The sequence below is a fragment of the Aythya marila genome (genome assembly GCF_965140915.1).
Source record: "Aythya marila genome assembly, chromosome: 10".
NCBI lineage: Eukaryota > Metazoa > Chordata > Aves > Anseriformes > Anatidae > Aythya > Aythya marila.
The window spans coordinates 18,924,793-18,996,881 of record NC_139051.1 but is presented as its reverse complement, the minus strand read 5'-3'; the positions used below and the strand labels follow the sequence as shown (position 1 = coordinate 18,996,881).

At 43.1% G+C, this 72,089-nt stretch overlaps 1 protein-coding gene across 1 annotated transcript; it reads left to right on the top strand.

Annotated features, from left to right (window-relative positions):
- The first annotated feature begins 21,934 nt into the window (after window positions 1-21,934).
- WNT7A (Wnt family member 7A) lies at window positions 21,935-58,879 on the top strand. Its single transcript, XM_082768336.1, has 4 exons — window positions 21,935-22,796; window positions 23,681-23,907; window positions 34,769-35,040; window positions 54,508-58,879. The coding sequence occupies exons 1-4, from the start codon at window positions 22,726-22,728 to the stop codon at window positions 54,985-54,987; spliced, it is 1,050 nt and encodes a 349-aa protein (XP_082624462.1). The 5' UTR covers window positions 21,935-22,725; the 3' UTR covers window positions 54,988-58,879.
- Window positions 58,880-72,089: the final 13,210 nt, after the last annotated feature.

Here is a 72,089-nt window from a genome sequence, read left to right as displayed (position 1 = left end):
GTAATTATGCTGTGGTTTAGCACTCGTATAACGATCAGATTATTTCTTACCTTGACTATCCGCAGGCTCCACCTAGTAAATGGCATCTGTTCAGCAAAGCACATTGTTTGCTTTTTTCCATGTGTATATTCAGAGAGGGGTCCAAGGATGAGGTGGCAGCAGAGAGAATCCTTCCACTAAAGCAACCATGGTTAAAGAATGCACAGCAAACAGTGCAGAAAAGTTTGCAGTAGAGACATGTTTACCACCCATACTGAAGGAGTTGTGTCATGGTGGTCTTGGAAACATTCCAGTAGAGCTCTGAAAATAGAATACTGCTTCAGTGCTGATCCGCATCCCAGGAGAATTATTTCTGTTCTGTGCCCTTCCATGCAGGAAGGTGTGCTTTCAAATCTTCCTGATAGTATGAAACCTGAGACCTGCTGAGATTTCTCTGTAAGAGAAGACAGGACTAGCCAAATGTTCATGTTTCTAAATGGGACTCTGAGCACTTGGTGCCACGCTCACAGCCTATTAGCTTTATGCATTAAAAATGCTCTCCACTGTGCTGCGTTACTCAGATCTAGGATTGTGGCAGACACCTGATTAAAATAATGTCACAAGAATTGCTGTTTGTCGTTTCTATGCTTTACTCTATGCAGAAGATAACAGAGCTCCACCATAGGTACATACAATAGTTTTACCATAGCTCAAGAGGTGTTCTGTGCTGGAGTTCTTCTGGTTGGCAGAGGGTTTTGCGTTCTTAACCATTAGTTCCCCTTTGTGCTTTTGTGTCCAGCGTCCTTCCAACCAGAGGGAACAGATGCAAAGAAAAACCTCTTGCTGTCAAATGCATATAAAGAGATGTTAGGAACACACACTTAGAATTTCCATGTTATTTATATTTACACTGCTGGATTTCCAAATCCGATACAGTGGCGATTTGAAATGCCATACCATCCTTCTGCTCTTTTGCTCTCAAGGCTGCTCTTGCTGTCTTTTTTGGTAACCAGCAGACTGGACTCCTCAACAGGTACAGACAGCTGGTGCAACATCTCCTGGTTTTACAAAGTAGTCTGTATAGAATACGTGATATGTGCAAGAAAAAAAGAAGGAAAAGGAAGAAAGTCTCAAATGTACCAATTAAAACAGACAAGTGTGTCAGGTTCAACTGAACTTCAGTGGGAACATTCCCCTGAGTTTCCTAAACAAAGTTCTTCAACTCCAGAAGCATCAGTGCCTGGCTTGGCTTTCAGACCCCTGCTAAGCTTTGAGTCCAGCAGATGAGACAGCTGGATTTAGTCAAGAAAGCAGATTTCATCTAACATGCTGTTGTATATTTTATGAAATCATTCTGGGAAGATGAGCTGTGATAGGAATTATTGGAAGCATCAGATAGCAATGCATGGTTTGTTGCAACACAAATCAGATTTGTTCTTATTGCATGTATGGAGTTACTGAAATTTGATTTTTTTTTTTTCCTACTAGTTTGTTTCAAACACTTAAAACCACTATGTGAAGAAGGTTTATATGCACTGGAAAACTAAACTATTCTATTTCAGGCTGTTGTATAAAAGCATCCTTAAAACAAAGCTACCGCAAGTCATACTGCTGCTAAGGACTGTATTTTGGTGACTGAAATAGGAGAATGTTACTGGAAAAAAAAACTCATTGGACATAAGAACTTTTGTATAAATGTTGTTAAGCTGATTATTTTAAAATTATGTATTACATAGCTGATTATAAACCAGAGCAGAGAGAAGGATCAAATCTGCAATTCCAAGTCCCAGTTCTGTGAGGGGGTTCAATACTCTGTGCATACAGTACTTTATGCTTACCTTCATACATGGCCTTATACGTCCTGCTCCCTTTTAATAAGGTGTCCTTAGAGAGGTATCTGTCATCGCAGTAGTCCCAACAGCTACCCACAGACTGCTAGGTGAGACAGTGGTAAATCGATCCTGGCATCCTGAAATACTGTCACACGAAGCCTGATTCACATCTGGACTCTTCAGTGCACAAGTGGTTCCTCCTGCAGAAGCTGCCTAAAGTGAGGAGAGGGGAGGAGGGTAAAGAGGAGGGATAAGAAAGCAAGGTAGAGTCTGAACTTCCCAACTCCTACGAAATTTGTAGGAATGTCAAAGAGCTGGTACTGTTGACTAACATTCTACCCATTTAAGCCATGTTTGATGCTGTTAGGACCCAGTGTATAAAACTAAAATGTATCTTTAAACCAAACTGAGCACAAAGTTTTTCCCTAACACTTGACTTTTTTGACCTAAAAAAAAAAGTGAAGTTGTTTTTTAGAGGTTGATGTAATATGATCCTGATTATTACTTCATCAGCTGGCATACACTGCCTAAATTGCTGTAAAATATATGCGGTAATGAAAGACGTGATGCATAGCTGCTGAAACAAATGCACAGAACAGTTTTTCCTCAGCTCTTCATGTTTTGAACAAATGCAATGTACTTCCATTTTCCATTAGTGTTTCAAGTTAAATGCAGTTGCCGTGAATAGCATAGGAGAGCCAGCAGTTAACTCTACCACTGCAGAGCAAATAAGGAAAGTTAACACGTCTGACTAATCTCTTTCTGTTCCAGTGGTGGTGGCAGTGATCAAAACAGTGTTTCTACTGTTCTCTGCTCCAGGCCATCACTTCTGTACTTTCAGATGCTGTGCTGATACAATAGTCTCAAGCTAATTCATATAGAGAAGTGAAAGAGGTAGGTCAAAACTAATCAGCACAATGGGGGAAAAAAGGTAGTTTAAACAGTTGGAGCACTAGGCATGAGAATAAGTAATGAATAAATAAATAGCGTGTGAAATTAACTAGAGTATACAAGTACCTAAAGGATGCAAACGCATTGATTGAAGAATCGCATTAGGATGCGATTAAAAAGTTTCAGCTAACTGTCACAACAAAAATTTGCCATCAAGTGTGTAAAGCTCTATTGCGGACATGCTTTACGTGAATGAATTGCCAGCAACAGGCTCTGGAAAGCTATCCTTTGACAGGAACAGGCATGTTTGATTCAGCTCAAGTGCATGGAAATCCTTCCCTTAATCTCTGCACAGGATTTCACATTGAGCCCAAGCACGTTTTTACTAGTGATTGAAAGGAGGTGAACAGCTAGCTCATTATTATGCAAAATCAAGTTATTTAGATAATAAGAGATTAATAAACATTAGTGTATATATATATATATATAATTACTCACAGATAGGAAAAGCTCCTTGTTTACTGAGTGAGTAGTCGAGCACTGTGAAAGCGGCGATGTGGAAAAGCAGCGAGCTGTTGCCCAGATTGCCCCTGCCAGGCTCTGCAAGCAGCCATCGTGAGCCTGTGCTGGGGCTGTGATGGCTTTCGGATGTGGTACTGCCTGCAAGGAGCCTGACCGCCTCTGCTCACCCTGGTCACGAACAGTAAGGTGCCTGTTAGTAACAGAGTTAATTATTACAGTATTGTTTGTTCACATCAAAGTGAATTAGGCTATGTAAAATTCCCAGAAACACTTCAAAAATTACTCCTCAGGTGTGCAATGAAGATTTTCCTCAAACAAACAAACAAAAAAAGCAAAACAAACAAAACCAAAACCAAAAACAACCACCACCAAACAAACACTACTTGTTTTCTAATTTGCATTTTCTCTGGTTGGACCTACATCCCCCCTGGATTACCGTGACTCAGCACGCTCCATTGTGTTTCTGCATTTCTGAAACAGAGCCAAGTAGTTCCTTCCAAAGATTACCTTGTTAAAGTAAAAATATCCGTTGTATTGCTTGCCCTTCAGATCTCATTCAGTGACTGCAGATTGTGGTACTTCAGGTCAGGGCAATGCAGTTTTCCAGTCAACTTCTCTTAAAACACAGAAACCAGAATTCCTTCACCAATCTTCCTTACATTGCTTTTCCTTCGTGTTTTGGAGTAGCTCCGTGGTCCCATGAAATCCATAACCCATTTCTGGATCTACATATTGCACAGCTGTACACAAAGTTTTCTACCTTTGCCAATTTGTTTCAATGCCGACTCACAGAAGGATATCCCAGGCATTTTAAGACTGCATTTATATAAAACTGTGACAGTAATCAAAAATAAGCTGCTTTTGAATAATATTTAGAAGTTTTAGGGCAACTAGCCTAGACAACAGTGTTCAGGAACTAACTTCCAAAAATAAAAATAAAAAACGTCTGAAGTGCTAATCAGCAAATCTGGTAATGAACAACAGTATGTGGTTGATCATTGCATAGTCCCTCTACAATCCAAAGTTCCCTCCATCAAAATCAGCAACAGAAAATAATCAAAAGCTACTCTTAGATTCAGTACAAATTGGGTGGATTGGGTAGATGACTACTAGACCTCTCAGTTGCAAAGAGACTTCAATAGCAGAAGTGAATTGTCTTAGAATTGCCACATTTCTTTATTCCTTTTGTTATTTTCAGACAGATCAAGAAGCAATAAAATATGTGTAGATCCTTGATGTTCCTTTTTTTTTTTTTTTTTTCCTGCAGTGGTTAAAACTATGTTTTTAAAAAAAGTGATCAGCAACCCAAATAGGTGGAGATTTCTGCACAAGATAATTTTTAATTATATGAAAACATAGAAAACCTGAATGACGGGTACCTTTGCATACTTCCATACAACAACTCCGCCATCTGTGTTTCAAGCAGAGTTTACTATGTCTGAGTTGGAAAGGGTTCAGCATGCAAAATACTGAGCAGGCTAGCTTTCAGCAAATAGAGCACAACAGTTGTTTACAAAGTGGAGTAGGAGTCTGTAAAACCAAACAACAACAACAAAAAAAACAACAGAAGAACTAGAGGGCATAAATACGGTAGGGCAGATTTGGGCCTTAAGTTCACATTTTTCTTTTCCCTCAGAAATGAAGTTTATGGATTTTCTCACCTCTTGCACATTTCAGGCTGTAACTGTGCCATCAGTACAAGCAACAGACCTCAACTTTCCACCCCAAACACATTCATTGCCTGATAGATAAGCCATGACAGATATTTTTCCTACAGTAAAAAAAAAAAAAAAAGTTAAAAAACAAAATGTCATTCCATAGGACTGAAAAATTTGATTCTCTGCAAGCTCAAGAGTGTTTAAAGTGTACACATGGAAAAATAACGTGCCCTTTAGATGGCATACTACTCAGTAATATTTAATGACTGCATGTATAAGAGAGTTTCCCTCTTAAGGATGATTAGGGATTTAGATCTTGCTATAGGCTCAATAAGCACATTTGCAGTATTTATAGGTAGCTAACATTTTCGTCAAATCTGGTACATGGTCAGGGAAGATGGGTTAAAGACTAAAAATAATGCTTTCTCTACCTTCACTGCTGACCTGATGAGATATGCCAACAAGATAAGGTTTTGCATCATCATCTTGTATGTAATTTTATTTTTTTTTTAGGGCTGGTAAGGGAGTGCTACATTTGCTACTTCATGATGAAAGGATAATCCAGGCACAGCTCTATTTTTAGTCTGAGAGCACAACACACAAATGCCATTTTTCCAGAGGTGATTTGTTTCCACATTTATGCTGATGGCCAAAGCTTTAAAAAAAGAATTATGGTTTTGTGTTCTGAACTCCTGCAACAGTTGCACACAAAATCTTTCAAAGTACTGCATTTCATCTCTAAATAAAACTTATCTGCAGCTTCTGGTAATATTAGCCCTTTTGAGTGTCATCAAAGATCAGTTAATTCCAACTGAGCATTTTGAAAACTGCTGCCTTGAGGCAAGTACCCAAGCAAAATGCTATTTTCTCTGCTGCCATGTGCTTCATTAGCATGTGCGTATAATCAGCTGGTGGCCAGCCTGACACCATCTGATATTTAAGTTGGGTATGCTGAAGATGCTTCTTCTTCCCTGGCTGAAAACCATGAAATCACATTTAAGATACTGCAGAGATCCAGTGACGTGGGCACTCTTGTGTGAAATGAGCATGACAATGGCCCTGCATGCAAGAGTTAATGAAAATAGAATTAATAGCACATTAAGTTTGAAAATCACTAGCTGTGTATATTTATTGCATATTCAAACCAAAATATTCAATATATTTGCTTGAGACCACAGACAAAAGCAGAAACTTTTGCTCTCAGTGCAGCCCAGTGAGGCTCAGCAACATCCCCATCCCACCTGCCACAGAACTGCCCCCAGCCCCCTCCCCAGCAGTTCTTCGCTGGCCATAACACTGGCTGTTTGCATTGCATAGTCGTAAATAAATAATATTTTTTTTAAAAGGCTAAATAGATCAATACGAGATGTACCTGTACAGGGTGAATGGTTTCATTTTAATGCTGTACAACCCAGCTTTGATAGTTTGGGCATTGAAAGAAGCACTGCTGCCCAGGAACTGCTCTCTGAAGTGCTGCTCCAGGACTGTTTGTGCCAAAAAAAGGTGTTTAGATACACTGAAACTGATTCAAAGCATTTAACAGCTTTTGCTGTCAAGTAAGGATTACCAGATTGGTAAAGAGTACCAGATTGAGCCTGTTCTGCCACGAAAGCCTCAATTCTTTGAACCATTGCTCTGAAACATTCAGAGAAACTGTAAGTGTAAGCATAGGCTTGTGGGGGAATTTTCAAAACAAATCATTTTGGTCACTGTTTATGTTAACTTTTTTTTTTTTTTTTTTTTTTTTAAAAAGGAAATGTGAGGATAAAAATCACTAGTATTTCACTTTTTTTCCCCCCACTGGAAAAAAAGATGAAGAGGTTACATTTGTAACGGTATACCATAGAATTAAGGGCAGTAAGACAGCCATCGCGTACAAAAGAATTTGGGATTGAAAATAGTAACAGTTATGAGGAACCACCCCATCCCATTTATTCTGCATGATTCCACAAACTCAGCAGTAGGGAGTCACTGAACTAGACACAGCACCTCACACAACACCGTGGAGGGAGGGAGTGTCACACCTCCCATGGTTTATGGGCTGGCAGTTGCGGTAGGACAGCTAGCTGGACTCGCTGGGAGCGCGGTACCAATCGGTTGACTGCTGCTTGCACAGGTTTTCACTCTGTGGGCGTCACTGGGCATGCTGCTTGTCACTTCTTGATACCAAAAGCTGTACACCCGTGTTTGGAGACAGCTGTTGTGCTCCACCTGTGCAGGAAGGGTGCACGGTAAAAGTGTTTTACTGCTAGAGTCTATTGATACAGGGATGTTAGAACGCACTGCCTAATTAAAAAAAAAAAAAAAAATGAAAGAAGAAAAGCAAAGAGTTTTAATGCGAAGGAAAAAAAAAAGAAAGAAGGAAAGGTACAAGGACAGGATTAAATGGAGCCTTAAAACAACAAGGCCACGTGTGGCAGGGAATCCCCTCAGGATTCACAGGATGAGGGTGGGTGAAAGCAGATGGGCAGGGGCACAGCTCAGAGCAGCCAGGGGTGCACAGGAGGGCGATGGCTGTGCAGACTCCATCCCTCCCTGCCACCATCCCCTCAGGCACTGCTTCTGTGCCCTGCAAAGGAAGCCGAGATGGGACAGCTCCTGTTAGCAATGCCTGCCCGCTACCCAGCGAAGTGGTCTGCGCCCAAGTGGGATGTAAAGCAGCTCACCCAGCAAGCAGGAGCGGCCAAGCCCAGGCCCTGCGAGTGGTAATCCTGCCCGTCGGGCATATTGCCTTCCTCGCAGCCTCTGGGCCACACAGAACTCATGTCAAAGCCTGCACAGGTTTATGTTCATGTTCAGTAAGAACTGATTCAATTTGTGCCAAAACCTTTCAGGATTCTCCCGCCCCTGTCCCCCCATGAGTTATGTTTCCTCGAGAAACCACAACCCTCTTCAAGTACCTCAGAAATGCACCATAAGCATTCAGCCAATGCTAGATGATAACAAATGAGGCAAATTACATGCCAGGATGTGCTGGTGATAATGCTTTCCACCAAAGACAGGAGCAGGGAGGTTTTCCAGCACAGCAGCAGCCCGGGGCGGCCCTGCCCTGCTGCCCGGCGGTGTCCTGTGGGCGACACAGCGCGCCGAGGCTGGCCAGCCCAGCGGAGGCTGACCTTTAAATCCATCGCTTCTTGTCTGCATGCCCAAGAGGAAGTCACATGTGTGGCACGAGCCTGACCCAGAAATATTGCAGGCAGTAGGATATTTTGCGCGAATAAGGAAGGGCAGGGTCTGCAAGATGAATCACTGAAACAATAATTATCCTGAGGAAAAACCTTGGAGGGTGGATTAGCTGTGATAACTGCCCTTTCAAGGTAACAACAATGCAAGCCATCAGCTCTTCTCAGCTGTGAGGAACAGAAAATGCTTTAGCATAGACCATAAAAATAAGAATTATGGAAGTTCGTAAGAAGAGATTGGCCAAAGATGCATCCTTCACTTCCCAACCACTCCAACTTCAGCCTGCGATTGTTATACAATCTGCAACAATAATTGCTCCCAAAATTATTTTTAGCATGCCAGTGGCTTTCAGTGCAAATAAATAAAGGGACAGACAGTTGCTATAAAGGCAGGAAATAAACTTTAGAAAGTACTTAGCTTTTGGCGAAGCAGGGCAACTGGATTACACAGTTCCTGAGTGTGCATGATACTCTCAGATAAGAGGAGCTCCGAACTATAGTTTTCTTTTCTTGCCCCTGCTCAGCCCAGCTGTAGTGCATCCATCAGAGCTTTGCCATTGCCCTGCACCCAGGGCAAGCACCAGAGCCCCCCACCACAGGGCTGCAGCACTCACCCATGTATCGGGTGCATTGCCCATGGCTGTACCAACGTTACAGTGATGTGCGGGCACAGTGTTTGTGGCAAGCAGCTCCCACCAACAGCACCCACAGTGCTCTGAGGAGCTCAGAAGCATCCCAAAGAGAGGCAGCAGCACAGAGGGAGGCAGGACACGACCCCACCAGACACACGGTCACTGCAGGGCTGAGGTGTGGGAGCAGGGCCAGGCAGGAATGCTGCCCAGTGCCCAGTCCCAACACCGGTCCACTGCTGGTCAAGCACTCACCACACCACGGGAGGACAACATAAAGGCCTTGTTCTTTCTCCCACAAGAAAGAATAGTTAAATTTGTGTTAACAGGCTAGCCTTGACACTCTGATACCTTTACTAAATACTGCTGGCTACCTCAGTGTTGGTCAGAGCCCTAGGGGAGACAAAGCTTTGCTGCTGTTTGCTTTTTTCTACCATTATCTCCCTTCTGTCTGCTTCAGGACCAGGAGCTGCCCCAGCCTTGCCTTGGCTGTGCTATGCTCCCCACCTGGGCACTTGGGTAAATAAAGCAAAATTTGGAAGACAAAAAGGCAGGGAGTCCATGAAGGATGCCAGGCTGCTCTGTCTGTGCACGCTCCTCTCTGGACTCAGGAGAGGCTTCTCCTCGCAGGCAGCCCGTGCTGCCGAGGAACACCCGACCAGCTCACAGTGGGGTGAGCCGAAGCACTGCTCTTCTCCCAGCCCAGCTGACCGCATGCCAGCAGCAAGCTTGAGACAGCCCTGGAAAGCAAAAATGCTCTGCCGAGGGGGACACAGAGCCTGGAGAGGGTGCTTCCTGGCACTGCTCCCTCTCTCCCAGATGTTGAGGGCTCGAACTTGCCGTTACCACAAAGTTCTTGTGCCCTTTGCAACAGAAAGCCAATTTGTGAAGTAATTGTAATAATGCTAAAATAAATAAAGGCATTTCCTTGTCCCAGCTTTACATGGATGCCTTTCCATCTCACTGCTCCTGGATTATGAGAAAGAGCAAACACTATGCTTGCAATTCACCATCGCTAAAACTATCAGCAGCTTTATGTACTTCCTTCTCAACTAGGCAGCCAACATCCCTTCGTTTCTCCCCACAAGCCTTCCCCGAATGTCTTGGATGCCTGTTGTCTGGAGACAGGTCTGTCAGCACTCGAAGGGTGGTCTGGAGGGAAGGTGAGGTCAAGTTACTTAAACATCCTACTGGTTTATTTGCTTGTTTAGCTGTACGTGGAGTTCCCTCCTGACCACTGGAACATCCCTCCCCTCTGTTTTTAATTTAAGGTTTCACAGAAAGGTTTTCATATTTTTATATCCCCCAAAGCCTAAAAAAAACTCTTTAGCCACAGCCCTTCAGCTTGGACTTGGTCATGCCTCTCAGCGACAGAACCAGAGTCAAACATGTTATCAATTTGACCAGATCGGTTTCCTTTATGGTGGAGTTGTTTTCAGCGCTCTGTGATGTGTACTACAGAAGCCAAAGATATAAATGATCAACTGGAAGCTTGAATTAATTTTTCCTCATGTCTAAATTAGGAGAGTGAGTAATTGCTGCAGTAATCACAAGCAGAGCCTGTTTATCAATGCCAGTGAATAATTGGCTATTAAACAATAGTGCACTTTGCCTTTGAAAATTCACAACACTCTAACAGGAAGCACGCTGCCAGTTTTATATTAGCCTGATGATTGATGAGAGGAGTGGCAGGATTACAAACGCAGTTTGGGGACAAGCTCTCTGACATGTCTCCCCCAAAATCATCCCTATGCTCGAATCGTTATCCACACTGAGGATAAGCACATCGTGGGCCTAGATTACAGCATCTGAAGTCAGAGGGCTGAAATAGCACACATCTAACTGTAATCAATCACTTTTGACTGCAGGCAGCCAAACACTGTACCTAGAAGCCACAGGCAGGAGCTGCCTCTTGTTTTCTGTTTTTGTACATGTGTCTGTCTGCCACTCGGCCATTGCTCTGACCTCACCCTTTGTTCATAGCAGCATCTGGCCCCGTTATCTTCCTTATGCTCTTCCATTTTCCGTGCCAAGCCTATCCTCTTCCCACCATGCCCCTCATCCCTTCCTTTGACAACCCTGGATCGAGTCCCTGTCCTCCTGGTGTCCTGTCCTTCCCACCCAGCTATATCCACCCCTTGCCTCCACTGAATTTCTTTCCCCTCCTGGCCATTTCTGGGCTCACCCCAGCCACCCGCAGCTCTCAGGACCTCACCTGTGCTCCCTTCCTCTCCTGAGCATCTTCCTTTTTCTGAGCTCCCTGGATCAGGAACAAGTTTTTCTGGGGGGGGTCCCTCCTCTCCCCAGTGCTTCCAAGCACTTTCTCTCTCCTTATTTGCCTCTTCTACTCTGTGCCCAGCCTCTCCTCATCCTCCATTCTCAAGCCAAAGCTTTCTCCTTGTCCCCAGTGCCCACATCCACTCTTGGTGGTGTCAGGTTCTGACTCGATGACCCAACCAGTTTCCTATACTGCCAATTCTGCCTGCTTGGGCCTCCAAGCTGGCCTGCAGACCTCATCGATTCTTTCAGTCACTCTGAAATGGTTAATCTGCTGTTTTTCACCTACTACTGCTCTTCCTCACCTCTCCACTTTGCAGATTCCTGCTCTGATCACTGCTCAACCAGACCATTCAATTAGTTTTTTTCCTCTTCTGTTTGCAGACTTCTCCTCCCTGTCCTCTTCTCAATTTGGAAATTGCTGCTTTTCTTTCAAGCTTCATTCCACTCCAGTCTAGACTACCTACCCAAAGTTTGGCCTACTGACTACTCATTTCAATTTTTGTTTTCTTCCTTTTTCCCCCCAAAGCTATTAACACAACAAATTCATTCTTTCTGCCTCTCCTTATTGTCCCCTTCCCAACTAAGCAGCTGTAAGATCCACCTGAGTCTGAAGAAGTACATCTGCAGCTCTCACTGATGCAAATTCTGACTTGTCAACCACTTGCTTTTCCTGGCTCCCCTGTTCTCTCTAAGTGACGTATTTTCCTTGTCTCTGTGGTAGAGCACTGGTCTGTCCTCCCTTAAAACAGGGCACTCTCACTTTCCTTCACCCTTTCTATTTTAATTAGCCTTAACCATTTTCATTTAACATGATATTCTTTATTTTCCTCCTCACTAGTATCCTTTAGCACATCCTTTCCTTAAAATGCACCCTAGAATCCTTGATTTTCTTCTCGCTCTTCTGGACGCCACTCCATCTCATAGCTTACTGCTGTTCATACTATCTTGATGTTCCTTCAGAAGCTCCTGCCCCTCACATCTTACCCAAACTTCTCTGGCTAATATCTGTCACATCTTCTTACTCACACACTTCATCTTTATCCCTCTTCATTTACTGTTGATCAAGCTCTTGAGATCTTGTTCTGCATTCTTCTGGATTCTGGACACTTGCTAAGGGGTCTTTCTCACCAGGCTTGAACAGATCCTAGTCTCTTCCACATGGGGGGAAAAACAAACAAACAAACAAAAAACTCCATACACAAAGTCAATGACTGCCTCCACAGAGATAACTTCTGGTTTACTGCTCAGCTTCAGACTTGTCCCCTCTTAAATAAGAGTTATAAAATAATTACAATAAGAAGTATCCATCTCAGAGGTCATCTCTTATTTAGACCTACATGTAACTCAGGTTCTTCCTGGCTGAAATGAGGCTCATAGCCATGCTTCCATCCATCACCACCTTCTCGCATTGCTGACAACATGACACCCCACAACAAATTACAGCCTCCAACTCCACATGAGGTTTAATTCTCTTGAAGACTTCCTGCATAGAATACTGAGAAGTGACAATTATCCACCTGGCTGAACTGTCACCACATCATACCTTGGTCAGACCGCCAGTTTCACTCTTGCTTTGCTCACACCAGTCCAGTATTCTGCAGCAGATTTGGTCTCCTCACTGGCATTTTGACATCGCCTCATCCTTTCACATCCATGTCATGCGATCAATCTACTTCGCATCAAGCATAAGTCACTTGTCTTTACTTTTCAAATAAAAAGCTGTTGTAATGATGGTCTGCTGCATTGGTCTTTATGCCTCACCATCTTATTTCCAAGGAAGCATCCTTCTTTCTGGGTGCTGAATTTCTGCTTAGGACTCCCTATGAATACTTGCAGAAGCACTTTGTTCTTCTCCTACACTTCTTAATGCTGCAGTGTCCTCCTTGCCAGCAGCTGCCTGCCATACTGACCAACATGGTTCCTTTTTTACTCCTTTATCTTCCACACTCATCTTCTACTCGATAATGTTTTTTTGGGATGAAATCCATGTTCTGCATTTGTAGATGACACTGCAGAATGCCATCCTATTGAATAGATAGGTATGGACCTATCAGGAAGCCCTGACTTGTGGAGTGTTGCAGTCTCATCCTATCACATATCCTTTATCAAACACATAAACCTTCCTAAGGTCACTTCGGTCTGCAGCCCCTGCTCAGTTCAAGCACAATGCTGACACCTGTCAAATGGCCCTTACTGTCTGGTCTATGTGAAAGGCATTTCACAAGAGCTCAGCATACTGCTGAGCTGCCCATGGAGTTTACACGCACTTACACACCCCAGCCATATCTCCCAGAATGCTTCCCAGGAACACATCAGTGAAAGCTGTTGCCCTTTCCAGGCCTTCACTTGGCAAGCAGCACAGCAAACACCCTCACTGACAAGAGCACACACTTGAACCAGACCAACGAGAACACAGGTGGAAAGCTATTTTAACCCGATCCACGAGTTAAGGATATGTCTGGAGGTCATTTCCAGCTCAGAGAGCAAACACCAAGTATTCAGTTATCCTCTGTGTCTATATGGAGGCATCGGATCAGCACATGAAGATTATCAGAAAAGTTAGCAATTTTGGTAGATTGGCACTAGAACTACTTATTCAAGCTGATGAGTGTCCTCACCTGGCTGTTAGAGAGACAACCCCACCTCTGGCTCTGGTCTCAGACAGCGACATCTGTGTGGCAGCACAGGAGGACAAGGCAGCATTGCTATGCCACCCTCTAAGTGCACAAAGAAGCATTAGCTTCCTGTGCCATGGCTATTCACCTGGCTTAAGGCAGCAAGCTTGGCTGAAACCAGTGAAGGCAGAACAACCAGAACCCAGTCAGAGAGTTTCAACCAGTCCCTAAGTCTCGTGGTCTAGCACTGATTCATCTCCGTGTTACAGCTTCTCAACCGTATCAAACACGTGAAGACTCAATCAGTTGTCTTTGCTATCATTAGACACTCAACAGTTTACAACTATATATTTTATACCTTTAATTTATTTACTGCACAGTTACTGCTTGGGAACAACTGGAAGACTGAGTGGACCATCGTGAAGGCATTAGCAGGCCTCTGCTCCACAGAAGTGCTTGAAATGTCTGTGCAGGCAACATTCCCAGAGCACGACCTAGCCTATTCAAGCATCTTCCACGAACATGCTTTTAGACAGATCAGCTAATCTTGTTTACATGATTTAGAGTAAATGTTGAATGCAAACCTATTTTGTCTTGCAGACATAAATTTCTGTGCATAGGCAGATAGGAAGAAGTTCCTAACTTTGCAAGGAGATAAAAAATTATTAGTAAGAGCCCCAGTAGCCACAATACGATTCCCTTTCGTAGGATCCAAAGAATCCCCCTGAAGCTCTCCTATTAACAAAGGCTGTTTGAACAAGTTGGCTGAAAATAAATAAATAAGTCTAATTCAGTACTTTTCCTTTTTTTTTTTAAAAAAAAAAAAAAACAACAAACCTGCAGTGCTATTTTAAGAACAGTTTTATGGTTACAGTTTAGGCAATGGCTAAAACGGAAGGGAGAAAAGTTACAATATATTTCATAAAGTTTATGTGCCTTGCCCGTAACTGTCTCTCACACCATGATATCACCATGCCCTCCCACATTTCTAGTGACATCTTGACATCAGCCTTGTAAAAAAGCATTTGAAACCTTTGAATGGGGGGGAGGGGGAAGGGAACTTCCTTCTGGAGGAGACAGGTATTCAGTTCTATTATTTTAATTAAAGCTATAATTTTAGTAAGATTAGACTCATTGCTAGCAGTGATAGCTTCAAGATTTCTTCTGCTGATTGTCAAATTTACAGATGCATCCAAGGTCAGCCTTCATCAGAACAAAAAGTAGACCTGCGTCTTTCTGTGCCTTCCTCTCCATCATTCCATCATTCCATTTTCTCCACCCTTTCTCTCCTTCCTGCCATGAACATGAGTTTGCTTCCCCTGATCTCCACATGATTTCCTCATGCTATTTGTTACCCCTTCCCATACACAATTTTTGTGACTCCGCCCTGCGCACATTCAGGGAATAGACAACACCCTTGTTGTCCACGCTGCTGCTCTCCACCCAGCCACACGTGCTATCTGCTTTGCACATCACTGTGCACACAGGCACTCTGTCCAACAAAAAGCCTGCCTTACTTTTTGCAGTGACTGGCATCAGGTACAGCTCCGTCTCACCCATCCCCTCAGCTCATTGCCCCAGCACTGTGAACAGTTGTCAGAGCTCAGCATATTCTGTGGCAAATCACTAGCATCCAGCAGGTTTTGTTACCTGAAGATATACCAGCAGGACTCACATATTCAGCACTGGCTGGCTATGGCTAACCAAGATGCGTGTTTGACATCCAGTTTTACAACACATCTCTTATCCCTCAATGTGTGCTGTTGCTACTCCACCTCTCTGTAGACCTGGTATTTCCAAAGCTGTCAAGTTCTCCTCTTCCTTAGCATCATCTGTAGCTCTCTGGAGGACTGTCACATTTGCTGGATCACATCCATGGTGCTTAAGACTTTTCTTTGGCAACAGATAATCTGCTCTGCCAGTTCATCATTTCACATCTGTGTCCATTAATAAATATATAAAGGAAATGTAATTTTTACCTTAAAAAAAGACAAAAATGGTATTTGCCTAAGTGCACATTCTGACAAACAGGGAGTATTATTTTTTTTCCAAATGCAACAGACGCCCCACTACATTTGATATGAGGGTAGAATCAGGAAAATCTCATAGAGAAACTATGCAGGAAAGAAAAAAAATAACAACAAAAACGTCTGGATGAGTAGCATCCCTCTACACAAGTAGCCATGTTTATACCTGTCAGGGGACAAGAGATCTAAAGAGAAAAAATGCCCTGTTGTAGAACTGGAGGTGCCCGAGTGGTGGTGCAACTGGCACCCAGTGGCACTTCCACATCACTTGACCACAGGACACACAGACCAGTGGGATTCATGTACTTAGCTCAAAGCAACTGACAGGATATGCCTGCTTCTCCAGTCCTGCTACTGCCATTTCAGATTACTGCTCGAGAGCAGCTTACTTCACATGCATTAATCATTAGCTCCTTCTGTGGTATGTGCAACAACTGCAGGGTCCAAACTCCAAGCCGTCAGGATGGTCCCAGGGAGCCACAGCCCATGGCGGTGTGCAGCCTGAAGACCGATCTGCTTTGGGACGCAGCCCCCACCAGGCCTGAGGCGTGCACACACACCTGAGGGGCAGAGGAAAGTCCCCGAGGTGCAGCAACAGTTACCCAGTCCTTGAGACTGTGCAGGGGGAAAACAAACAAACAAAAGAACAACTTTGAGAAAGTTTCAAAACAGTGGATAAACAGCCCTTGAGTTCTACTTTTTTTTTTTTTTAATTATTTTTTATTAAACACTCAGCAAGGTGAGGATCACGTCTTTACCTGAGGAAATAGCCTTGACTAAGTCCCCAAACCTGAAGACAGCTTTCTCCCCAAACATAGCTGGGTGCAAGGCAGCAGTTCAAGCTTAGAGCAGCTTCACCAAGGTATTACTTTGCCTTTAATGTATTCTTTTCTGCATAGTTGGATTCAAGAGTTCAAGCAAACCTAAGCTCTGAGAAAACCTGGGCTTCCAAACTTTAGTTTTAGAGCTCCTTCAGCCACATCCAGCTCTAAAAACCAGCAGACACCACAGAGACTACAGCGATGAGTGCCCGCACACAGACACAGCTCTACACTAAGTCACCGTAAAAAAGCGCATCGTCCAAGCTGGTAGACTCTTAAATCACAGAAACATAAACACAGCAATGTTTTCCTTACCCCTAAAAACTTCCAGCAGTTTCTAATGAACCAACTCCTGCCAGCTCCAGCTCCTCTAAAGCTCTGAGCAGTCAGTTACTGTCTGTGGAAGCTGCAGGTAATTAGCTCCCAGGTACACCTGCCTGCCCAAACCACTGCTGTCTCACATTAACCCCTGAGGTCACCACCAGCCTGGCTCCACCTGGAGCCCCCTGCCCATGGGTCTGGGGATTGGGGTTTCCCTCCCACAGGCTGCAAACCCCCTTGAGCGCCCTGCCCTGAGCTCGTCAGACCCAGTTTTGCATCACCAAGCCCATGACGGGGTGACCGATCGCAGGGCACGTGTCGCCCCTGTGCTGCCACGAGCGCTCCCGGCCAGCCGAGACCCATCCTGGAAACCCAGCCCGGCAGTGAGGGCAGCTCTCGCCCTTCCTGCGCCCTGACCTGCTGCAGCTTCTACGTCACCGGCTGCTCTCGGAGCAAAACTCTGCAGCAGGCTTCTTAGTGCTCGTCTGGCAGGCCTGCAAATGCATCTGCAAACTGAGAAGTTGCCAGTGATACGACATATTGGGGAGCAGGTGAAGAAGGACCCAGGAAATAAACTGCCTTTGTGAATGTTATTTATATTTATTGTGTATTTTCAAGCGCCCTTTTAGGAGTTAGGAGATTTGTAATACAGGGAGCGTTGGTATATTAAGCTCACATTTCTGCTACTGAAAGGACTCTCTAGTCTGACTTTTACAGAGCTGTTTTGACAACAAAACTGTGCAGCTATGATTAGCCTGATAAAAGGGAGCCAGAGTTGGAGTATTGATGGTATGTGCATCTAGGATCTAGTTACAAAATGGGCTTTTAACCACATTCTCCCTTGTGAATTCATGTTATCAGAGGCCATCTTAAAGAAAAAAAAAAAGACAGACAACCTTTCTTTTTTGTTTTACGTGGATATTTTTCTTGTGTTTCTTTATGTTTATGAAAAATGAGACATTACTAACCTTGACCAGAGCCACACACCGAGCAGACGGGCACTGTGCAAACTTCCCCCCATAGCTTCACTCACCTCGCTTGGTGCAGAGAGCAGGAGCAGCCGTGAATCCATTCAGCTGGAGGAAACCACAGGGTCCAGTTCTGGCCTTGTGAGCGCAGTCCAAAAGTCCAGAAGGATTGCATCGAGACCTACAGGCTTTTGGAGCTTCTTATTCTTTCTAAAATATAATTTATTTTGAGAATATATTTTCAGAGCTGATTAGCTAGCCTACTAAATCATTGCACTGCCTAACCCCAAAAAGCAACCCTGACAAACAATTAACAATAGAAACACCATTGTGGCAACAAGTGATGGATGGTTCAAGGGTGTAGCTTGGGCCTGGCCTTTGTTCAGAAGAAAGTTGCTGCTGCTAAATAAAGAATTGGGTAGTAAAAGGTGAGAGTGAACAGATCATATCTAGAATAAAACTATTTGCTCTCCTTCAGGGTATGTTTCCTCATAGCAGCAAGCATCTCATGAGAGGCAGGCAGGCCCCATCGCTCAGGGCGGACGTGTGACAGAAACTGCTGCACACCAGCCCTACTTCTGCACAGCCTGGGACAAAATGCTCTCCCAGTTTCCCCTCTTCTGGGTGGGTGCAGCACGGCGCCTGCTTGGCTGGGCTGTAAGCCGGGCTGCCTGGTCTCTGCCCTGCGTGCATTCAGGACGTGGTGATTTCAGGCCTGCAGAGCCCCCAGCCTGGCTCTCACCTCCCTGAGTCTCTGCAAGAGCTGCCCCTGGCCCCCCAGGCTGCCCCATACCTGCTCCGGAGGCTGCTGCACCGGGAAGATCCCCGGGGGTGGTGGGTCTGAGTCTCCCAGATGCTTTCAGCTCCCTCCCTTGTAGAGTCAAATGCATTTGGAACGGGTCCGCCACCGTCTGATGGTGTTGGCAGCTACTTTGGCTTTGTGGACTTGCAACAACTGTCTAGGTTTTGAGACCGCAGAGTCCTTTTAAGTGCTGGATAAAAGGACTGCATTATCAAAAGGAGAACATCTGGCACTGTAAGAAAGTTCGTTTCTAAATCCCTACAAGAGCACCACACAGCCCTGGTTACGTTGGCTTAAAAAAACAGGGAAAACTCTGACTTCTACCCATTTGTCAGTGCACCAAATGATAAAACCTGGGGGATCCTCACTGCTAACAGAAATGCTGGTTATTGCTTCCTTACGTTACGAAAGGAGCAGGCTGGTTCTGACTGTCCGGGTTCAGTCGCAGACACAGTGCTGGTCGGATACTGCTAAGAGCTGGATTTTCACCTGCAGACAGCTTCTTGTAGGTCGGGAGTGCTGGGATTTCTTTTTAACCCCTTGAAGACCATGGTTCCAAGTTCATTTTAATTTCCAAAGGCAATTTCCTGATTCCTACTTTTCTGTCATGAATTTCTAATTGTTGTGTCAATTTACCAAACATCCTGTAACTCTGCTATGCTGTTAAGAGAAATAGAATAATCTGTTGTAACGTCTCACTCTGATTTTATTGTGCAGAAATTAAAAAGTAGTAAATAGAAAGACAAAAAAGAAAGCTGGGTACGTATGGACTGTAAAACAGGTGGTAGGTAAATATTAGTTACTGTGGACCACCATAAAAACCACATGGTTGCAAGAACCATTTAAGGTCTACAAACATTTTAAATGGTAATCAAAATGTTTTAGAAACTTTGCCAAACTAGACAAACTACCTACCTGTAATCTGCACTGGAATGTTATTTTATGTATGCTGCACATGCGCATGTGCACACGCACACACACGCTCACACATATCTAGGTCACAATTTTTTTAGGAACAGAGTAAGAAAAAAATCATTGATTAATTCAGTAAATTATTTATCTTTTTTTTTTTTTTTTTTTTTTTTTTTTTTTTTTTTTGAGGAGGAGGCTTTGCCGTTTTCTGCTCTTACTGAACCTTAAGACAACAATTTACTTAGCCTTGACCTAGCCTATGCTGTGTTAAACAGCCAACCTGTTGAAGTTGGTTCAGACAAAACGACCATAGCTGCAGCACCAGAAATACAGAAAAAGCAAAACTGCAGCCTAAGGAGCTCACAAGCAATGCTTGGTGTGACAGATCACTATATCAGGGAACGTGGGCTGAAATTCTGAGGCACATTTAAAATGATATCCCGGTATTTTTGGTGTTCAGAGGCTAACTTGGGGAGTGGATTTGTTCTTTGGAGAGCAGGTTTTGTTTCAGAATGGGACTCCTGAGCCTGTTTTTGCCCATTTCTGCTCAAGGGCTATTGAAACAATGTGACTAATTGCACTAAAATCAGCAGAAAATGCAGCTCCTGTGCCTATCCACCCCTTCTCCCCCCCTCCTCCAATCTGCCACTGATGCCTCTTCAGTAGCAGCTCCATGGCCCACTTGCAGCATTTTGCTTTGCTTTACCCTAACTCTTAGGAGCCTGAGTGGTGGATGAGGGCATCATTGTACCGAGCAAAAAGTGTATACCTTCATTCTCACTTCTGCACGGGCAAAATATGTGCTTTTGTGACCGACAGGAGTGATAAGGCCACCTGGAAAACATCAACTTGATGTGCAAGGGGGACAGTGCACGGAGCACATCAATGTTCCCTTACAGAGCTGAGAACAAACGTGTGTTATATTGCTGCCTCATGCTGCGCGATCCCTCTGTGCCTGAACTGCTGGCCTGTACACCTCAAAGAGCCCGATGAACATCTCAGTGGGGATTTGCTGCCGTTCCCTGACAGTCTCTGGCTATGACCCACCTGTTCGGCTGCTTCCCCACACAGCTGCCGCGATGCCTGTGCCGGTGTGCAGCGCCAGGTGCCTGTCCCAGCACGATCTCAGGGCTGGGCTCACTTTTGGTCTCAACACAGCGTGTTCCTCGCTGATCTGAGGAGATGATAGATAGACAGATGCAACTTGGAATAACGCCTTTCTGCCTCCCTCTCACCTCTTTTTCGGGGTGGGTTCCCTCCCACCCCAAGAGACTGTGCCCTAAGCCTGGGATTTATTTCCCATTCAGACATCCCCGCGGCTGCCCGAAACCCTCAGCAACCTGTGCGCCCGGGGCCGCCCCTCGCTCCCCGGAGGCCGCGGAGCCCCGGGGGAGGCCGCGGAGCCCCGGGGGCCGCCCGCAGGTGCCGGGGCCGCGGCTGCCGCTCCGCGCCGTGCCCGCCAGGTGTCGCCGCGACAAAGTCTCTGCGGGTGTCGCCGGGCTCCCGGCCCCACCTGCCAGCGGCCGGGCGCCCTCCGCCGCCCCCAGGGGGGCTCTGACTCCAGTCCCCCCCGCCCCGGCCCCACCGCGTTCCGCTTTCCGCAGGCGGCCCCGGGCCGGCAGCCCCCTCCCCAGGGCGGGGGCTGCGGGGCGTAAAGGTGATGGGAGGGCAGCCGGTGTGCCGGGAGGCACAGGGAGACGAGGGGAGAGGGGCACGGGGGGACGAGGACGGGGAGGTAGGGGAGATCCCCCCTCCCTGCCCCTATTCTCACCCGCGACAAGGTCGCCAGGACCCCTCTGCCCCTCTGCGCATCCCGGCGGCCGCCCCCCCTTTATCCCCCCGGTTTGGGGCTCACCGGGGCCGCCGCTCGACCCGGGGGGCTTCAGAGCGGCTCTCCGGCGCGGATCCCGGGCACGTTTTATTGTTTTCTTTTTGTTTTGTTTTCAGCAAAACACTATCAGCAGAACAATTCCAGCACCACACCCCTGTTATCATTTAGGTAACCTCCCTGTTTGAAATATTTCAAGTGGATAATAAAATAGTCATCGTATCCGCGCAAATTCCCGCAACGCGGAGCGGAGATACTCCTCTCGACCGCCCCCGGTGCCCCCCCCCGCCTGTGCATCCCGTGGGGCCGGAGCCGGCCGCGTCCCGCAGCCACCTGGTCCCGGCCCGTTCCCCGCTCCGCCCCTCGGGGCTCCACGGCCCCATCCCTGGCCGCGGCAGAACCGGTGGCAAAATAAGTGGGGAAGGCGCTCCAGGGGAGCGCCGGCAGCGCGGGGGATTTTCCGTGCCCCCGCCGCCGCCGGGGATGCTGCGGGTGCCGGGGGCTCGCCCCGCTCCGCCGGCTGCTCTCGGCTGGGCAAAGCCCGGGAGAGAAGCGGCACGTTGCATGCGGGGAGGCAGAGCCAGGGGAGGAGCGTCGGGGCCGGAGCGAACGCATAAAACCGGCCCCAGGTGCTGCGCAGCCCCGGGAGCAGGCGACAGCCGCGCCGTTCAACTTCGGTCCCCTCCCGGTGCCGGCCGGCGCGCAGCAGCGGTGCTGGTCCCGGCCCCGGTGCCGGTCCCGGTGCCGGTCCCGGTCCCGGCACGGCGGCCCCATGCCGCCCGGCACCCCGGGGCCAGCCGGGCGCCCCGTCGGTGCAGCCCCGGGGGCGCCCCCCGCCGCCACCCCGCGGGGTCCCCGCCGCTTGCCCCCGGGCCGTGCCCGCAGGAGGAGCCGAGCTCTCCGCCCGGGGGGGATCGCTGTGAGCCTCCTCGCCGGCAGGTGATCCGTTTGCCATTTCTTGTTACCCTGCTTCCCACCTCCCCCGCCTTTCTTCCCCCCCGGCTGGACAACTCCCTCCTTTGGAGAACACGCCCAAGTAGCTGAAGAAGAGAGAAAGGGAGGAAAAAAAAAAAAAAAAAAAAAAAGGAGAGCGAGCGAGGGAGATAGTTAACATTGAACCTGGGGGGAGCGCCCGGAGCCGCCGGCGCTCGGGAGGATCCCGCAACCCCATACATCGCCGGCAATAAAGCGCTACGTGTGACAGGCATACAAATCCGGGCTAGAGGGAAAAAGAGCAGGCGAGAGGGGCAGAGCCGGCGGACGGGCGGTGCGGAGAGCCCCGGCCGAGGGCCATGGTGAGCGCCCCCGGGGGGTCCCCAGCGCGCAGCGGCGGCGGCGGGCGGCGGGGGCTGCGGCGGGGGCTGCCCCGCTCGGCCGCGCTGCCTTGACCCGGCGGCACCCGGAGCGCACCCCGGGCATCATTTCGCATGTTGGGCTGAGCCACGGCAAGCTGGGAATATGAACAGGAAAACAAGGCGCTGGATTTTCCACATCTTCCTGAGCCTGGGGATTGTGTATATCAAGATCGGGTAAGTAACTTTTTTTTCTTTTTTTTTTTTTTCTTTTTTTTTTTTTTCTCCTTTTATAACAATTGCGCTCTCTCTCGCTCTCAGCCCAACCTGCCCAGACGTGTTACTATTTAACTCGGGAAGTCTCAAAAAAAAAAACACCACCCGATGCTGGTGATCACGATTATTTTTTAAGAGACAGGTAGAGCCCCCGCGCCTCACCGACCCTTGGGGGCGCAGCCTCCGCGGGGCAAGGCGGCCCCGGCGATGCGTGGCCCCGGCGGGGGGGACACCTGGGGGCAGGGGGACACCCGGGCTTTCGGGGTACACCCGGCAACTGGGGGGGACACCCGGGACTGTCCGTAGCCCCTTCTCCGTGCCCGGCTCGGGGTACCGCGGCCGCTCTCGTCCCGGCCGGCTAACGCAGCCACCTGCCGCTGGCGACCTCCGAGCTCCACCCCCCCAATGCCCCTGGGCCACCGAAGGGACACAGCGGGTGCCCTCGGGTCCCCCTCAGGTCCCGCAGCATCTCCGGGCCGGGCCAGGTGCGCTCGGCTGCGGGGAAAGCGGCGCGGCCAGGGACAGGGGGCTCGGACTCTTGCCCTCGCTCCGTCTGCTGGACGGGAGGCGAAGCCCCCCCTGCCCGCTGCCCGTGCCCGGGCACGCACCGCTGTTGCCTGCGCTTTCATTGACGAATGAGGAAGTTGGGTCCCGTTTTGGCAGGAGCCCACGTGTTCCTTATCTCTGCTCGGGCTGCGGAGGGAGAGACAGGGAGAGGGAAGAGGCAGGGGGAAAAGGCGGCTGCTTGCCGGGGGCACCTGCCGGAGCCGTCCCAGCGGGGTGCTGCCGCATCTGCCTCCGTGCCGAGCCTCCCCCCGGCCACCTTTGGTCTCTTGTCGTTGCAGGGGATTTTCCTCGGTGGTGGCCCTGGGAGCCAGCATCATCTGTAACAAGATCCCGGGGCTTGCACCCCGGCAGCGGGCGATCTGCCAGAGCAGGCCCGACGCGATTATCGTCATCGGGGAAGGGTCCCAGATGGGCATCAACGAGTGCCAGTTCCAGTTTCGCAACGGGCGCTGGAACTGCTCAGCCCTGGGAGAGAGAACCGTCTTCGGGAAGGAGCTGAAAGTGGGTACGTTGCCTCTCTGCTAGCTACTGCCGGCTCTCACCTGCATGACACTGAAAAGGGGCACACGGGGGGCCACGGGGCGCTGGGAAGGGGCAGTTTGTGCACGCCGCCTGTGTCTGCGTACTTAAGGATGTGAACAAGGTTAAAAGCAGCGCTCAGAGACTGAATGCTGAGCGGGGTTTGAATTACACGTCTGTGTGTAGAAACATAACAGTGATACTGCCCGATGTTTGTACCTGTTAGGATGGAGGTCCAGCAGTCACTCACCGCACAGAACAGTTGCTCTGCAGTAACTGCTGTAGTGACCCCTCTCCCACCAGGAAGAATGGGTGAGCTGCAGTTTGAGATGTCAGGGCATTTACAAACAGATTGTTCCAACTAACAGTCAGAAGATTCCATTTCCAGCTTCCATTTTTTTGCAGTACAAAGTATATTGAAATTCTTAACTAAACTGGCATCAGTAATGATGAACACATTTGAGGAAATGGAACTGAGGTTGAAACTCTCATGCCCTTGGACTGCGGAACACACAGTAGTGGAGCTTACTCAATGTTTGTTGATTCCACAGCACTTAAAGAGAAAGGAAAAGAGTTTTCCAAAGAACGGCATAACAATTTTTAGAGCCGTAGTTGAAAGCTGATCACTCACAGTACGCCGTTCCTTGTCCAGAAAGTGAAGCTGGGACCTGTGGTTTCCAGCCTTCGGGTCTCTCTGTCTCCTCCCCATCTGGAAGGTAGATAGGAAAACCACGAAATCAGTCAAACAATGCTCAGTGTGATAAAAAACATGGGTGTTTCATGAGAACCCCAAACAACAGCTATGACTGGCTTCCAGCTTATGGGGAAACCCTCTGGACTGGACTGGCTTCCAGGTGCCATTTAGTTGGCACCTAGTACCCCATTCCTCACATTCTCATGGAGAGAGACGGTGTTGCCACTCTGCTTGGGAAAGCCCAAGAATGCTTGGCATTAAATGAACATCATTTTATCACGTGTGCGTGTTGATATGCATATTTTACAATAACTTGAGGTATTTAAGGAGCAGAAAGAGAACAAACCAACCAAATTTTAAAGTCCAGTGTGAGTAACAGGTCTTTCAACACCTTTGATAATCAAACACAGTAAGTCAAGTAGGGTACGTGAAAACCACACTGTGCGACATTGTGAAACACCTGAAAATGGACCCTTTACTCAGATTAGCTCATTGTTTCTATTCCTTGATCTGGGCTGTTCCTGTCAGCAATCCATGCAAGTGTTTGCCACTTATGTCAGTGAAGAGTCCATTTGGATGGCTGACAGGTTTGGGCTCATTTAGCCTAAGAGTAACATTTCCTTAAGCACAAAATGTGAGAAGGATTTCTTCTCCAACAAATCATAAAAGTGCAGAGTTATTGTGGTCTGTTGTATAAACATGCACTCAGTTCTTCTACCCCTCCCAAAATTGAATTATTTAGCTAGTGGGTTATATTTAGGTCCTTTTAAAGAAAGTCAATATTAAAGGAAGTAGACTTTGATCTGTCTTTGAGGTGATAACTCTTAATACGTTCTATCTACCCATTACGATGCTAAGATGGATAGCGCAAATTCATCGCTGGTTTCAGAACAGAATCAAGTGTTGAATATCATCCAAATTATAAAAGTTGTTCAAAGAATAACCAAAAACTTCAAATTTAAACAGCTTTGGCATTTACATTTAAAAATAACCTTCAAAAAATCACACAGGTTCTGAGATCAGCAATAGTATATCCTACATGCATGTAAGATATGCAACGGTGTCTCAAGGATAAAAATACTCAGGCCCTCAATCGTCATGAAATACTACAGTGTAACTGCTTGGTTCAGGTTGTCACCTTGTTCCTCTGCTTCTTGTCTATCGGCATGTACAGAGACCTAGAATATCTGACACAGCTCATCTTTCTGTGGCTGTTAGGAAAAAGCACCTTTCCTTGATTTCCCTCTCCTCCCCTAAGATCTCTGTGTAGAGTTGTGCTCTGGGTTACCATTCACAGAACAGGGACTAGTACTTGCTTCTGGTTAAAAAGGTAACACCCGCATGCCACAAAGCTAGAATACAAATGTGGTGTCCAGAAACAGGAGATCAGGCCAATATCCCTTACCCTAAACAGGAGAGAGTGTGGCAGGAAGAGCTGTATACCCTATCAGATGTGTTTGATGTTTAGTTTACAGAAGAACAAACCGGGTCACCATTAGGGTAAAGATACTGTACCCCCGCCATTTTTTTTTAATTAATAGCAACAGATCTAGCTTCTCAGTCCTCTGACACAGCGTGTATTGCAATATACTATTCAAACAGCAGTGCATTACTACTTCTATAGTCTTCAGAGGCTGCTTATATTTCCTGCTCAGTCGCATCCTTACAGTGATACTGTGGAAGCTTGCAGGGCACCTTTGTCTGGCCATGGGCGATGGAGTCGGGGGCTACATGACCTCATTCCTCTTTTCCTGTTAGGCGGCGGTGCTCGGACTCGAGCAGCACTGCTGTGTTTGCTCTATGATTAGGGGATGACTTCAGAATGACAGTAATGCGGCTTGCCTTGCTGCTGCGCTGCTGAGCGCGTGCAACTGGCAAATTCTAATATCAATTTGGGAGGATGTGCTTAAGTAACTCTTATGCTAATAGGATTTGTGTGTGTTAGCCCATACAAATAAGTTACCCTGGATACCACATATTCTTGGGAACTATTTCCCAGCCCATGATTTTGATGGCACACCAAGCTAAGTCTCTTTGAAAACAGGTTTCATTGCTTTTTTACTGGGTGATCTAGTTTATGAATGTTGTGCAAATGCACCCAAATTATTTAAATTCTCTCTTTGACACTGTGGGGTGATTCAGGAGGCCTAATTTCTCCCAGTGGCTTTGCTGACACGAGGTTGAAGGACCCTGTCACTCTCCTTTCCTCCTCTCTTTTTCTCTTTTTCCTTTTTTTTTTTTTTTTTTTTTTTTTAAACATGGCAATAGGGCTTCTAGCCTTGGGGAAACACTTTGAAGTCTGTAGAAGGAAAGCATCAAACAAAATTTTCCTTTTCTTCTCTGTAGCACGTGTGGGTACGTATTTTAACAAATTTACATTTAATCTGTCTCCCAGTGATAATATAGTTGTAGAACTTGCAATCATTTAAACTCATCCATGCTTCATACAGCCGATTCGTGATCACACACTGAGTGTCCCAACTCATTATAGCCTGCTTCCAACTAGTGCACAGCATATACACTGGTTCTTGTGTCATTTTATCTGGTTTGTCCTTCAAAAGAGAGATTCTTCCCTACTAATATGCTGTGGATATCTTATCGTGACAGCTGGTGACAGTAGTGCCAATAACATGAAGAGAAGTAACAGTAAAAATGACATCAGTTTACTCTAGGCTTGGTAATTATAGAAATTATAAAACTGCAAACAAAATTAACACAAGGATTTTTTTTTTTTAGACAATTCTGTAGAAACCTTATTAATAATGTAAAGTCACAAAGAGATTTTTTAAAATAACCATGGATGATGCAACATGGCAATTATGGACACTTTTAAAACCAGACACATTTGTTACGGTGGTCAGCACTTCTGTTCCCAAAGCCAGCCGCAATCAAAACCCCAGATTTTGAAGCAAGATAGGCCGAAGAACCCCCACCCACCCCTTGTGCTTCAAGCCTGAACATCCGAGCAACCAGAGAAGCCTTTGACAGAATCAGACCATCAGACCTGGGCTCTGGTGGACCACAGAAAGAGCAGGTGCTATGGCAAAGCGCATCCTGCAGTGTGCAGCCAGGTGATCAGCAGGAACTTCACCGGCTGTGGCAGTGATAAGCCAAGGTACTAGCAGGGCATAATTATCTCAAATAATTACTTCAGGATGCCCATACTTTTCATGGCATCTAGAGGGCAAAAATACAGAGCTGTCTTTTTGTCACAATGGAGCTTCACTGCCACTATTCAATGAGACTCATAGGAAAAAATTCCAAGTAGGAATAATACAAACTATTTGACTGCATCTCTACAAAGAGATACAGTGAAGTGGAAACTCATTTCAGTGCAGATCTCTGAGAAGAAAGGCAGTGCAGCCTTGCAGAAGCTGTCATGGACCCTGCATGGGAAAGGATGAAGGGGGTCATCTGAGGGCTTCATGAAGACATGTAGTGGTCCCTGAAGAACATTACAGCAAAACTGGTTTCAGCCAAGTATTCATCCAGGTCTTTCTAAAATCCATCACTTCTTGGTTTCTTTTACATCAACAGCTTTTCAGTATAACCCCCTTAATACCTCCACCCATCTGACATTACTCATGCCAGTAAAGCTGAAAGCAAAAGAAAAATCCATGTGAACAAACTGCCCTTAAAAATTCTGAGTGCAGCAGGCAGCCCAGCGCTGTGCACTTGCCTGGACTCAGGGATCACTGCAGATGTATCCAGATGGACACCTTAGAACTGAAGAGCTTGTTAACTTTCTCTTATATGCTCCAAATTTAGCTCTGCACTGCTCACTGGTCCAAATTCAACAGTGACTTACTTTCCCTATATTAAAATAAGCGTGAAGGAAGAGGGGACATTTCCACTCTCACTTATTGAAACAAATGACAACCATCCCACAAGCCAGCCTCTAACAGGCTTGCTCAGTAGCTACCAGCTGGGAAGCATCTCCTTTGTTCATGTGCATAGAGAACGAGTTCTAGCTCGTTCTCCTGTGTAGCCTGGTCTGGCCTAGCTAACAGATACATAACACTGTAAAATCTATTTTTGTTATTGTTATAAAGACAAAAAACTTTTGAAAAGATCCCAGTACAGGTGTGTTCAAAAAGGGGTTTCCATGTTCAATCACTGTCTAGAGCTTTTTGATTTTAAGTACTGGTGTAGTCTCTTTTGTCAGGTTTTAAACAGTCTGATTCTCTCTGAATTACAAAATAGCAGACCAGGGAAATAACCACAGGCAAACCAACATGAATATGCTTGTCGTTTTCATATTGCACATGCTCTAAGTGGTGCTGCACTATGCAGCGTGGCCAATATCTAAAAGAGAGAGCGATAAATTCTGATCAGCATTAAGAAAACCCTGAGATATACAGAAAAGAAATACTGCTGTAATTAACAGGAGTCTTGTTATCTACTCAAATAGGGCAAGCATTTGCATTTCTGTGCTAAGTTTCCAACTCTTACAACCACTTTTCAATGTAAATATCTTGCACAAGAACAGTTATTTGCAGGCAAAAGAGAGGCTAGGCTGAAATATGGCCTGAACATCCAAAACCCAGCATGCTGCTCTATGCCAAAAAGTCAATCTTTCTAAGCAGGGACTGTCACAGTAAGATAAAACATTGCCCCAAGGTCACTGTAGTTGGAATTCCCATCAGAAGGTTTTCATACCTGCCTTCAGATGTGTCTTGTGAGTACATGTTTCAGAGAAACAAAAAGATTACATTTCACTAGAGAGATAGAAGAGCTCTCTCCTACTGCAGGGTCAGTACGTGGGCTTTTCCAAAGAAACGTACTGGCATGGAGGGATCAAAGCCATCTGAAAAGGGGAAACCATCGTTTGAGCTCCAGAATACTTACTCTGATTTTTTTTGCAGTGTATATACATTGAGTAGTAACTTTACAAGCTTAAAGAGGGTATTTTTTAAAAAAAAAAAAAAAGTCACTATATCTGGGCTGCTTTCTGTTTAAGAATGTCCTGTGGTGATGAAACAGTGACTAACCCCTCAAAGTCTCAAATGTTTTTAGAGCAACTCTACTAATTTAATGTATGGGTGCTAATCTTTTCAGAGAAGGTACTTCCATGTTTTATAGGGAACAGTCGTTTTTGTTTCAAGACAGTACGAACCCCTCAAAGCTCTGAGCCACTACGGGGGGGGGGGAGAAAAATGGAAGGGGGATATTTCAATGATTTTTTAAGCAACCATTTTTATTAATCACACATGCTAGGTTAAAGAAAAATTACAAAACAAAACAAAACAAAACAAAAACCAACCAACCAAACAAACAAAAAAAACAGTCTCCAAATTAAAAACAACTCCAAGACCATACATAGTCTACCAAGAAAGGAGACGGCACACCCCAAAGTAGGCAGAGGAAGAGTTCTGTTCTTCGTTCTAACTAGGTATGAGTTATGACCTCTACAGAGGGATGTGAAGTAATGCTAGCTGTGGCACATAATTGGCAAGGTACGTTGTATTTTCCATCTTTATATTTTCACAATCATATTTCAGCTCATGTCACTGCAGATAACTCCCTCTTTGACCCTTTGGCTTCAAATAGCAGAAAATATAACCCAGGTTTTCAGGTGAGATAAATAGAAATTTGTCTTTTTCATTTCACAGCTCAGTCAATTTATGAGAGGGGCCAAGCTGTTTAGCAACATGCTTAGATCCTGAGAGGTACCAAATGGCTGAGCACTTGTTGCCTTCCTGAAATCAAATCTGCTCTGTATCTTGCAGGCTTACACCCTGTTTCTAATGCTCCACCAAGTTATTTTGCTTCTTCTTAAATCCAAGTTCTCATTTGTAATCAACACGAACAAAGTTTTTAATAAATTGTTGACATTTTCAGATTAAACTTAAAAAAATTAAGGTGGCTGAATTAATACCAGGATGCAGAGCCCTCCTTGCAGCCAGTACACAGGTACTTGCTGACCAGCCAAAGCCCAATCCTGCCAACACTTAAACACAAGAGCAAAGATGTTCACGTGATTGCTTGCAGGATTAATGCTCCAAGCTATGTATGAGTTCCATATTGTTATGTTCAGTGACAGGGGAGCCACCTGTGCTGGTAATATTTATGTTTTCACTTGTGATAATCTTCACCCTTGCCCTCTGACACCCCATGGTGGTGGCTGATAGAGCAGATCTCAGTGAGAGCACTTGGGATTGTCTTGTGCTACCCAGTGCAGGGGCTAAAGACAGGACTCAGTGCTGTGAAGGACAATTTGCATGGGAAGAATGGAGTTGCAGAGCTGCAGGAAGTCAGGGATGCCAAGCTACCCACCATCAAAGCAAATAGAGCTGCAATGCACTGCTCCATGGGGGAGTGGGCATTTTTTTTTATTTATTTTATTTTATTTATTTATTTATTTATTTTTTTGCCATGGGCACAATGCATACATTATGTAAGTCCAGAAAAAAATAGAAAGAGCAGGGAGATATTTGTGTCTGACCCGCCAAGAAAAGCCTTTGTGTTCGTCCAGCACTGAAGCACTTGTTTGGACTGCTCTGGATGGAGGAGCAGAGCCAGGCAGTTGTCAGTGCCCACACCCTACGGCCCAGCCAAGTGCTGAAGGTGGCACTGGTGGCTTGGGAGCAGGGGTGCCACTGCCCTGCCAGCCCCAGTGCACCGAGCTTGAACATCACTTCTGCTAGCCCAGTGCTTATACCTGGGCACGCTGCCGTGGTTGGAAAGTCCTGTTGGATCCCCAGCCTTGTAAATAATGGGAGCAGGCTTTGAGAGCCTGCCAGCTCCCATTCCGATGTCCCTAATGCTTGGAGTTCAGCTCAGGGCTGTGCTCAGCCTCTGCTCAGTCCAGACTATGGAAAGGCCATGTTGTTTAGGAGCTGAAGGCACAGCTCTCACAGATGGGTTTGGGGATCCCCTTGTTCCTATTTGCTTTCTCTGTCTTTTCATCAGCTGCTGCAAGGCTGACACTAGAGGTGTGATACTGCCCAGCTCTTGTGGAGTATCAGCAGGGTTCACCCTGCAGACAGCAGTGCAATAGAAGGGGCACCTGTAAATGAGTTGCACCTCCATCAAATACCAGGGGAAGTACACATCACAGTTCTCACACAGGTGTAGCCACCTCTCACCTTCCTCCACATCTCCTTTACATCCCAGGCAGCCATCCTGCTTCTTTCTGACAGTTTTACCCATCACAAGTGGTTTTAGGTGCACCCTTGTATGGCACTGGCTGGAAAAGCCTTCACAAAGCACTTACATTGAATCAGCATCTAGGATCATGGTGTGTACCGATCCTCCACAAAGATAAACAGATCTGTTGTTATATGCATTTTGAAATTATTATTTACTTTCTAAATTATTTTTTTAAATAATTTTTAATCCTTCAGGCACTTCAGCTGCCTGCTGAAATCAGAAGAACAGCAGTTATATTTGTAATCTAAAAGTGGCAGGAAAACACACGTTTTCATGTTTTCCCCATTTTGTTAAAAAATCTTATACTGTTTTGGTATCTAAAACGGCGCCAAAAAAGATGTTCATAATGAACTATGCCTACCCCTACCCTACGTGCTGACACTTGTGTGAGCTACAGAAGCTTAAAAAGGTGAATCATTTATGGAAAGCAGATAGCTTAATGCAGACGTGACAAGCCTGTGCCACTTTATCAATACTGCACAAGTGCCAAGGTGCTTCCCACCTGGCTCGACTCCTCCAGACTCTTGCTTTGTTTACCTTGCAATCTACTAACTTCTAGTTTGGAAAAGCTGCCACACTTTTTCCTCAAGCAAGACCAATTTATAAAGTAAATTGTGAAAATATTTTAAGATCAAGCTTGATAATGAATTCTGTTCCTGTCTGTGCTGTTTTTATATCCTCTATATTACATTTTGCTTCCCTCTAAGAAAAAAACAGCAGCTTCGTATTTACAATGTAGAGACTTAAAATAGTCTCCCGATGTTTTTTTACTCTCTATCTTGAAAACAACTTGTGCTAGATTAGAAATCATCTATCTGAAGGAAAAACAGAACGAAATGCAAATTTCTACTTATATATATATATATATATATATATATATATATATTTTTTTTTTTGGTGCTGTCCCACTCTTGCTACTCCATGAGACAGAAACCTGGCATAAAGCATTGACTCTTCAGGGAGGAACCCTCTGAGTGGAGAAATTGGGACTACTTATTGCACCCTCCCCTGTTTATTAGGGCATTTTTCATAGTGCTGTACTTAAAATAGTGAGGATGTAGTTGAGGATAAGTTGGAGAAGGACGACTAAAATGCCCTAGCTGGTCCCTGTGGATTCACTCTGGGCTGCCTCTGGTCTCCCCATGCAGCTGGCACAGGGGCACGGGCACACAGAGTACTACTCGAATACACTTAAAGCCAGTGATTTCTATCCCACATGCAGATTTTCATATAACCCCCTAGTTCTATAAAGCCTCATATACAAAGTCCACAGTCACAACAATTCAACATTTTATGACTGATTTTTAACAAGGGAAATCAAGAAATCCTTTGAGAGCATCTAGTTCTTGACTACAAGTTCCATTATAAGCACAGTGCATGGCGGTGTAAATGGGAATATTACCTCTGCCAATAAAAGGGCACGAAGTTGCCTCTTAACAGATTTTGAGTGTCATTTCTTTTCCATTTTACTTCCTTGCCATAAGAAAGTGAATATTTTTCATTAAAAGAACCTTAATGACAAGTACAGAAATTCAGAATTTCATATATATGAAAGGTATGTGGCCGATAATGAAGTGGTTGTAAGATTTCTTTTCTGAGTGATTATTTTTGGTGAATTCCAATAAACAGCAGAAATGTGCTTGTGCACAGATAGCACACTACTGCCAGCAGTTGAAGTCTGCCAGAACTCAACTGGCAGGTGTTTGGAGAAGGGAAGCTGATCTTCCCTTTGCCCTGTCCTAATAAGAGGCTGATCCTGACTGTATTGATAGCCATTGGAGAAATAAGAGTAGGGGTAGATTCTTAGCCTGTGACATCTGGCAATTTTCAATGGGCTGTGAGATATCCATTAGCAACCTTTGCAAACCTTGGTGTGTTTTGAATGGACCCTCTCTGAGCAGAACAGCTTCCAAAGGCCTCACAGATCCCATAGGCTCCACACATGGGAAGTCCACACACCAGAATGCATGAAAGCTTCAAGAAAATCAATTAAATCATAGACTTAAAGTGAGAATCCCTCCTCCCCCAAACAAATGCACACCTGCCTTTATAGCCATATTGCACAGAATAATACTGGCTTAACCACTTCCTCATGGCCCTCTGGTGAGGCTGTTACTTCACCTGGATTTTGGCATGATACTTACAAAAGGTCAGGTCTATTATTTTCCCATACTTGGAAAAATTCTGAGATAAAAAAAAAAAGCTATTTCCTTGAGTCTGTGCAAATGTCAGTGTTGAAAACAGTGTCATATATGACTTGAAAAACATGCTTCAGTTGAGCTAAAGTATTTTCAGAAAAATATTTTGAAAAATATTTTCCTGTAAAAACAATTTTAGTGTAAAATTAAATTTCTAAACAAAGTCATATTTCTGAGCTGATTTTGAACTGATTTTTGGAAACTGGTTGTTTTAGCAATTTCACCCCCCAGCTCCACCTATTTTCTTCTCTTTCCTTCTTTCCTTCTTTCCTTCTTTCTTTCTTTCTTTCTTTCTTTCTTTCTTTCGTTCTTTCGTTCTTTCGTTCTTTCGTTCTTTCGTTCTTTCTTTCTTTCTCTCTCTCTCTCTCTCTCTCTCTCTTCCTCTCTTCCTCTCTTTCTTCCTCTCTTTCTTTCTCTCTTCCTCTCTCTCTCTCTCTTTCTCTCTCTCTTTCGTTCGTTCATTTGTTTGTTCATTCGTTCGTTCTCCTTGACCTAAAGCATTTGCCACCTCTCCTTTGTTATGGATAGTTTAGTTTGACTACTTCTAATACCATTTGGAAATATATACATGAAGTTGTCTAAATAATATTTTATCTCCTACTGCCTCATGGAGAGCTATCATTCCAGACAGTGAACATCCACAAAAATCAATACTTAGAAGAGTAGAGACCTGCTTATGCTTGCAGATTTACAGCACTTCTAATAATAGCCTTCTGATGTTTGCGCTGCAGGAACTTGCCTGTCTTTTTCTGACTCATGTCACCATGCTGCACCATGCATTTACAGCACTGTTTTAATTTCAGGTAGCAGAGAAGCGGCGTTCACGTATGCTATCATTGCTGCTGGAGTAGCCCATGCGATCACGGCTGCCTGCACGCAGGGAAACCTGAGCGACTGCGGTTGTGACAAAGAAAAACAAGGACAGTACCACAAGGAGGAAGGATGGAAATGGGGAGGCTGCTCTGCTGACATCAGATATGGGATAGGGTTCGCCAAAGTCTTTGTGGATGCCCGGGAGATTAAGCAGAATGCGCGGACGCTCATGAACCTGCACAATAATGAGGCCGGGCGGAAGGTAAGTGCCCCGCTCCCTGCCGTGGCCACCTGTGGCCTGGCACCGGGCCGGACCCCATGCCCTGAGCCAGTGCCGATGTCCGCACGGTACCGTAGGCAGTAGGCACCTTTGGAAGTTATACACGCTTGTTGGGCCATCTATCCGTCAAATATTTGTCTAAATGTTACTCTTTGCGATTGTAAAAAGAAAAAGCAAACAAACATTTTATCTGGAAAGCGAAATGGTTCTGATGACAAAACACTCGCCTGCTACCGTGTGGGTGAGTGGGATTCCCGTCAGGTTCAGACATGAACTTCTCACTCATTTGAAAAGGGATCATTTTCAACCCAACTGTTTAAACCTCGTTCTTTGTGTGAGGACTACCTCTACAAGGAGAAAAATACTTTAGCAAGCTGACTGCAGACTGACTCAGTGTTAGGCACGGGGCTGATCGCTTCGCACGGAAGCATTCCCGCCCCTTCCCCATGCCTGGAAGCAGGTAGCTGCGAGCAGCTACTGCTGGGGAAGACGGGTTCAGCAGCCTCCAGTACACACATTTCCTGGTGGCTCTGGGAACCAGCTGCACCGGCTTTCTGGTCAGAGGCTTGCTGATGGTCGGGGTGCTGCTCTGAGGCATGCAGGTTGGGCTGTGCTGCACACCTCGTGGCAGCGCCAGGGCCGGCGGCTCTGCCTTGCCCCACCCAGAGCAGCCAGGCAATGGCTGCATCCCTGTCCAGCACGGCCTTGAGCAGCGAGCATGGGAGTCACCCTTTGCTGATGGCATCTCCCCAGTGAGCGCGCTTCCTCCTGCTCTCCTAGCTCTCCATTCTGCCTTCGCCACTGTTCGCAGTCCTGTGCATTAATCCTCATTGCAGCATTATGTTAGTGTGACTTAGAAGCAAATGGGAGAAGGAAGTTAGGAAGAGCCATTAATTTGTGGATACTATTTTTGTTGTGGTAATTACCTGTAGGCTCTGAGACATCTCCACTTAGGTTCATGTGCTGCAGCCAAGCAGATGGTATTGGAGAAAAGCCATTTCCAACCCAAAAAAAGACTAACCTTTTCTTTTTTTGTTTCATGCCACGGTAGGAGTTTTATAGGTCAGATTATGGATTTTATACTGCCCAATATCCCAACTGCCCAGGTCTTGCTCTCTGGTGCAAACATGGTACTTCAAAACTGTAGCAGAATTAGCACTGAACTCTGAGCATAACTCAGGGACTGACCTTTAATATTTGTGAATCAAATTATCTCAGACTCACTGACTTTATTACTTGGCTTCTGGTAGCACAAAGGCGCATACTGAAGAGCCTGGTAGGACATCAAGGCCCACAGTCTGCTCTGCTAGACAAGTACAAATCCACAGGAATGAATAACAGCATAGGAGTTTCACCTTTGTGGGAGAGCTACTTTCCTGAAAGGTCTGGTTTTATTTGGTAGGTGACATCAGTAAAACATTCCCAAGAAATGACACACCAGCCTATGAGGACTGCAAATACAGATGGAAGTAGCTTCTGTCTTGGAAAATTATTTCAAATGTGATGCTCAAAGATATAGACAAAAAAAAAAAAAGTTTATTTTAGTATTTCATTGTGTCTTTGGCTCCATTATCTCCCATGTATGGAGTAGGGTGGAGGAGGCCCTGGAGGTGGCTGGTGGGAAGGCAGAGTATTCAGCAGCCTCCCTGGAGGACGTGAGCTCCTTGTGTTTCTCACCTAGATGTGCACAATTTGCTGTCCTAAAAGAATATGCCTGGAAGATTCAGCTCTGCGCATTGTTATCTGGGAGAACAGTGGCTGTGCTATCTCTGGCGATCTGCCATTTCTCCAGCAGGCTCAGGAACTGTTCTGATCTAGAGATATTTCTACGCTTCTTCCTGCATCCCTTACAGAACAAAATTACTGATCTTTGTTCGAACAAATCTCTGTTGGAAATCTTCAGGGAAAAGAAAGAGTAACATGACTGAGAAGAGGCATGTTACTCCACCAACCTGCAGAGAATGAATAAATGATGTTTTTGCTAGAGACATTCCTTTCAGGCTTCGCTCTCATGTGAAAGATCATACTATTTACAGACAATTGGCAGAGGGAGGCCATTACAGATATTTGGCAAGCTGGGTCTCACAACCTAACCCTTTCACAACAAAGACTGTCTTGTTTTGAGGTGGTACTCTCCCTTTTGGAGCAATATGGATCTTATCAGCCTCTGCACAATCTATTCTTGGTGGCTTTCCTCTGGGCTATAAATTCTTGTCTAGTTTTACTTGCCCATGGCTAGGTTTTTGATGATATTTATGCACCTAGGAGACAGACTGGCACCTATCGGGCTTCTAAAAATAAACTGGATGTTCAGTTCTCATTGATTTGTTATCTTCACCTGTAGGCACCGCTACTTTGTTCAAAAGTCTGCCCCTTCTGCTTCTTTGGTCTTGAAATGTGAAACAACACCCTGTGCTGTGCCCCAGTCCCCCAGGTGCTCACAGCTGACCTGTGAAAAGGTACTTTTTAGAATGACTCTAGATGCAGGTAATTCAGGATGCACCCTGGTGAATCAAACACATATTGGTATCTAGTAAACACCAGTCAATTCATCTGTCCCATCTTGGTGAGCAAGAGATGACAGACTTTACTCTGCAGTAGGAGATGGTCTTGCCAGGGAAACTGGGCATGGGAAGGACTTCATAGTGTAAACCAGCAAAGAGACACCAGGAAAAGCAATCCAGACTTTTTGGAGGTCTCAATTCAAGACTTTCCACTTTAATAGTCTTATTTTACCTCTGCTGTCCATAGTGTCAACAACTGTCTCTCTGAACCTACTGAATACCTGACCCTGGCAGAGCAACAACATGAGCATCTGCCAGCTCCGAGAAGTTAAATGAAAATTAGCCATGTCAAGCGTGGAGGATTTTAGTGGCCATTGGTGGAAAAAAACAAACAAACAAACAACAAAAACCAAACCAAACCAAACAAACAAAAAAACAAACATGTGGCTTTTCCCTTTCCTGAAAGCCTTCTAGAGTAATGCTGAAAATGTGCTGGTGCACACGCTCAGGAGGCAGCGAGCTGGGCTCCCACCTGGCTCAAAGTGAGCAGTGTCAGCACCCCCAGCAGCTCTCACAGCCAGACTAGGGCCAGAGGTGCCAAAGGCTCCTGCAGAATGAGCACCCTTGGTGCCTCCACTGCTGGGGTGAGGCAGGTAACAGTTTTCCTTACTGTTATAAACCAGACGGGGCTCTAGCTCTCCATTTCTCCCCGTCTAGGGCCAGCTGCTCTCCCCAAGCCACCTGGGCTCTGTTTTGTAGCACATACGCATGACTTCAGACTTCCCCAGCCACTGGGACGGGAAGGGGCAGAGTTCAAAGCAGGGGTTGCATACACCCTACAGAACTGGCCGCAAGCAGCCCAAGAAGCCTCACATCATTTGTCAAACCTACTGGAGAGCTGCTATTTCTGACCTCCAGAAATGGAGTCTATGGTGTCTTTCCTCTTTGAATTAGTATTTCCTGAAATGCTGATTCACTGCAGGAAGAAGCAAGCAGTACAGGGAGAACAGGAGGAGAATTCATAATAGCTGGGTCAGAAAAGAGAGATAAAGCTTGAATTAATTTAAAGGCATAATCCTGATTTGCCCTGCAAACTTCCATGTGAGGGGCTATAATTGCAAGACTGAGTTGTCTGTTAGCAAATTTGTCTTCTCAAGTACAAAGTTAATTAAATTACTGTAAGTAACACAATAACGTATGCCTGAGAGATATTTATGCTCCAGGAAATAAAAATGTTATTCTTCCAGTTATTCTGTTAAAATAGCAAAGCAGGTACTGAAAGGCTCTACCTATTTTGGCTGGATACTTTTCATTTTGACAGCACGGCAAGGTACATGACCAGATTGCTCTCTCCTCTCTTTTCCTCTGTGACATTGAAATTCCACGAATGGCATCTTGCATCAGCGTTACATCATATTAAGTATAATGCAATATTATGAGTCATTGTTATAAATCATGGGCACAGGCTGCATTAGAAGGCTTTTGCAATTCAAGAGCACATCAAGGTGGATTTTTATTCAGCATCTCTCTTTGGAGGCATACATAGGTGCACTAACTTTGCAATGCATCTTCACCCTCTGAATCTGCAGCATTTCAGCTTTCCTGTTCAGCTCGATGGCTTGTAGGAGTGCCAAACATGCCTAACAGGGTTGCTGCAAATACCAAGCAAAACTACCAGAAACCAGAAGGTGTTTCTAAAGTGGAGCAAGCAATGGTCATAACAATCTGAAGTGTTTAGTATTTTATCCTTTAGGGAAGGCTACAATAATGTTGAGGTGAAACACGGGCACTTGGAAAACATGGAGTTCAGGAGTTTTACCAAGCCATTCTGTAAAGCCTACTTTTCTGATGCTCAGCCTTTTTCTTGCTAGCATCCCTGACCTCAGAAGTAGATTGCTGCCACAGAACTTCCCTGCTTGCATAGTGTGAGATCACCACGCCACTGCAAGAATTTAACTGTCCTCTAGAGGAGACAGCTATTTCTGCTTCAGGATACGTTTTCCTTTAACTAACCTATTAGCCTGACGACAAGAAGCAGAGCAGAACACAAGCTCTTGCAGATGAAACATTTGAAAGGCTGTAAGCGCTGGCACACTAGAAAACAGGCTGATAAAAGAGGCTACCAAGCATTTTATCATTTTCCTGAGTATAGGAGTGAAATTCTGGGGGTTTATTAGTTCTGCCTGAGTTAAGCCTCGATGTGCATGAAAACATGGCCGTGCTCCTGCTGGTGCCCAGGACTGGGTCCAGCAGTGAGGGAGGGCAGCCTGGGGCTCTGGGCTGTGTCCAGGGCTGGTTCCAGCCTCCTGGGGGCACCTTGGCAGCCCGGTGGCTCCAGGTGGGAACTCTGTTCCCAGAAGACAACTAGGGATGCTTAATGCCTGGCTAGTGCAGTGCTAGCAGGGCACGGTCAGTATGCCAGGAGGACACAGTCCCGCAGTAGAGCCAAATGATTCCTACTCACATCCATACACCAGCTGAATTTGGCCCCAAGCGATTTCTGCATGCAGAACAACAGGCTGATAGTAACCAAAACCATGCACTTCTGTATTCAGCTGCCTCACAACTCCATCAGAAAGATTGTCTCTAATGGCACATACACACCAGAATAAAGCTCGCCCGTGTCTGGAGCTGCTGAAAATTACCATAGACTCCAGAGAGTCTAGGAGACCAGCTTTGAGCAGAACAGAACTGGGTGAGGCTGCCCTGATACTCCTGGCACCAGCAATCAAGTGATATTATAGCATCAGCAGCACAGCCACGTTTCTTGACGCCCAGAACCTAACAGTGCCCTTGCAATCATGCTTATTATTTTCCAACTCTTTTTCGCTTTTTGTTTTGGCACAGCCATAGAAATGTTACTGATTTTTGTATTCAGAAGCTTCTACTTTTTAATGCGAGAGATGTTCTTTAAATGCAAAACTGATGAATGATTTTCCTCTTTATATTTGGATACTAGCCTCTACTGAAATGATTGCAGCTGTCGTACATTCCTGATTTAGAGTGGCTAGAAGTTGGAAAGTGTTTTTCAGGAATAACTTTCCTTGTCTAGTCACAAGTTTGGATCCTGGAGAATGAAAGACACCCAGGGCTGGTTGTGATGCCCATGTAAGAGCTTGTTCATTTACATCCAGCTCCTCTTACTGCTCTCTCAGTGGATCTCCAGCATCAACAGGTGTGTTGAGTACATAACAACAACATACACAACACTTAGCACGGTGCTGCACCTGCAACATACAACTGCTTGAGCACTTTTCAAGGTTTCTTGCCTGAAGAAAAGTCCAGAATTAGGCTCCCTTAGGCAGAGGAGGAGCTCAGACTGTCAGTGGGTAGATGCCCACTGTTGTTACTGGCAGTGGTACATCTGACAGACTTCAGCTACAGCTGTGTTTAGTCCTCTGATAGATGAGGCTGCTAGACACCTTAACATGGAGCTTGATGGGGGATAATGGGGCAGAGCAATGGCACAAATAAAGAGAACAGTCAGTAACAGAGATGATGCCAAAATCACCAGCAAAAATAATCTTCAGCCAATGCAACACACAGCTCTACTACTCACAAAGCAATAGCAGTCTTAACAACAGCAACCACAAAATGCTGCTCCACTGCTAAAATGTCATACAACATCTAGAAAATCTGATGTTAGGTGCTCCAAACGTGTCTGTTTAGAAGGTCCTAGTAGCTAGCTTAATTAAGCAATACAACATTTTGCCCAGATTAGACCAGAAGGAGAAGGCTTAGGAGAAGGTTTGCACAAGTGGCCTGCACATGTGGCCATGAATGGAAGCAGTTAGTAAAAAAGCCTGCAAAACATTGCAAACTAACATGGTTGTAAGGTACAGGCAAAGGGAAGTGCCGTCCACTTACAGAGCACATTATCTGAGGTTGCCCAGTCCTGTCCCACCCTATGGCTGCTCCTGTGTGTCACTGCCCTCTTGCTCAAAGGACCTTCCTACTCTGTGAGCACCCCAACCCCAAGGCCTGGCACCGCAGCAGGGGTTTGGTGCAATTCAAAAAGGCAAGTTAGCTGCAGCAAAGTCTTTCCTGGCAGCTTCTTCACCATGCCTTTGCTGGGGGGAGTGGGATTTCCAGAAAGGCCAAACACTGAATTTGGAGGAAGTCCAGCTCCCTGAATGGGAAAACTCCCATTGAGGTTGGTGGGAGCACAGGACAGAGTTGAATGATTACAAAAATTGAATCCCTACTGGGTGTTTGCAGGGCGCGACAAGATGCTGCTGGGCAATTTTGCCGGGTGTGAAAAAAAAAATACACATCTGTGCACTCTTACAGTATTTTGTTTGTATTTGAAAGGATCAAAGTTTTATTTTATGGCTTTCCTGTGTTTTTTAGATAATAGTCTTAAAACAAGACCAAACTTGAGAGACAAGCTCTGCATCTTCTCAACAACCCAGAGTAAAGATAAAGGGAACATTAATGTTAGTCTAAATTATGAGAGGGAATTGGACTGCACAAGAACTGTAATCCGCAAGAAGGAATTTTCATTCCACTTGTCCTCCACTTTCAGCTAATCAGAAATTGTGATACATGGTCCTACTTGTATTTTGGCTTTTAACTCCCTCTTATATCTTATGTGGTTGAAAACTGAATTCCTGATTTATGCTGAAGATTAGGGAATGATAAATGCTATCACTTACTTGCAGTTGCAATTTTAGAGGATTCTGACATTATAGGCCAAACACTCATTTCATGTATATGATTACCAGAGCTGACAATCCTTCATGCTGCTGACAAAGATAGCTGGGACTGAGGGCCAGGGTCTGTTAATAAATAACAAAGATCTCAAATTCCAAATTTAGTGTCATCCACCTTTTAGAACTGAAATAATTAGATGTTTGCTCTAATGATTAATTTGCTCAGCAAAGCCACTGAACGGGGCCCACATTTTTGGACATTTTCTAAGGTAATTCAGTCTTTCACTTTGGACAGTTAGCAACATTTCCTACTGTGCATACACCTGTCATTCAGAACTCAGGAAGGAACATCATCTAGACAAAACAGTTGCTGTATAAGTTATTTGGGTCTCCCTGAAAGACTCGCACTGTTTGTAGCACCTTTGGTTGAGACCTTTGGTAAAGCCTTCAGTCTATCACGTTGCAGAACAAAGCCCTCATTTCTTAACAAAAATACTAATTTGAAACAAATGCAGTTGTCAGAGTAATAACTTTAAAGCAAATACTTGCTGTGTTTGAGTATTGTAAAATTTACGCTGATCATGTAATAAAAGTCACGACAAAGAGAAAACACAGCATCTATTGGCCTGAAGTCTGACCCGTGAACACAGCTTTTTTTCCCTGTATTATTTAACTTGTATTTTTCAATGTTTTACTGAGAAATTAAATCAGAACCCATTTAAAAAAAAAAAATTCATGACTAGATGTAGGATTAAGTTGTTGACAAATTTTCAGAAATAGCTGATGAGCACAGTTCTGCTGCTCCTGTATTCACCAGATGACATCTGTCACACTTCAAATTTAATTTTCCAAATCTAAGACTGATTTACTTGCATAAAGCTGGACACTTCTGTCTGCATATTTTAGACATTTAAAACCACAGAAAACAGTCACTGGCCAAGTTAGCAAGACACTAAAGGCCCAGCAAGGCTATTCACTAAGAACAATCTTCATACACAAGCAAACAGTGTTTCTGCTACACAAAGTTTACACTGAATTATGCTGGAGAACTTGCACAATGCAGTCTCATTCATTGCATCTCTGACAAAGCATACCCATTCACACTACACAGCTGTAGGTTTATGTGGTTGCATTTCTGTGACCCTGCTGTGTCAATGGGGACAGAAGCTGGAGTCTTCTGTACTTAACAACCCATACCTCTAGAGTGCAAGCTGAAAGTATCTGCAGGAACATTTCCAAGAGCCTTGCAGTGATGAGTCAGTAACATAAACTCATATAGCTGGGCTAAGTAAAGACACTTGGAACAGTGCATAGGACAGGTTTTGGTAAAGATGGAAGTTAAACCAAGGTTTGGTCCAAATGTTATATTAGACACTTGGTGACAGAAAACTCTGAAGTTACAAAGCCCTGAAACAATCACCGAAAGCAATAATTGCTAGCGTTTGCTGTACAAATGGAACAGACTTTTGCTTTAATGGAAAGAACTTCCAGGTATTTTGAAGTAAACAATTAAATAATCGATTAAATAAAGAACAACCTTTTAGTCCAAGGACACAAACAAGGCCTGTTTTGGTACTGGAAGAGTGTAGCATGGATCTATTAAAGGATGAGGGTTTCAGGTAATTGCACAGAGGATGCTTGGCTCTGCATGGTCAATTAGTGCCAAAAGGCACTAGTATTCATTTGCATTAGAACCGGTTATCGAAATGACCCTGAGCCTTCTGGTACTTAAAAGTGAGCTGCACCTAATGGACTGCATTTGCTCCCCTGGGACAGACAGAAGGAAAGCATCAGTATTTGCAAACTTGAAGTAACATCTAAGCCAAAATTTATTGCTAGTGCTCCAGTTGTAGGTTCTCCTTGTAGTGTCAGCTGGTGGCCTACTAGGGAAACTAGCCTTGCCTTAAGCATACTAGATCTTATACTAAGTATAAGACCACACACAGTTATGAGTACAACTACGTATGCTCTTACAAGGCTACTCAAACATGAGTTTTTAATTGAGTCATAACATTCTGTTATACCTTTGGGTATATAAGTCCTGCAGCCATGAAACTATTATCTATTGAGATGGTACAACAGTTAATATATAAATAAAGAAGTTCAATAAGGAATCAAAAATATGTGTCCAAAAGGCTTGGATCAAGACCTCAGTTATAAAAAGAAAAGATTAAACAAGCAAACAAAAACATAAACAATGCAACGGTGGGGATGCCCTCCTACAAAAGCACGTGTTATTGCTGATGGCAAACTCTTTGTGAATTGCCTGAGGTCTAACAACATGAGCATTCACACTGCCACATTTATAGGATCTGTCTCCTCCCTGTGATCTTTTATTTTCACAGAAGTTACTTCACAATTTCTACCCTTTGTCATATTTGGTTGAAATTACTAAAAAGGTTCAGCTGTTACCAATGGGACATGAGAAGCAAGTGGGAGACAGACACCAAGTGAGCACTTAAGCTTCATTTTTTCTGGAAATTGGTCTGAGAAGTTTGCCTTGCTGTAGTTGCACCAAATTTAGGCTAGAAGGTGTAATCTTAAAATGTTTCCCACAACATTACAGATCCAAATAACTCTACTAAAGAATAGCATAGCATTAAGATTTTTTGAATTCTATTTAATGGAGTTATACTTTATATTAAGGTTCCCTTAAAGGGAGGAATAAAATTAATATCTGATTAACACATTAAATGTGCTACAGACATGCATGGTTTGTTATTGATGGGTTTATGAACAAATGAAGCTGGTGCTTACAAGCTGTTGTTACAGGCATCCTATGACCTTCTGAACTAAAGACCTACAAGACCTACAACTGATTAACCCTTTGTAAAAACATCAGTCTTGATATTAAGGCTCAATTAATATAACATAAGTGGCTTATTAAGAGGAACTATTAATGTAATTGGATATTTCTCCTTAACTCATCTATAAATAGTAAACAGACAGATTTCTTAACAAAGAGCAACAGCTATGCCTGGAGAGTGAGCTGGCTGAGGGGAATTACATCCATCAATATGACACACCCTAAATGTGAATTTCTTTTAATACGTGATTGCTCACTTGTAAAATGAAAGCTTCAGCTATTGCTAAACTACCTGTTAGAATGAAAAGAAGAAAATCTAATATGCCAGGTAGGCAAGACACAAAGCCAAGGAGGTTTGCTTAGACTACACTGGGCTTTATATGTAAAATTAGGAAATTTCACATTCTTCGGTATTGGAGGAAATGTTCATTGACAACAGGCCAGAAGCTCTGTGTTAAAATTCTTGGCCTGTTCTTGGGGCATGCTAATCTTGGCAGCTGCTAGGCTACAGAGATAGGCTTTGCTGGTAGGATCTTATCTCTGATAAGTGGAAGCTATTTGAAAACATGGAACTGCGGATCTATTGTCCCAACTGCAACTGGAGGGGGAAAACTCTTATGTATATAACTTAATTTGAAAGCCATTGTTATGGAAAAATGACTCCCACAAGAATATCCCAATTCTTGTCATAACCAAAAACATGATATTTTATTATCATGTGAATATTTTGACACAGAGATGTCTTCCTGTGAACCAAACATGAAGGTAACTGGTGCTTCTTTTTGGGGAAGTCTGAAGGAGTTCCTGAAGAAGTTAAGCTAGGAAATACTTTTTTATAAAGATGGTACTGAGACATTACTGTAGAAGTACTTTGAAATCACCTGAAAAGCTTGAGGGAAAGTAAAAACATCTACCGTTTACTAAAAATGCTGTCTTAGAGAACTGAAATTTATGTTTTGAAGCACGAGAAATATTGCATACTATTATTTGCTGAGTACCTAAGGGTTAACTCTCATGGTGTGGTATGTAACTAAATGAACCTATAATTAACTGTGTGTGGCTATTGGTTAAAATGTTTGGAAGCGATATGAAGTGATATTATTTTGCAACTAGTGCTCTTGCCAGCACCTGGCTTTATTAGTTTAGGACAAGAGGTGTTTTCTGATGAGTTGTCTGGAACAAGTAAGGCTGTTCTTTTGGTTTCTATCACACTTTGGAAACTTTTCTCTCGACAGCTCAAGCATTTGTCAAAATGCTCTACCTGGTTGCTCCCAATTCTTTACTATACAATGCCAGCACCACTTCATTTGAGTGTTTCACTACCAGTTTGGAGAATTACATGGAAGATGAAGTTTAGTGGGAATGAGTCAACTCTGTACCATCCTTCACTGTGTACATTAACTATGACAAGGATGGATTCGAGTTGTGTCATTTCCTGTTTTCCCTACCTTTTTACCACAGCGGTGAAGTATGACTCAGGCTCCATGAGACAGCCCAAAGCAAAAGACAGCATTGACATCCCTGCCTAGCAGAGCAAGGCTGTAACAGAACTTGAAGAATAACCCACAAGACTTTAACCCATTGTGTTCTCAAACTGTGAAGTGCAAATAAGTTATAGTTCACATTACCTGGGAATACCTCCAAAGTACTTCAGAACTAGCATGCTAAAATATAAACTCTGTGCACAATGTATTTTTTTTAAAGCACCTCATCCTGCATTTTAATGACAGCTTGATTAATTGAAGAACAGAATATGGATGAAGATCACCATCCCAAGATCAAAACTAAAGCCAGACTCATAGGATATAGGACACTAGGAGAACTATAATGACTTTGAAGAGGTCCAGGCCTGCAGGTATCACTGTCAAGCTTTCATTCACCTCATTAGTCTCTGATCCATACACTGAGCTCCTAGCCTGAAGTAGAATTAGGGAAAATGGCATTTTTAACAATGGACATTCATCATCTTTATAATACGTGATACAATACTGCTTCAGAGAGGCCTTGTTTCAGAAGCAACAGTATTTTGGAGTGATTCTTAATTTGTGACCAGAACGTAAGGAAGGTAGATATGATATAAGAATAAATTTTATGTTGATAACATGCCCAAATCCAGAAAAATTGCTGTCTCATTTTCTTTGTAAATCATCTTAGTGTCAGTGAACATCATGTTGTTGCTTCATTTCCAAAACACCTCGATCATCATTTTTATTCACTTTTGGCATGAACATACTGCCCAATATCTTTTTGGAGAGGAAGATACGTACTATAGACAACTCATGTAGTGATAAGAAGGTGAATTAGATAACGCAACCAACAACTCTATCTGTAATTCTGTAACACCATCATACCCTTTTCCAGTCTATTTTAGCTTCATTCTACAAAGTACCCAGATAGACTAGACATGACTATTCAGTATTTCACGAGCTATAATCTATCGTATCCACAGTGTCAGTTTTGCTTGGACAGCAGCAAATACTGATCCTAGATAAGTTTTTGCTTAATCTCACAATCCTATTTCAGTCTGGAACTAGGAAGTCATACTTTCACTTATACAAACAGGAAATATAAATTAACTTGTTGAATGACCCTAAGACAATTCAACTATATTCCAATAATTGTAGGTGAAAGCATATTAAAAAATATATATTTTTTTCAGAACTATTTTTTTTTCAATCTATTTTTTGACTGATTTTTAAACTTCCTACGTGATGACACTCACTTGGCCCTACATCGATCCAGTCTAATCTACATGATAATGGGTCTCCCAAGAGTTATTTTTTAAAAAAGCAAGTATTTTATCAAACACATTGACAGTTATGTTTTCAAATTATTTCAATTTTTTTTTCTGTTAAAATATTTGCCTTGCTTTTAAATAGAAAAATCTACAGAAACAAAACGCAAGTCAGACCAGTCTTGCAGACAGACGCACCAAGGCACCAGAGCAGTAACCACCCAGTAAACTCTCAAGCCAGCTTTCAAGTAAAGAGTGTTTGTCATTAGCAACTCAGAAAACAAAAAATCCCACACTATGAACCCCCAATCTCACAACTTATTTTCCAATAGTGCAGGAGGAACATAATATTTTAAGTCCATTTCCTGGTATAAAATCTTATCTAAGCATTAGTTTGGTAATTCATAGTTGAGAAAAACTTTTATAACAGTATTTCCTGCTAACAGAAGGAAAGGTGGGGAAGACAGTTTTGTCTTACACAGATACACAGAAAACTTTGTCACAAACCATATCCCTTAAGAGCATGTGAAACTCAACCTGAAGCTCACGGTTCCAGCTCATGAATTAATGGTTTCATTTTACATTTTGATGACCATAGAGAGAGACAAGGGTGCAGGTACTTTCTCTCTGGGGAAAACAGGAATCTGTTCATGAGAGATGTAAAAAGGCAAGGAATCCCACAGACTACGAGCTTGTAGCTGTTATCAGATACGACGCAAAAGGGAGGGGGTGAGGGAGAAGAGAATACCTGGCATGAGATCTGCTTTGAGGAGGGACTGTCTGACGTGGCAGTGTAGATTTCTTTGTGTATCATTCCTTTCAAGTCCATATCAGATTTTGCTGAGCTATTAACATCAGGTGTTGCCACATCATGCCTGCTACCTCTGCAAGCAGTATATTGATGAAGATAAATAAAAACTGAAGAACCTTATTTGACTTTCAGGTGGCCATGATTAGGTTTGCAGAAGTGTCTGAGAAAAATATTGAGGAATGAGCAAGCAAGATACTCCGAGCTGCATACATGAAATCCCCTTTCCTAGTTACATTTGCAAAGCTGAGATGGTTTTGGCAGAAGTTTATCCTGGGAGCAGCTACAATTGGATATAAGGTTTTCTCCTAGAACCCCTCAGTGGCAGAAAGCTGAAGGAGTATGACACCTTGTTTTATTACACATAGAAGTTCCTACAGTTTGAAAAAAGGCAAGAGCCATGCCTTGTGGTTTAACTTGAGAAGAGCATTATTATTTAGTATGAGAATCTGTCTCATTAAATCTTTTTGTTAAAAAAATGTGGTCCCCTTCCTATCCCATGTCCAAATGTTCTTCAGACTAACAATTCTGAAAACGTCCTGTAAGATTTGTTCTTCTACTGCTGCTTGTTTTTTGGTCCCCAAACTGTATTTGGTCTTCTGCCCTTTAAATTGAGTAATGTGACTTACCAAGGGAAACAGAAGAAAATTAGTTTACATGTGCTGAGGATAGTACATGAACAGTGCGACTATACTGAAAAACTATTTTTTCTTTACTCATTTGGTATATTGTGAAAATAGAAGCTGCACTTGGAAAATAGTTGCTGCATATGGTCAGGTTCTTTATAAAGCTGAAATAAAGGACAACTAATATTCCAAGGTAGAAATAATAATGATAATTATGAAACTTATAAAGAACGGTAAGGAACCTCCTGCTTTGTGGCAGCATAAAGAAAAGTCAGAAATATGGCACAAAAGTTAAACTAATGAGAGAACAAATTTCATGAACTCTACATTTTTTTAGAGACTTAGAATCAGATTTCCAATTAGTTAAATTTTGGATATCTATTACTGAAGGTAAATGTTTGTACTCTGTGCAACCTGGGATGTTTCTAGCATTCTGTCATTTATCAGTATTCTCTTGTCTATCTTTGCAATTAGTCCTTAGACCAATATCTTGCATGATCTTCTTTAGACATCTGTTTGTAGGAAAACACAGTTGTGATTTGATTGGTATAGGTCATATGCTATGGTGATTTCCCAGCCATTTTTTATTTGAAACAGAGATTTTTTTGTAATGGTAAAAATGGTTTAACCTGCCAGTGGTAGTAGAATTTCTGAGATAGTCAGGACTCGCACTGCTCAGCATAACAAATTTGTTTGATGCTGACTTCAACTTCAGATATTGCTTTTTGCACAGTTTTACTAATGAAAAAATGTGAGGAAGGAACATCATTTAACTGTGCTTAATAAGGGCTTCATAATACATTCAACTGAAATATGAAAGATTAGCTGGACTGAGTCACGCTTAATATGGGACACAAGCAGTTCCAGACTCATCCACAATTAGTTTGCCATAGGATATCAATGCAAAATATGTTATATTTCTACAAAACACTTTTTACAACAGCTCTATTAATATCGTTAGCAGACATCCACTGATGGGAAATAACCTTTTCTGTTTAGATATGTCTTTCCTAACTTCAGATTTGCATTTAGGTACTTTTTCAGTATGCTGTTTCTTACATTACAAGTCTTCATGGGGTTTGTCTTTAAATGGCATCATTTCCTCTTTTATGCTCTCTCATGTTAATTTTTGTTTTCAAGTCAAAAGGCACCAGGTATTATTGCTATTTTCCTATTTAGTTTCAGAGTTCTGGTGTAAGAGAGTCCCACAAGTTATTTAAAAGGTAGTATCATTTTGAGATTACTGTCACACTTGAATAAAACAGGTGGCAGTGTAATTTCCTATTTATTTTAATTAGAAAGAATTAGTCTTTATTACATTAGCTCAAAATAATACTTTTACGAAGTGAATCCTTTTGCAAAAGAAAACCAAGCAGCCATCTAACATTTTTCCTGAAGTTTGAGGAGCTTTGTCTTATAGTTACAATTGCCTTCTTGAAAGTAATAGAAATCATAAATCCTCGTCTGCCACAAGTTGAATGGTGCAGGCTTGCCTCTCCTCAATGGCCTCTCCAGCCCACAGAAATGTTGTGACCACTCTCCAAGTCCTGCCTTGTTCTCTGTAACGAAAAATTCACAGCTTTTAGCCAATGGTTGTGTTTTCCCTGACCAATAGCAGAGGACTTTGTGACCATGCAAACAACCTCTGCATTTGGCACCTGAGCCTGTGCAGCTCACAGGCTGCTCAAAGGGCTCTCCAGGGCTATAGCTTGCCACCCTCACGTGATGCACCCTACACATTTTCTGCAAAACTAAAGGCAAAGAAAAAACATGTTATGTTCCTTATGGCACTGCCCAAAGGTACTATATCTGAAGATAACATCAATAGAGAGAGCCAGAGCAAGTTCTCTTCACACAAACTATTTCCCAGAGGCTAATGGCAAAGGAGACACAGAGAAACAAGTACCGACAGTTTACTATAGGAACTCAAAGAAAAAGTGGACAAAGTTAAACTAACTCCAGCTCTTTGTTAGCATCTATTCTGGTTCAGAGCATTCAATGGTGCATATAGATTTACTCTCCATGGCTAATGGAGCAGGATACGGTCTTTTGGTAAGAAACGGCGGACCTAGATTTTACATTTTGTGCTCTTCAAGCTCTTACATTTTAGGAAAATCAGTCTATAACATATATAAAGTTTTAATCTAATGTAAAAAGCATGAGCCCAAACTAAGCAGATGTGTTGGAGTGATTTTAGCACAGTGCAATAGAAATGCAACTCCAGTAGGGCAAGAGAAAATGCAGTTAGCCAGAACATCTTAAAAAGCGCTATCCTAAAGAGAGAGAGAAATTGAGAGAGAGAGAAAGAGAACAATAAATGTAGCACAGCATTTAAAGAAAAATCTTTCTCATCTATCTGTCCATCCTCTGCCCATACTTTCAAATGTTTCTGGTGATCTAAAAAGTACCCCTAATACTTGGACTTAACTAATATTGGTCAAATGTCTCATCTTCAGGCAAAGCCAGATGTTTTTACCCTAACTGCTCGTGCCTGGCCTTAGCTGAGTGAGGCCAGAAATCCAGATTCTTGTCTGGGTTGGAATCATGTCACCCAGAGCAAGAGGCAAGTACATGACACGCACCATTGCTGAACTGCTCTAGCCACTTGCTCAGCTCTTTCTGGGGGAAAATATTCCTTGTCTTAGAGATCGCTGTCTGTAAATGGGATGTTAATGAAACAAACCAAAAGGCAATTTAGGCTATTTACACTTCAGAGAAAAGCCCTACCTGGATAGATGACACTAAGTCATGATGTATTTTGTATTAATGTTTCAAGTCAATCTGGCGGTTCCTGATGTTAGAAATATTTTGTTGCAAGTTTGAACATCGTACCAGATATAAGGCCAGCCACTTGAATGAGAGCAGTGATTGAATTAAGGCTGAGAAATGTATCCCTGGCTAGTTTCAAATTAAAAAAAGAGAGCTTTTAAAAAAGTACAAATGAGGCTAAAAGAATTTATGTTATTTTTCCGGTTTCTGTGCTATAACTCCTTTTCTGTCTCCTCATTTATCTTCTAAGAGTACTACCTTATGAATGAGTGAGCAATAAAAGAAGTATGCAGTGGCTGAGAGAGAAACTCAAGATAACAAGATAATGCAAAATGTAAGCCAAAGTTTGAGCAGAACTGCAAGTTAAGATGTAGATCTGAATATCAAAGTTTCTCACATTTCAGTTTTTGGAAAGTCACTGGATGGATAGTTTGCCTGAAAATTTAATTTTAAAACAGTAGCACAAAATGTGACGTAATATAGGCTAAGTTCACACCTGTCAAAACCTTGGACCTATACTTTCTAGGGGTTTTAATCTCGTCTTCAGACCACATGTACTGACACATCAGCAATGGAGTAAAATAAAACCAAAGCCATTTAAATGCTTTTGAAATCCATTTTTTCATTTAAAAATGGCAGAGAAGGAACAGTGAATAAAAAAACAGGTATGAACTATCCTAAAGTTAGGCAATAGCAATTATTGTGCCTAGATGACATGTGAACAGCCTCAAGACCAAAAGGTGTGACAGTAATAAGCTACTACATGCAGCCTCTACATTGCCTGTTTTAAGGCTTTCACAAGTAGGATGGAGTTGTGTTCACCAGTGTTAGTGTGCTACATACGATCTGCTGGCCACATAAGCTCAGAGGTACTCTGACTCCTAGCCACTCAGTCTCTTATGCTGAGATTTTAGACCTGAAGTCCCAGCGCGTGTCTAGCCTTTGAGCTGGACCCAACTCCTTCAGGGCAGGCTGTCCTGTTCAGCAGCAGCTGGTGTCTGCATGGTAAGCTTTCCTAATGTCCAAAAACAAAAGTGGGGCGTTGCAGAAGAGGGTTAATCCAAATTTCCACATTGCTGACCTCCCTCCAGCCTTCCAGGCTGCCCAGGTTTGGGGTTGCACAGATCAGCTGAGGATTCTCAGGGGAAAAATGATGTGGCCACTCCCTGAACCCAGATAATCCCCCAGCTGGGCTTCCCACTGCTGCTATCTACCAGGCTAGGCAGAATGTAATCAGAAGAATTATTATTATCTTTTCAAGCCAACACCAGTGGGAAATTAATTGCTGGAATTATTCTATCAATTAGCAATTTTTCTAGCATTAACACTGTAGCTGCTAAGTGAGGTCAGCTCTAGTGCTTGGGTCAGACAGCAGGGACTAAGTTGGTCTCCAGTGTTAGTTGGCAAGGACTGGGGCTGGTAAAGAAAGAGCAGGAGAGGCTGAAGTTTAAAGGGATGTGAAGGCTGAAGGGAATATGAAGCTCGTTATCATCAAAAGGAAAGCAGTGACAACTCAGCCTTAAATATAAGAGGACCCTACAAAGAAGAGAACGTGAGACAGGGTGGAGCCAAGATGATGTGATTGAGAAGCTTTTGTGGTACTAAGGAGGTGGAAATTTTTTAACCAGAATTGATGACAAAACATGAAAGCAATTCCTCGTCTTTACTCATACTCCTTATGCTCTAAGACAAAGCCATTTTTTTGGCAGAGTAGCCCAGGTATTTTGTATGCTCCATTACCCATGTGAGAGAGGAGAGCAAAATGCTTTAGGAAAAAATGGAAAGATTGTGGTATACTGTATATGTATGGCAAGGAATGTAAGGCTGGGGTGTACTGAAATAATACTTAGATTTCCAAACTGCAGCATTAACTTGCAACACTTAGAACAGATGATTGCATAACTAAATAATAGTCTGCTCTACGCTGCTGATTAATGTGACACCAACAGGAGGATAGAGTTTGTCTGCTTGTTCACATCTTACACCAGCTTATGCCATTTTCAGGTCCAAGAACAGAAATTCAATTTATTTTGGAATACCTATTTACAAAAACCAAGTTCTATTATCTATTATTGAACTTTCAAAGCATTCTGCATGTGGCATTTTGTGTAAAGCTGCTACAGTAAAGGTGTGATTTTCTGCCAGTTCCTCATTTCACTGCCACATGCCAAAAATTGGAAAACAGATGAATCTGAAGCACTGTACAAGGCAAGGTGAAGAAAAGCTGTGGTTAATGAGGATCACAATTTACACTTGGTCTACAGTCTGTGAAATTAGGCACTCACATTCCCTGTTTAACTCACAGTGCAAACTTTGGAGGCAGAACTTAGCTGACACCCGTAAGCATTTGCTACCTGGGACAACAGCATCACCAGGCAAGCAAAGCCCATAGCTCTGGTGGGAACCTGGCCTGTGCCTGGTGACAGCTAATGCTGGAGAGCAACCCTCTCTGTAACTGTTATTCAATATGTATCAGATAAACCTCTTTTTATTTTTTATTTTTTAAGTGTTTAGTTTTTATTAATGCATCATTCTTTGTTCCAAATCCAGATTCTGGAAGAAAACATGAAGTTAGAGTGCAAGTGCCATGGGGTCTCGGGATCCTGTACCACTAAGACATGCTGGACAACCCTGCCTAAGTTCCGGGAGCTGGGCTACATCCTTAAGGACAAATACAACGAAGCAGTTCAGGTCGAACCAGTGAGGGCAAGTCGCAACAAGCGTCCGACCTTCCTCAAAATAAAGAAGCCACTTTCTTATCGCAAACCCATGGATACAGATTTAGTGTACATAGAAAAATCTCCCAATTATTGTGAAGAAGACCCCGTCACCGGCAGCGTGGGAACACAGGGGAGGATGTGCAACAAGACAGCCCAGCAGTCCAATGGCTGCGACCTGATGTGTTGTGGGCGAGGTTACAACACGCACCAGTACTCGAGAGTGTGGCAGTGCAACTGCAAATTTCATTGGTGCTGCTATGTTAAATGCAACACATGCAGTGAAAGAACAGAAGTATATACCTGTAAATGAGTACGTGGCTGGGCAGGCTGGCTGTGTCCCTGGCTGCGAGTACATTTGCACATGCGCTCAATGTACCTACACGAGACCGTAGCAAAGATCTGCTCTCCCAGAAGAAACACTGATGAATGGATCCCTGTCTTTTCTTCTCATGTTTCATTGCTTATGTGGATACACATTTCAGACTCTTAAGAAAGTCAGCCAAGAAAAAAAAACACCCCCCTCCCCGCCCCCCAGCCCCCTGACACACAAAACAGAGAGAAGAGATCATTCAGTTAATCTGCACCTCTGAAGCAAGAAGCATTGACTGCCTTGGGAAGAGACACCAGTGAAAAATCTCTGAACATGACAATGAACTCGGTTTGGAAAAAAAAAAGATGGTCAAAAACTTGTGTGTATAAGGAGCAGGGTGGGGTAGGGGAAAAGTCCTCAGCCATGGGCTTTGCACAGGATGGGATGGACAGTGCCCCATCGTGAAGTGCCCATGTGAGTGTGCGGATGACACAGATTTAGGCTTCTACACTTCTGAAAAGCTTCTGCCGGTCTTGCCCATCTTTTCACTTCATACCACTTGCTACAGCGAGTAGAACTGTTGACATGTTCTGTAGACACTGCTTTATCTGCATTTTGTGTGTGTGTGTGCTGCAGATTTAGCACAGGGATTTGGGACACTTGGGCATAACAATAGCAATATTTAACAATTTATTCAGATAAAACTAATATTAATTTATTTAATTAAAAAGAACTCTACCAACATTTTTGGAACTATTCTGCAATTAAAGTAGATAGCTTGCTTTCTTTGTGGAATAATTTTGTAGAAACAGCAAGGAAAAACTGGAGTTGTATATATTATTCTTAACTAGGATATTTCTACTAGTTGGACTTGCAGGATGTGTTCTACAGTACTAGATGTTTAAGTGCAAAAGCTGACATCTTTATATATATGTACATACACAAACACACTGTTTTTTTTGTCGTTTTTATTTTTTATTTTTCCTGTTTGCTGCTAGTTGTCTGGAACAAAAGTCAAGTGGTAGGGGATGCAAATCTTTACCATTTTTTTTTTCTTCAATTAAAGAAAGAAGCATTAATAAAATCTTGTTTGAAATATGTCTAAAAATAAGAAACTCCAGACAAACTTCCATCTTTTGGAAAATCAACCATAGGATAAGAGAGTATATTTTGTAAGAGACTATTTTTATATAAATATTTTATTTATACTTCGTCTGCTTGTTCAACCTGTACTTTTTCTCAAAACAGGCATACAATTTGTAATTCTTAGGCTATTTAACAGAGAAAGGGTAATTAGTTTGTGGACACAACAGCAGCAAGCTGGATACATTCAGCTGCAATTGGTGGATGTGTCAGAAAGCAGATTGAACTTTCTCTCCGGATGTGTGTACAAACTGGCTCTTTTCCTGCAGTTCATTTTGCAGAATATGCAAAACAAGAACAGGGTATGTAGCATCAATCTTGTCACATGGCTTGAATTCATGATTGGCATTAACTGGATGCTCATTTATCCCATTCAGGAAAAAAATCCAAATTAGCTTCCCACATGCATCAGTCATTAAACTCTGGCATTATGACTAGCAAATGTGCTGTGTGTGCTGTCAGTTAAACCTCTATATTGTGTTACTGTCAAATTTGATTTTAATCACTGAAGACTGTAGACTATGACTGTAACAACTAGCATGATACACGTCTGATTCTCATAGATAGGATACAATGCTTACTTTTTGTCCAGCTCTTTTTGGCATTTACATTATTCTTAAAAGGCCAGAGCTCAAAAATCCCCCCCAAACCCACCAACAACCCACAATCAAAAAACAAAAACAAAAACAATAGACAAATGTAGACTGCTCATTTGTTTTTCAGAGCCCAGTTAAATCTTCTTGTGTTCCCTTTACAGTATTTCCTTTTTCATCACGGCTAATTTCTCTGGATATTTGAGGGGCAAATGTTTTTTTCTGATTTTGGATTCATTCTGTTCCTCCTGCTGGATTCTTTTTTGGCTGATAAAAAAAATAATCCAAGTTTAACATCGTCTTTCATTGGGTAAGAAAGATGACGCGGAGCTACAGATGATACTGTATGTTCTAACAGGGACAGACCAGATTCTTCCATTTCCCCATGACAGGACCTTATGCCTTTACAGAGGCATCAGTAAAGGAAACAAACCAGTAGCCAGCACTCAGTGCATTCACCGACTCCTCTAGATAAGAGCAAGCATTACAAGCAGTAGGCAATATAGATATATCTTAGGTCCAATCGTCTTTCTGAGGCAAAACTCCTACCTAAGGCTGCGAAAGTGGAGAAAACTGTCAGCAAACTTTCTGAGAAAAAGGCATCCAGAAGTACTACAAGAGATGCTGCAAAGTTTCAGCCTGATAGCCTGACCTTTTGGAAGCTGCCTGAATGTGCTGCATTTTTTCAGACTTGTTTCTTGCATATGTTCACGTAAGAACACAAGCCCAAGCAGTACCTGATCCTGCATAATTAGGATTAAATATACAGTTTCTTTGCAGACCTGCCACTTAACACATCATATAATTTTTATGTAATTCAGACACCAGCATGAGATATCAAAAAAAATTATTAACATAACTTACATTCGAAGGTATGACTTGTCAATATAAAGCAATATAAAAGCAATTTTTTCTTGGAATTGAGTCACTGCTTTTAGTTCTTCTAAATACCACGCATTGAGAAATGACAGGACATAAAATGTAATGAAGTACATACAGTATGGATGTTAATTACAACACTGTGTTATGGTTAAAAAGCTCAGTTCTAACGTTTGACTTTGGAATCCCTCCCCCTCAGTTTGGATTTTTTTTTTTTTTAAATTAGTGGATATAATATCATCATCAAAAGTGTGTTTTCTTCACTGGTTATAGGTATTTTACAAATTATTACTTTCACAGCATGTTTTACTATAGGAAACCCATCTGTACAATTTCTGCTTCCCATATATTTCAATATGCAATGATGTGCAATGGCCAGTGATCAGATTAATTCTTGAAGGACGAATATTTTTAAACAGTTTTACTCATATAATAAAGAACTGGATGTGTGGTAAAATTAATTTGGTACACACTTGCCTAATATTTTACAATACTGCTGGTGATCTGTGCATTACTTAGAGAAAGTTTCAATTTTATTGATAATTGAGATATCACTTTAGGATAACAATAAATTATCTATTATTTACCTATAAATTAAAGAGCAAGGAAAAACAAATGCTGCATTCAACTAGAAAGTATTTGGAAATTTGGTTGCATCCTCTTAGATAAGAGGAATATGGCCCATAAGAACCTGCCATGAGTCTGGAGTTAATTGGCAATTCCCTAAACGTGCTTGGATGGCACGAAGAATAAACAGGAGAGGGTGAAAGATTTATGATTTTGTAGATATTTTACCCCCCAACAACAGTTTGTTCTTTGTCCTCAGGGATAGAAGAGCTCTGTTTTGACTTGGTGAAGAACCACACAATGGGACTGAAATGCACACAACTGCAGAACAATACAGCTCTCAAAAGAAAATATATCTTTTCATCTCCACTAACCAAGGGAAGTGCTGGATTGCCGGTCACATTAATAACCTAGCAGAGGCTTTTAAATGAAACATACATTCAAGAAGCAGGAAGAGTGAGAGGAGTAGGAAGAGTAAGAGAACAAACATAACTACAAGTTGGGAAACTTATTTACAAAATCTCACTTCCTTACTCAAACCCTGATTCATGGAAATGATACAGCTCCACATTGGGATTTCTAAGCAAGTTTTAAGGATTTTACCTTTTGGCCTTTTTTTAAAGGAGAACTAACTTGAATGCAATTAGCTTGAATACTTGAAGTATCTACCCAAAACATGAATCAGTCAATGATTAAGTTTTCTTTGCCATGTATGCACAAACCTAATGGAGATATGTCTTTCAAAAGTGATCATTAAATGAAAATCATCCTTCAAATATATTCTTAAGTGACTCATTTGGTTAAGTTATTGTAAGGGTACATAGTTACTCAGAAAAGGAAAATAATGGACAATCATCATATTATGCAAAGCTGTTAATGAATTAACTTGTGGATTACACAACTGACCACACTTTAACAGCAATTTGTTGAATACAGAACCATCAGAGATGGCAATCAGGGTGAACATATTCACATGATTTTACATTTATCATTAGTATAGATATCAGGAACGATGCACTGTGAATATCCACAATAAGAGTATTTACTAATACAGTCCCTTACTCCCAGCTTGTAACCCCAAGAAGCCCAACTGGACAACAAGCCCTCCAGCTCTTGTTGGTGGGACTAAACTGCAGACTCAGTGGTTTACCTGCAGAGTCAGGGGTGGCTAAAAGTGATGTACTGCTGCTGTCAACCAGCTGGGGTACCACCTGGGTCAGTGCTTTAACGTCCCAGATTGAACCAGGTACAGCAATTTTATCACACAGTACAGCAGACAATGAAGTTCATCTTATTCCAAAATGGTTATTCATAGTTATTAACCAATTCATGGTTATCTTGAGTAGCTCTCACCATGAAAAGTGACCTAGCTGGCTAACCTAATTTATGTTCTTCTAGTCAAAATCATACCAAGAATTCCTCAAAGGCAGGCATCTTACTCTTTAACAAAAAATAAGAGAATCATTCTTCTGGAAACAAACAATAATATGATTAAGTTTAAATGTGTACTTGGATCTCAAGGACTCCAGGTGTTTGAAGAGGGATACCAGAACTTTGTGATTCTCTTGCCTTGTTCTGAGATGATACTGTAAAACCTTAAAGGCTTCTTTTGGTGCTTTGGAGTTTTAGGGGAGAACTGATTTTTCCCTTTTGTTGTTACATAGTCATAGATTCATCAATAGCATATACTGTAATTTGCAACTGGGGGGCCAAAATCAACTTCCAGAGAAATCACACTTTTAAGCACAACCAATATATTTACTAATGGTTCTCTCAGGTTCACATAATTCCTGGCCTTGATCTTGTATTTTTGTCAAAGAAGTTGCTGTATCAAACTCTTGTTAGAGAGTATTCCTGCCTTGTAATTGGATTTCAGATCCCTGGGACAAGATGAGATTGTATTTAATTTGCGGAAATGTTTACAGGATTGCATGCACAAAAAACAAAAATGAGATGAAGAGAATGGTGTCAAAACTGTACCAGTTACCTGTGATCATTAGCATATAGCCAAATTCTCTTAGTTCTAGTAACCTTAGTTTTTGTATTTCCAGTGCTAGCTTGTATCCTTTCCCTGTACCAAAAAATAAGTTGTATATATCATACCAGATCTACAGTTAGTTTTGTGGCTGTTGATACAAACAACTCACTAGCAGCATGTCACAAGCCCCAAACTAGCAGCATATAAAACCTTGCCCACTTGTAGTTTTTAAGAACTCACGGCAGTTTTTCCTCGGGAACACTGTGTTACACACAACTTTCTGTTACTGCAGTGCTTCACTTTTTGCTTTTCACTAGCATGCTTGCCTGCAGCACTTACATTCCTGTTATTTTATTCTCTCCCAGTACTTGGAGTTTTAGCTCTCCATAGTGTTTATAATCTCTCTGATCCACCCCCAGTTACTGGTGGCTTGTGTATCATGATTTTCTGTCTGCACGTGAGCTACAATACAATAGAGAAGCAGTACACTCAGCACCAAAATCATTCATCCTCTCACAATGCACCTCTAATTTTTCAGATCAATAAAAGAAATCTAGAATTACTCCACATCCGATACACCACGTCCCCCTAATTCACCATGTAAGAATTACTGATAAACCTACACTGGTAGTTATTTAAAAGAAAGTTGAAGAGTGGACCAGAACAAGTGTTCTGTAATTGGCTAAAGTTTTATAATGAATTGTAGCAAAACCTGTGAAGGGAGTGCTAAGTTTTGTTCTCTGTCAGGCAAACCCATCAATTTAAATGGGACTGCACAGGAATTGCACCAGAGTTGATGCTTAGTTTTGGCCCTGTAGTACCTACAGAATAAATGAAATCAACTTGAATGATAAAGAAACCAATGGCCTATTACAGATAGGGTGCAGCCCAGAAAAACTTTGGAAAACAGAAGAAGCAGATAGGAAGGAAAATCCCAGAAAACACCAGTGCATGAAAGGCTCTTTACTGAGTCTACCAGGGAAAGCCGGCTTAGCTGAATGGATAGATTTTAGCACAAGCTCAGGCTGCCTAGTTGTCACACAGCTCATCGTGCAATTGCATTTGGCTCAAGCAAAAACCAAACATCTATTCCCTTGAGTCAGCAAAGGGAACTTTTTGTGAGTTGCTTCTTGTGCTTAATTTATTTCCTAGAAATTTTTCTTTTATAAGTGGGCCCACAGAAATATATACTATGGGCTATGCAACTGTCCATATATAGCTGCATTAGAAATTATTTCAGTTTGATCAGAACTGTTTTAAACTACAGAGGCTATTAATTAGAAGTCAACAGACAAGGACGGAGAAGATGCAGTACAGGCAGTAGTGTTTGACCATAATGCCATCACACACAACTGAAAGTGTGTAAGTTATCACCACAAATGTTGTTTAAGCATATCTTAAAAAAAAAAAAAAATCAGGATAATTCCTTTTGGCCTTCAATAATGCTGTGGTGTGAAGTTGTACAAATATTCGGCACTAAGCCTAAGCCTGGCCTCAGTCAGCTGCTATTATCCTCATAAACAGACAGGAAGTCAGGACACAAAGCACAAGAGGGTTGGCTGGTGGGCAAAAAGGAAGTCTGTGAAAGAATTAGGACCATGGCCCAGATTTCTCAGCTTTTGCCATGCCGTTTTGGGGAACTCAAGCAATGTCTGATTTGCCTTCATTTATAAAATGCATACCCAGATTTTAATGTTTTAGAACAGTATTCACTGCAGGTAGTAGGCTCACTGCACGTTGTATATAGCTGAAGCGAGGAGACTCCTTCCTCTTCTCAGCCTCATTAAATGTTAAGCACACAGTAATTAATATAGCCTCCACATTAAGTATGAGTCATACACCAGGGAAATCATAGAAACCTGGTCTTATGTTTTGTCTCCTTAAGTCAAATGATTAACAAAGATGTGTGGCAAAGCAGCTAGTGGAGAGCAGGCTTTTTAAGCCAGAAGATGTGGAGAGCAGTGCCGCGGCTGGTACAAATAGCTTCTGGCAAGCTGAAACTCACTGCAACAGCTGTGGGCTCCATAAAGCAGGGAATAGTTTCTGTGATGCTTCATCATTGAAAACAAACAAAAAAAAAGTTAACAAATATTCCAATGGAAAACATTTAACAGGGAAGTGCTACTGCATGGTGTTTTCCGTCACCGAAGGAGGGGGACGTGAGGTGACTCACTTGGGTCAATGAGTTGTGCTTGCTAAGTACAAATTGTGAGACTGAGAATAGAAGCTAAAAAATAAATAAATGGATTAAAGCCTTTCTGAGAAGTTAGAACAGTAATTTATCTGTTTCTGTCTCTCCTTTTGTACTCAGCTTGGGTACCAGTCAGAATATTTTGATGCTTGCCCATCTTTAGTTGCAAGCCACATGAACTGAATTCAAATGAAGCAGTAAAGAGAAAAACTTCCCAGAATGTATATTGTGTTTATTTAGGCCAGACCAGCTTGGACGAAAATGCAAAATCAATCAAAGCCTAAAAGGAAGCTGGCAAACCATCAGTGCCTCAGCACATCCTCGCTGAGCCTTCTTCATGAGAAAGGCAACAGTGAAGGGCTGAGAAATTCCCAACATTTATAACATAATGATGGTTTATATTCCAAGAAGATGAGTTAAGGTGATATGCAGACCTTAACTGATGACTACACATCAGAGGTGTCATTTTGATGACTTGTTTGGGCAGGAGTGGTAGTGGCTGGGTGATAGATTATTCTCTCTTTATCCTGCCACAATGACATCTGCTTTATTCACAGATCAGCCACCAGTTGCTACAACAACGCCAGCGTGCTTTAGAAAATGTTGTTGAGCTGCTGAGAGAATCTTGGCTACCCATTAGCGAAATGTTAACTATGCAAAACCAAATAGCATTTGGTTTTGTTGTAGGAAAGAAGTCAATGCTCTGCAATAAGTAAGAATGTCAAGAAGAATTTACATTCAAAAAGTAGAGAGGAGTTTAACCCATGATATCACCATGATTCAAAAATCCCCCTGGAATTCATTAGTGAGACATTAAGCCTGAAGAAAAGAGAAAATAAATAATGAGTTTTAAAAAGAAAGAACAAATACACTTTCCTCTGAGCAGCTTGTTGTCCACAGCATTTTAACGTGTCCGTTACCCCTTCACTTTTCCTGTTCATTGTCTTGGATTTTTACACAGTAATCCTTTGCTAATAGGGTTTTATTTATTCTTATTTATTGCTTTTCTTCCCAGTTAGCATTTTAGGAGATGCTAGGTGCTGCTAAACCTTGCTAGGAAACTGGCTGGGCTGCCAGTAAAGTCCCTAGCTCCTGTTTCGGAAGGAGATGAGAGCAGCTTACGCTCCAACATATTCCTTAGAAAGCCAATTACAGGAAAGCATTTGCTGGCATTTCTGGGAGGAATAGCTTTGTCCTCCAGCCAAAGGACACAGCAGCATGCTTGAGAGCCAAGCAGTGAAGGCCGTGCCTGAGGAAATGGGAGCAACACTGGGAGCAGGTGAAGTTCCCCATGAGAAGTTACCGATGGATGCTGTAGTGAAGATGTATCGCTAAAAGCACTGCAATCTCCAGCTCCTAAGTTGCTGCTTTGTGAAAGATGAATCTGAGCTGCAATGTTGAGAGTGAAATTCCTCTGATTTCTAGGAAAGCACTGCTTGTCATCTCCCAAGTGATTCATGTCAGGCTGCCTGCCGCTGACAGTGCTGTTAATATATGTAGTATGGCAGCTAACACAGTGAGAGGCTTCCTCTGGTTCCAGTCCCGGCTTTCTTTAGAAATAGAAAGGGTCTATCTGTCTTGATCATAATTTTTCATCCACCTCAAAGTTAAGTGAATATAATTCTTAATTTGTTTTCCAAATGACTCAATTTTCTTCCCTTTGTCTCCCCAGCAAGATCAGATCGATTTTACAATGTGTTGTACTTCGAATTTAACTTCATTAAATGTTTATAACATTAGGAGACTAATGACATAAGCAATGTCTGTTGTATTTATAGGCTGTATGAAGAGAATGAAGATCTGAAAGGACTGAAATTCAGATTAATTCCATGAGAACTAAATTAAACATCTATTCTCATCTGTAGAGCACAAAATACTACTATTATTTCAGGGATATCACGTTATTTTAACTGCAAGTTTATCAACCACACTTTCTGTTGGAGTTAGAAATCTAAAACCAGCTCATGGTAGATCATAGGGGTATTGTTTTTCTGTCACAGTAAATAGGTCCCGAACGTTAATCTAATGATCTTGTTACATAACCGAGCTCAAGAATTTTTAAGCTACTGATTACTGGAAGAATGTATGTGGAAAACCCTCAGTAGACATTTTTGCTATATTCTAAGCAGCTACAGTCCACCACCCTGTAGTGACTTACTGGGTGTTATGGGCCCCAGTTTGGTTATGTTTTAAAAGGCATTTTCATATTATGAATGCAAAATCACATTTTTAAAGGAAGAACGCACCTGTATTTTGTTGCTTACCACCCCTTATCCAACTACCGTATGTCAGTTTCTCCTTCTCAATCCTGAGCTTTCTGTTTCTTTCAGAGGTATTTGTGCTACAGCTGGTAGCCTTCATTGCATGGAAACTGAAGGGAGAACACAAACATTAGCACTGATGCTGAATTAGCACTAGCTGAATTATATTCCAAGATTTTTTTTAAAAAAAGAAATTTCTTCAAATTTTTTTGAAGAAAATTTTTAACTTTTTCCAATGCTTTATTTTATTTTTATTTTTTTAAGTTTGCAATGCAGTCAGAGCTTCAGAAGTGGCAGTTGAAAACTGTGTTCAGAAACTGGGAGCTGGGGGAAGCCCCACCTGATACCCATGTCTGAGCATGCTTCTCTGAGCTGGGAGGAAGCATGCCCTAGCACTGCTGCTGCAAGTGCCCAGGAAACCAAGTACATGAAAGGAAAGCAGGGGTACAACAGGGGATGAATGGGTAACTTAAAGCTTTTCAGCACAGTCTCACCATAATTTCCCAATACTTTCCCAGCTTTGCACAGGAATGCAGGCAGACATCCTAATGTAGCTGAACAGCAGGTTAAGTTCAGGTTTCAGCTGGTCTTGCATCCATCTGGAAGGAGCATGGGACTCAGGGCTCTTCTTTTAGGCCTGCTGACGTTCAACACCAGCTTCAACAGCACATCTACCCAAAGTGACTCATTGAGGGTTTAATCATTTCAAAGACTAAAGTTCTCTCTCAACTTATAGAAAGAACACAGCACAAAAGGTCCCTGTGTATCACAGGTACGGCAAGCAAAGAGGAAGGCAATATTCGCCAGCATTGTTGTCATGACTACAAATTGAAATCCCTGTCTTCCACACGTACTGTATGCAATCTGGGAAATATCCAAAGAGCATCCTTAAAAAGCCACCAGTGTCTGATGCCAGCCTGGAGTGAGAGGCGGATGCGCCAGCTCGACCTGGCGCCACTGTGCTCGGCGGGTGGCACACGCACCCAGCCACCTCTTCAGCTGTCCCCCACGGCCATGTGCCAGACTGGCAGTGAGGGCAGGTTCCTTCACAGCTACCCAGCCGAACACAGCACGTATCCCTGCGACCCCGCGGACTGCCATTTGGAGCTAATTACACCCTAGGAGCTTTATTTCCTGAAAATGCATATTGCCTTACCAAGAGGTATGGATAACATCTTCATCTGCCAGAAACAGGATTAGTTTTGACAGAGTTATGTTTACAAACATAAAATTTATCACTTTTTTCTTTTTTTTTTTTTTTAATAGCACCTGTGTACACCTGGAATGAGACAGTAGCTAATGATTTATGTAGGACAGTAACAACGGCTGCTTTTGCTGGAACTGTGCCATAACTTAGTGTCTGCTACTCTGCCCTATTGGGTCAAGACAACACATCAGTCAAGTAAATCACTTAAGTAAATTATTGAGAACTTAAATTGACTTTTTCTACATAATATGTAATTACTTCCTTGAACCAACATTCCCTTACATCACTGATCTAAAAAGCTTTCTATTTATTTTTTAACTGAATATTGATTGAATTTATATTACAGCCAGCATGTACTATTTGTCTGAAGTTCGGATTCTAGCGAACAAACTTTCCAACAACTTTGTTGGCCATTCCTTGTGCTTCCTCGCCACCCACCTCACCTGGCACAGACTAAGAGCTGCACTTCTGCCCTCCAGGTTCGCAGCACAAAAATGAGCCTGATGCATCTGCTGAAAGCTACAGTACCAAGACAGTTGAAATTAAACTGCTGGGAGACTTAGAGATGCTGAAGCTACATCAGCAGTACAGGGAAAGATGTAAGACAATGTTACAACACAGATTTTTCAGCATAATGTTGCAAAGCAATGAGGATTTTTGCTGGAGTGAGCAAGCCAGTTAAATCCCAGAACAGAGAACTGTGGGGACTGTAGAGATCGGGACTCCTAAAAGCCTGCATCTGATGCTGACTGTACCTGCACCCCATTACATGTCTAGAAGTAAAACCTGACATGTAGTTATTTCTCATGTCACTACAGAAAGATGTTCTGGCAGATGACATTCTGCTCTTCAAGCTCTTGCCCTTACTTGAAATACCATGTCCGAGAACACAACACTGCAATACTGTTAGGGCTCAGCAGCCTTGAGTCACAGAAACATGGCCAAATCAGTTGCTCTACCCAGACATATGACCCAGGATCTACAATGTAAAAACAATTTGTTTAATAGGATGTGGGCCTGTATCACTGGAATTACTTCAAATATTAGGAGGAAAATCCTAAGTGCAAATATCCTTCCTGTCAGGTAGTTGCTTTGTCCCGTCTCAATCATCCCCTCCAAAAATCTATAAAATCACTCAGTAAAGTATTTTTCCTCCTTCAGGAGATGATGAAATGGAAACAAATACCAAACATTTTCAGAAGTGCTTACATGCAAGTCCAGGGGAGGGCAGGAACATACTCAGGGCTCAAAGAAGGAAGCTTTACAGCTGAGGGAGTCTCACAACAAAACCAAGCCACATACAGGGGCTCATTCCCTGGGCTGTCTTGTGTATAACTAGAAAGTCCCTTAAATTTAAGTTTGGTACTGTGGCCAAGTGATCTTGGACTGTAGGGTACGTTTGGCTTTAAGATGGGACTGAGGAGGTGGCTGCCAGTCCCAGCAGGAGACCCAACCTGTCAGGGTGCAGCATTTCATACTTCTGAGTCAGAATCGTTTCCGGTTAAATTTGGCAGAAGTGGTGAATATAATTCTCTTAGTATTTTATTAGTGAGATGGGAAGTTAATGGGAAAGGGCAGCTAAAAGTACTTCTGCTAAGGCTAGAAAATACATTAAAGTCAGCTCTGTCGTGGATCACACCCAAGGTCACAGGATTCAGTCACAGGAATTGATCAGGGATATTTACAACTCAACAAATTGCTTTAAGCAAGCGTGACATCATGCCCCACACTATTTACCAGACGAACTACATAGAGGGAGGCTATAAAACAGCTCATCAGCCTGCAAGTAGGTTAGTGTGGTTGGTGAGAGCTTCCACCAGGGCAAGTACAGCCCAAATCTCCCAGCCCAGCACGCTGCACAAAGCTGCAGCTGCCCAAACCTACAAAAGCAAGAAGGGTGGTGGTTGAGCATACACATTCCTGAGCACTCTGCTGGCTGACATTTCTAGCAAACCTTTTTATTGAAACGTGAGATTACAGAAAACTGCTTTCTATTTAATGCATTTAATTGTGTTTTAATTAAAAATAATTTTAAGAAGCAAGGTCCTACTTGTATCTGTTGCAACAGCAGAAAGCGAAGCCTCTCAGCACGCTAGCTGCTGCCAAGTCAGCTCATACCTGTACCCAGAGCACCTCTCATGAGCAGACACTTGTGGGCACTTGGACAGAGTTTTTGTTTCTCTCTTCACCCCACATACCCCTTCAAATTTTATGACACAGAAGGTGAGTTTTATGCTGAGTTAGTTGAATGTGTCAGTTCAGACAGACTCCACAGAATCCTAAACCAGAAGTCATTCCATAATTTGTTGTCTAAGACACAAAGACACATAGCTGGAGGACCAACCCCCCCCCCCCGCTCTGGTGGGACATGCAGCGGGAGTTGTCCTTCATGCACAGTCCAGGAGAAATCCAGAGACACAAGCACTTGCCCACCCACAGACAGCGTGGAGACGGAGCTGCCTTTGTCTCAGGGTGCCAGCCTGGCCTGGCAGCTGAGGGCACTGCTCTTGCTGTGCCGTGCTCCCTCTCACACTCCCAATCCAGCCCCAACACTGTGCAGGTCCTCTGGAGCTGTGGGCTGAGCCCCAAGCCCCCGCTGAGCTGGGCACAGCTTTTCCCTATAAAGAGGGTGTTTTTTTTTCAGTTGCCAAAGGAGGCAAATCCCCTCCCATGGAACTGCGTGTGCTTAGAGCTGCTGGGGGACTTCGTGCTGGTTGGTTGGGACAAATGGACATTTCCTCCTTTCTATTGGAATCTGTCATTTTGTAATGCATCACATTACACACTAAATTGGATGAATTGGATTTTTTTTTTTTGCTAACCTTTATGAATCCTCGAGTGATCCGTGAATGGGATCAGCAAACAAATTTTGGCCTAGCTCTCCAAATCCTGACACACGAATTGATTTCAGCAGGACACATTAAGTGAATGATGGATCTCTGCCAAAAGGGCATGTAGGATTTTGCAAGGGGGAGGGGAAGAAGAGGGAGACATTGCCTTCTCCCTTTTTGCTCCCTCTTAGCCAGTCTTGTTAAGACAGGGCAAAAGCACTTTAATTCATTACTCTCAAAGCAAATCGTTTTTTTTTGCTACCCTCTCAGAAGCCCTTCTACTTCTGGGCTCACCCCACTGATGCCCTCCTCCAAGCTCTCACAGTGCAGAGCAGCACTGAGATGCCTGCTGGCTCCCAGAGCCCAGCCCCAGAGCTCCTCCACCCAGATGTGTACCACGTTTGCTTTCCCACTGCCAGCTCTGCGGTGCCATCTCTGCCACTGGCTTCCTAAGGCTCAGCTGACAGCTTCTTAGCACATTGAGGCTGGCAACAAGAGCTGGGCTGTTGTAACTACTGACAGTAAAATCACAAGCTCGAGGGAGCTTGTTCCTCTCTATTCGCAGCTCTCCTGAGAATTTTTCGGAGGCTGCAGTTATTGCCCCGCTCTGTATGCCAAGCCAGAGCTTCTGATGCTAATTTGTTGGCACCGCAAACTCCCACTGCAAACGACAGATTCCATGACCTTCTTCAGTTACAGATAACACAAACTACAGTTATATTTAAGTGGCATATTGGTTAACCTCGGTGGCTTGCAATACTTTCCTTTGACTCAGTTTCTATCATTAATAGGGTTACATTACAAAGGCACCTTGGAGTTTCTCTCAGGGAACTCTAGCCAACAAGCTCACTCTTGTGAGCAGCTTTCTGCACCGAGCTTGTGTTTTAGCCAGGCTGTGCATTACAAGTGCTCTGAAATACCAGCAGCGATGGAGAGATTAGCACCGACAAAATACCCAATGAACAGGTACTTTGGCAAAACACTTTCACAATTAGATATACCGCTGTACCAATGACTGCTGCTGTCACTTTCAAATTCTCCGAAAGGATTTGTGGGCAGAATCACCAAATAAATTTTGGTCTCATCCAGTGGCACTGCTGCATAAAAAAAAGGCCACCACCAACAGCATAGGACTGGGGTCAAAATTTTTGTCTTCAAGAGCAAAAGACACAGCTCTGTCACAAAGAAAATCCCCGAAACCCAGCTCCTTTTGTATCAGTATGAAGAGCTGTATTTTGGGGGCGTTAAGCAGTGTTGCATTGTGTAGTGAGAATTCAGCTTTTTCACACACATACAAATGCATTTCAAAGTTCATGCCTGACATTGAGAAACCCTTGAAAGCTCATTGCTATTGATCATTAGCACGGCCGTGCTAGCTGCTCCTTGCTGCGGTAGCAGAACATGCAGCAGCTCTCTGTGGTAATGCCATTAGGAACCTGCCTCAAGGAGCTGTAACGAGTGATGTGTCAGGAGAGCACCACGCATGTGCTACTTCTGTGTTGGATAGGAAGAATGAATGCCTGGTGGTGGGGAAGCCTCCCTGAGACCTTCCACAGGGTGGTGATGATTGGCATTTTAGCTGCACATCAAACAGACAGCCTGAGAATCGAGAAGCAGTGAGAGAGCCAACAAGGAGCAAGAACTCCTAACCTTACTGGAATGACTTGGGGAGGTCCTTTGGTAGCTCTTCCACTCCTAAAGCCCTCCGTTTCCACATCCCTCCGTTGAGGATTATCAGTTTCATTATTACTAAATAAAAGAATGATCCTATTTATATTCATCTAATCAAATAAAATAAGAAACAAATGAAGATGCAGAGTTCAGGTTGCTGGAAAGAGAGACAGGTCCCACTGGTGGATGCTAACAAGTTGCAGAACCAAATGTACCCCAAGCACACTTACAGACACGCTGTTCTTCTGTCCTACGCCCCCAAAGCCTATTTCCTGTTATCCTAGCAGACCTACCTTAATCAGCAAAACCTTGTTTTCACAAGAAAATCAAATAATAATTTCTCCAGCTCCGCTCTGTCCCAGCAAAAGAGTAGTGACAAATGGAGCAAGTCAGACACCAAAGGCAACACTGCTCCTGCTTCAGCCCTAGATGTGAAACTGGATAAAGAGGTAAATCCCTGAGAATTCTTGTTGTCATTGACATTCCAGTCACCTTTTCTTGGATATATGCTTAAAAATGAAACTCTGATGAGCAAAACCAGTAGTGTCCACAAAGTGTATTTCTGACCACAACATGCTCTTTTCTTGGGCTTTTAGTCACTTGAGAGAGAGGATTGATTTCAACCAAAAGCAGAAGTTAAAAGAACCATACAGATTTTTCTGCTCTCCAGAAGACATTCAATACCAGAACAAGATATTCAGTACCTCTTAAAGTTGATGTCATATGGTTATATCATATCTATAGCTAGTATCACCTATGACAATCTAAAATCTACACAGAAATTTTAGTGGAAAATAGATTTTTTTTTTAACCACTGGTGGTGGTGTGCACCCATAGTAAATTTAGTCCTGAATGTTGTATTGCTATTAGCTTGTATGCTAAGAGTGGTATCATCTTCATTACAGAAAAGCTATTTGACATCAGAGTCCATTCCATGGCACTAGATCTCAGAAAGTTAGCATTCTTCTGAGATACAGCACAGGAGGACCTGCAGTAAGTAGGGATAAATGCAGCACTTACATCAAATGTATGCACAGTTGTTGGATTACAACAGTGTTTCAGGACATCAGCAATTTGTTTAAGCACATACTACAGAATGAGAGATATCTCAAAATGGAAGAGTATGGAGAAACAACTGGGTCCCAAACTTTTTTTTTTTTTTTTTTTCCTTAAACAAGGTTGTTCTCTTAATGTTCAGTTAACATAGCATAGAACTGCTGCTGAAAGAAAAGAAGGTGCAGGCAGCTTCTCACTCCTCAGATAACCAAGTTCTAGATTGTTTACTTTGTTTATATATACACATAGAAGAATCTAACAAGCAAATAACCACAAAGAATAAATTTCTCCCTTTGAAAAGCTGAGAACAAAGCTGAGAACAAAATTAATGGGTAGCAGCAATCCATGCAAACAGATTGCATTTACAACTGGGATTCTCATCCATTGCTTTCTATTCTCCTCTCCATTACTGTTGTATTTCTTCCTCTCCCCTTATTTCTTCATTCTCCCTTGTACCATCTCACCATTCACTGCCTGACCATACCGAACCAGGCAAATTCAATTCAGTAAAGATTCTGGATAAACAGATAACTGGTAAAATCTGTTCTTTGTTTCCAATATGCTGTATCTATGAGTCAATGACATGCCAAAACTGTATTAGACCTCCTAAAAGGTGATATAGTTACTTAAACAAAAAGTCATTATTGACTCAGCTACACAACTGCTTACTCATCTAATTCCTTGCTAGCTTGCTCAAGAACATCAATTATTAGAAGGTTATTCTT

Coding starts and splice junctions, on each gene's coding strand:
- WNT7A (XM_082768336.1), top strand. CDS start 22,726: ATGAACAGGAAAACAAGGCGCTGGATTTTCCACATCTTCCTGAGCCTG. Junction 22,797..23,680: donor ATTGTGTATATCAAGATCGG/GTAAGTAACTTT, acceptor TTGTCGTTGCAG/GGGATTTTCCTCGGTGGTGG. Junction 23,908..34,768: donor CGGGAAGGAGCTGAAAGTGG/GTACGTTGCCTC, acceptor TTTTAATTTCAG/GTAGCAGAGAAGCGGCGTTC.